This window comes from Eriocheir sinensis, chromosome 15 (assembly GCF_024679095.1).
Source record: "Eriocheir sinensis breed Jianghai 21 chromosome 15, ASM2467909v1, whole genome shotgun sequence".
Classification (NCBI taxonomy): Eukaryota; Metazoa; Arthropoda; class Malacostraca; order Decapoda; family Varunidae; genus Eriocheir; species Eriocheir sinensis.
In genome coordinates, this window is record NC_066523.1 from 1,397,583 (window position 1) to 1,468,487 (window position 70,905).

The window sequence follows — 70,905 nt, forward strand, 5'->3', positions numbered from 1 at the left end:
GATAATTTGAGGTGGAGAAGAGGAAAAGAAAAAGGAGGAGGAGGAGAAGGAAGAAGAGGAGGAGGTGAAGATGGATATATATGTGGCTTCCGTAGTCCTCATCAACCTCATAACCTCCTCCTCCTCCTCCTCCTCCTCCTCCTCCTGCCGTTATCGCCCCTTAAGCCGTGACGTTACGAGGCCCTGATTAGATACCTGGCGACTGACGTTTAATACACTCACCTGGGCTACCTGATGCTGTTTTCTCTCTCTCTCTCTCTCTCTCTCTCTCTCTCTCTCTCTCTCTCAAATAAAAATAGATAGCCTGAGTTTTCATGTACGTATATAGTTCTCTCTCTGTGTGTGTGTGTGTGTGTGTGTGTGTGTGTGTGTGTGTGTGTGTGTGTGTGTGTGTCCCTTGTGAGTGACATTTCATATAAACTTCACGCCAAGTTTCGTTCCTTCCTGTTTTTGCCTTGCCAGTGGGCTCGCTTCCGTCTGTGTGTGTGTGGGTGTGTGTGTGTGTGTGTGTGTGTGTGTGTGTGTGTGTGTGTTTAATTCCAACCTTTTAGCCTTGCATCCCTTCCACGAACCCTTCTTTACACACAAACACACACACACGAACGTTCCCCTCTCCCCCCATACACACACACCTAACCCCTCCTTTCCACCCTCCACACACACACATTTAACCTCTCCCCTCCCCTCCTCCCTCCACACACACACACACACACACACACACACACACACACACACATCAAGCAAACACTCCTTTCAGTTTAAGTAATGAGAGCGTTCGTTGCTTTTCCTCGTATTCCACACTCACGACTTTTTTTTCTTCCACCTGTGTCGGTTCATTAATACCCTTTTTTTCTCTCCCAGGTGAGCGCAGTGTGCGAGAGAGGTAATCCAGGTACACAGGTGCGCCGGAAACAGGTGAGAAAAGTGTGTGGGCGAGCTCTTATTTAAGGGATTTTTTGGGGTCTGCTTCGAAAAAATGGAGATTTCTGTTTGGATTTTTTTTTGATGTTGAACTTTATTTACTATGAGCTCATGTTTTTTTTATTTGATTTTGTTTTTTTCTGTTGGAGTTTATTGTTAGACTTCGAGTTCATGTTTCTTTGTGTATTAATCTGGATATATGTGTATTTTTGTTGTTGAATTTTGCTGTGAAAGTGAGCTTACGTCTATTTGCGAATCTAACCTCCACAGAATAACGTTTAATGTTTCAAAGCTTGTTTGTTTAGAATTTTAAAATGAATCTGAGCTTATGTTTATTCGCGTATCTGAACTACAGTGAATAGCTTATGTTGAATATTTTGAGTTTTTTTTTAATATTGCTATAAATCTGAGCTTAAGTTTATTTGTGTATCTAAACTGTACTGAATAATGCTGTATATTTTGAAGTTTGTTTTATTTAGAATTTTAGTGTGAATCTGAGTTTACGTTTATATGTGTATTCAAGCCTCACTTAATAATTTTGAATATTCCGAAGCTAGTTTTTTCCGTAGAGTTTTATTATGAATCTGAACCGTATCTAAACTACCTTGAATCATGTTGAATTTATAGCGATTTTTATTCAGAGGTAAATTGTTCATGCATAAATCGCAACTGAGCCTTTTAATCGGATGTTGGGAAGTTTTATAGTGACTGAATCTTTTTTCGTTTATCATCAGCAAGGAAGACTTAAAAAATGCCTTGATTGTATTTCTATTGCAGGTATAAAGCGTGTAATCCTTGTCTATCTTATCGCAGGAAATCCTTAAATTGTCTAGCATAAAAAAAATACTACTAAAGATTTTACAATTCATTACATCATAAACTTCAGTGGTATATGCATCCTCTGCTCTCACTGCTATTTCCAAACAACACAATAGAGATTAGTCGGGTTATGAGTGTATTTCAAATTCATGGTGCAGAAAGAAACCTTGTCGAACTATCACTAGGGTCATAAAACTATCCATGGAAATCCTACACATCACAACCTCTGCGAAAGCTTTACCTAATGTTCATGTGCAAGGTCCGTATTTTCAGATGCTATGGACTCTCACTATAGATATTTCCAAACGACACAAAGGAGGGTGTTTTTACATTCTAAGCATAGAAAGAAGCCTTGTGAGACTATCGCTATGCTCATAAAACTACCCACGGAAATACTAACACCACAACCTCTACGCAAGAAAGCCTTATCAGATGTGGGTGGGTGCAAGTCCGGAAATGTTGGATAATATGGATTTAATAAACAGCAACTTCAATAAACCACACCTCTAAATACAAGGTTCCATTACACACACACACACACACACTCACACATACATACGAGGTACAATATCAGCCTGCATTATTACCAGCAAAAGCGCTCTCCTTACCATGGCCATTACCGTGTTGTATTTGCATGTCTTCCCCTCCCCTCCTGGAGCTGCTGAATTGGCAACACCGCTCACCCCAGCACAGAGGGTTTCCAGGTCTCGCCGGCGCGCACTTCGCTGACTCGTGTTCTTTTTCTCTTTCTTTTTCCTTCAAGTTTTGGCTCTTACTTTGAAGAATGGGATATCAAGGCACTTCAAAGGCGCTGAATGGATCCCTGCATATTCAGTCTCTTTCTTTTAGTTTCTGTCTCTCACTCGCTTTCTTTCTCTTTTTTTTCTTTATCTTTTTTTCTCGCTCACTCACCCACTCAATCAATCACTCACTCATATCTATCTATCTATCCGTCTCTCTCTCTCTCTCTCTCTCTCTCTCTCTCTCTCTCTCTCTGTCAGGGGAAGAAGGGCAAACAAACAAACACAACGGAGGGTGGACTGCAGTAGTTTATTTCAGCGTCCAGCCGAGGATGTGAACCCAAGGACGTTAGCATTTACTCAATATCGCTTTGTGGTCTACTCTGGGAGGCGCTGACGGGGATGGGAGGGGAAGGGAAGAGATGGGAAGGGAAGGGGAAGAAAGGAAGGGGAGGAAAGGAAGGGAAGATAAGGGAAAGGAAGGGAAGGAAAAGCAAAGGTAGGGATGGGATGGTAAAGGATTGGAAGGGAAAGGAAGGAAGACCAGGGAAAGGGAAGGGAAAGGATAAGAAGGTAAGGGAAGGGAAAGGAAGTGAAGGAAACGAAAGGGAAGGGAAGGAAAGGAAGGGAAGGGAGCTGCCTATTCCTTTTGGCTGTGGGAGAGTTGCGATGGTGATGGTGATGGTGGTGATGATGGTAGTGGTCGTGGTGGTAGTGATGATGGTGGTGATGGTGGTATAATTTAATCTGTTTACCTGTTTGTTATTGGACTCCACATTGCTATTTTAAACTGCGACTGAAGAAGAAAAAACAGAATAATGAGGTCAATGCTATTTGTGTCCACGGTAATGGCCTTGGTGCGTGCGTGTATGTGTGTGTGTGTGTGTGTGTGTGTGTGTCCTTTTTGTCTGCATTTTTAGAGCGATCGTGACACAATGGCACTCTATCATCGGCCTTCTAGACTTAAATGGCACAGTGCCTGGTGTGGAATGCCAGCCAATAATGCCCAGAGTCCCGTGTTTATTGACTCCAAAGTGAAAGAATGGGTTTTGGAGGTAAGCATTTTTTTATAGTAAAGGAACCACCTCAACGGGAAATAACAAGCAAACAACAGAAATATCCCGTTAGCTTTGCCCCAATAAAAGAAAGCAGAGAAAAGTGGACAAAAGACAGGTCAGTTTCGATTAGGTGAACGGTATTTTGTGAACGGTGTACTGTGGATGATATTATTTTAACGATATTTAGTAAAAGATGTCCCGAAATTGACCTCTCGTTTTGGACACTCCTTTGACCTCTGTTCGGGAGCAGTGAGTAGCGGGCTTTTTTTTATTTTTTTTTATTTACGCCCTTGAACTGTCTCCTTAGCTGTAAAAAAAAAATATATTAACAAGCTCTTGCGTACGGCTCAGGTCCATATTATCAATCATTTCAGGGCTTACATGCACACCCACATTAGATAAGGCTTCCGTAGAGGCTGTGTAAGTATTACCATGGGTAGTGAGCCTAGTGATAGTTTGACAAGGCTTCTGCATCATTAACGTGGAAAAACACTCGTGAGAACCTGACTCATCTTCTTTGTGGACTTTGGAAGTAATTGTTGTGGGAGGCAAAAGCGACGGAGACTACGGCGGTCCTTTTTGCTTCCACACCGGCGCCTCGGAGCTCAGAATGCCCGCTCTATGCACTCACTCTATGGCCTCGATTACCTGGATAAATTGTACCTACGGTGTCATTTTCGTTCCCTTGTTTTTCTTTCTGTTCCTCTTCCTCTACTTCTCCTCCTTCCTCTTTTCTTTCTCTCTCTCATATTCTCCACTTCCTTCGTCCCCTTCCACCTTTGCTTTCCATAGCCACCACATCCTCCACTTCAACCCTTGCCCTTTCCTCCCTCCTCTTCCTCCTCCACCTTCTCCCCTTTTCTCCTTTCTCTTCACATATCTTCCACTTACATCGTCTCCTCCACTTCCTTTGTCCCCTCTCACCCTTGATTTCCACAAACACCACCACATCCTCCACCTCTTCAACTCCTTTCTTCCATGTTTTCCTCTTCCACCTCCTCCTCCACCTTCTCCCTTCTCCCCTTTCTCTTTAATCATATTGTCCACAAACACCGTCTCCTCCACTTCCTTTTCCCTCTTTCATCTTAGCTTTCCACCTCAATCCCATCCTTCTCCATGTCCTCCTCCTCCTCCTCCTCCTCCCATCAGGACAGCAGCTCCGGGAGGCAGCGTGGGAATGGAGGAGATGGAAAGTTTGCAAGAATCTTTAATAGGGTTGTAACACGAGTTTGCGTTTCCATGTTCTTGCCTAAACGGTCTCGAGGCGGTGAAGTTCTCTGGATGGGGCACTTGCTTATTTTGTTTATCTATTATTTATTGATTATTTGATTTTATTTTTACGTTATTTGACTTTATTATGTTTTATTTTATTACTTTTTATTCTTTTTGGGGTCTGTTAATATGCCATGTTGTTGTTGTCTTTCCTGGTCTTACTGTAGGATAGGATACTTTTGTTGTGTTTTTCAATATTTTCTTCTTTTCTTTGTCTTTTTTTTCTTCAGAGGCTTTTCGGAGTCTGTCTCATTATAAAGCTCTTGTGGTCTGTCTCTCCTCGGCTTAATATTACTAGGGTCTCCTCGCCAGTTTGTACGCACCAGACATACCAATTAGTACTCATAAGGGGCGTGAGGGCAGGTGAGGGGTAAGGTGTTTATCAGGTGTGTAGGAGGAGGCGGGAAGCAGTCGATTAGGAGGAAGGAAAACGTGGGATAAAAGTAAGTGGAAAAAAGTAGAAGTAATGAAGGGAGGAGGAGGAGGAGAAGAAGAAGAAGAAGAAGAAGAAGAAGAAGAAGAAGAAGAAGAAGAAGAAGAAGAAGAGGAGGAAGAAGAAATACAATGGATACATGCAAATTTTGGTTAATCTCTCAAATACACACACACACACACACACACACACACACACACACACACACACACACACACACACACACACACACACACACACACCTTTAATTGCTCCTCGTTCCCCTTCCTCTCACCCTTGTTCTTCTTCCCTTCTGCCTCCTCCTCCTCCTCCTCCTCATCTTCGTTTCCTACTTTCGTGTTCAGTTTTCTCCTTCATTTCTTCATTCTCTCTCTCTCTCTCTCTCTCTCTCTCTCTCTCTCTCTCTCTCTCTCTCTCTCTCTCTCTTATTAGGAGCCTGACGCACATAGAAACATAATATTCTCCTCATTTAATTAACTCCTCAAGCCTTCACTCTCCTCCTCCTCCTCCTCTTCCTCCTCCTCCTCCTCCTCCTGTTCCCTCCCTTCCACCTAATTATCTTTCCTTTGTCCCTTTAAACTTTTCTTCTTGTGTGTCTCTTTGTTGACAGTCTTGTTTTCTTCCTCTTTCCATTCTTTTCTTTTTCCTTTTTCTTTCCTCTTCCAGTTTCTCCTTCCCTTCCTTTCTCCTTTCTCTTCTTCCTTCTCTCCTTGAAGTCATCTGATCCCTTTGGTCTTTCCTTTCTTCTCTCTTTCTTTCGCTTCCGTTTCTCAGCTTTCTTCTTCTTCCTCTTCTTTTTCTTTTCCTCCTCTTCCTACTTCTTCCTCTCTCAACCTTCCTTTCCTCCCTCCCTCCTTTTCTTTCTCCCTTTTCCTTGATCTTCCGTTTCTCTACTTTCCTCTCCTTCCTTCCTCTCTGTTCCTCTCTTTATCTTCTCTCTTTCCTCCCTTCCTTCCTTCCTTCCTTCCCTTCCTTCCTTCCTTCCTTCCTTCCCTTCCTCCCTGTCCTTCTCTGATATGATGTTTACCTGGGCGTCATAATTAACAGGTGTGGAGAGAGAGAGAGAGAGAGAGAGAGAGAGAGAGAGAGAGAGAGAGAGAGAGAGAGAGAGAGAGAGAGAGAGAGGTCCTTGCCCTTTTATCTCGATTTAGCTTGCAAGGATTTGTTTTTTTGTCCCACTTCGCTTTTGTTTTCTTTCACTATCTCACATTTCTCTCTCTTTCCCTGTCTCCCATTTTCTTTGTGTCTTATTTCTTTCTATTTTCACTGCTTGTTTCCCATTTTCTTCTTTGTCTTTCCTCTTTCCTTCATCGCCTAGTCTCGTCTTTCTTTTTTCTTTCTTTTTCTTTCTTTTTTACTTTTCCTTCTTGCTCTTCTTCATTTCCTATTTCTATGTTTCTTTTGCGTCATTATTTTCCTTCATTTTTCTATCTTTAAAATATTTGTTTTTATTATTTTTTATTTCCATTTCATATTCTCCTTTTCTCTTTATTTCTCTAACTCTTCTTTATTATTTATTTATTTATTTATTTATTTGTGTATTTGAAACGGAACCAAATATAAGGAAATACTTGGCTTTGGAAGGAGGAGGAGGAGGAGGAGGAGGAGGAAGAGGGATTGGCAAAGGCTTAGTGGCAGAGAGAGAGAGAGAGAGAGAGAGAGAGAGAGAGAGAGAGAGAGAATGGGTCCCGTCTGTCTGTGCCGAGAAGAGAAAGATTGCCCCAAAAGTGACGTTTCCTGGTCTGAAGAGGGATGGGAATGTGTGTGTGTGTGTGTGTGTGTGTGTGTGTGTGTGTGTGTGTTGTCTTTCCTTTACCAACCTCTCCTTCCATATCTTCCTTCTTTCCCTCTTTCCTTCTATCCCTCCTTTCCTTCTTTTCCTCTTCCCTTCTGTCCCTTCCTCCCTTCCTTCCTTCCTAGCTTCCTTCCTTCCCTTCTCACATCTTTTCCTCCTCTTCCCCTTCACCTCTGTCTCACGGTCGAGGAGGAGAGGAGTAAAGGAGAGAAGGAAGTAGAGGAAAGAATAGGAGGAAAGGAAAGGAGAGAGAAGAAAGTAGGAAAGGAGAAGAGAGTAAAGGAGAAAAGGAGAGGAGGAAGAAGAGAGGAAAGGATAATAATAAAGACTAATTAAACGTCACAACAATAATGAGGTGCTAAACGGTCTGAGAGAGAGAGAGAGAGAGAGAGAGAGAGAGAGAGAGAGAGAGAGAGAGAGCGTAAAGGAATGCGCGCTCTTTTATTTTTTTTCACTAAGTCATGCAATTCTAGTTAATTCTACATATTCCTCCTCCTCCTCCTCCTCGTCATTATAATCCTCTTCTACTACTACTACTACTACTACTACTACTACTACTACTGCTCATTAACAAGTGTGGAATGCATATAACAACGCAAGGCCATAATTTAGCTCATGATTAAGGCCAATTTAGCGAGAAAGGGGTAATTGGCAACACTAACCAGCTCTTGTCTCTCTCTCTCTCTCTCTCTCTCTCTCTCTCTCTCTCCACACACACACACACACACACACACACGAATCGTTCAGTCTGTCAATCAGCATCAATTTAATCTATTTTCCGTCTATTCATTTGAGTAATTGCATCCTTCTTAGCGTTGACGAGGGGAAGAGAAGATAGAGGAGGAGGAGGAGGAGGAGGAGGAGGAAAGATGGGAGGAAGGAGAGAGGTGGGAAGAGGGTTGTGTGTGAGGGGGAGAGGGGAAGGGAAAGGGAAGGGAGAGAAAAAGATAGGGAGAATAGGTCATAGGAAAGAGATAGTGAAGATTAAATAAAATGAAAGACTGATTAGAGAAAAAAGGAATGGAGAGGGATGATGATAAAATTAATTGGAACGAATGGAAGAAGAGAGAGAAATGGATAAAGAGGGACAATTACAAAAGATTGAAGAGAAAGAGGAAAACGAGACACTGAAGGAAGGAAACGAGGAACGAGAGAAAATCAGACGAAATGAAAGGAAAAAAAAGGAAAAGAAGGAAGGAAGAAAGAGTGGTAGAGAAAGGCAGATAATAAGACTCAAAAACAAGAGAGAAGAAAAAGTGGAGAGAAAAGGAGACTCGAAACGAAATGAGAGAGAGAGAGAGAGAGAGAGAGAGAGAGAGAGAGAGAGAGAGAGAGAGAGAGAGAGAGAGAGAGAGAGAAGCAGACGAAGCGAAAGGGAAGACAGGAGAAGGAATGAAGGAGTGGAAAATTAGTACAGAAAAAAGATACAGAGAAATAAAGAGAATAAAGAAGAGGAAAGAGAAGAAGAATTATGGAGATGTATGGAGAGGAAGGGAAGGAAAGAACTACTGGATGAGAGAGAGAGAGAGAGAGAGAGAGAGAGAGAGAGAGAGAGAGAGAGAGAGAGAGAGAGAGAGAGAGAGAGAGAGAGAGAGAGAGAGAATCGAGCCAAAAACTTCATATATTTATTAGGCAAGTTTATATGAAAGAATTTTTTTTTTGGCATATCGATAACTTAGTTTAGGAATATTGCTGTGATGTGTGTGTGTGTGTGTGTGTGTGTGTGTGTGTGTGTGTGTGTGTGTGTGTGTGTGTTTGTTCGTTCGTTACTGTCACACTCTTCTTATTGTTCTCCTTTTCTTCATCTTCATAAATGTTGACCCCTCACGTTCCTCCTCCTCCTCCTCCTCCTCTTCTGCTTCTTCCTCCTCCTCCTTTTGTCCTATTCTTTTGCTTTTTCTTATTTTACTTTCTCCTTCATCATCTTTCTGCTTCTTCATCTACATCTTCTTTGTTCTTCTTTTTCTTCTTCTTCGTGTTTCTCTCTCTCTCTCTCTCTCTCTCTCTCTCTCTCTCTCTCTCTCTCTCTCTCTCTCTCTGGCCTATTCCTGGGAACACAGCGCGCCTTGTGATCACATTCATGTCTTCTCTAATGAAGGGAGGGAGGGAGGGAGGGGAAGACAAGTGAAGGAAGGAAGGAAACAAGAGGAGGAGGAGGAGGTGGTGGTGGTGGTGACGGCGCTTAACGAGGAAGGAAGAAGAAAAATACGAGAGGGAAAGGAAGAAAAACAGGAAGATGAAAGAGGACAAAGAGGAAGAAGGGTTTAATATAGGAAGGAAGAAAGGAAGTTGGGAAGGAAGAAAGGAAAGGAAGAAAAAAGACTGGAAGATGAAGGAAGATACCGAGGAAGGATTTAACATAGGAAGGAAGGAAAGAAGGAAGAATGGGAAACGAAGGAGGAGGAGAGGAGGAGGAATTTAAAGAAGGAAGGAGAGGGAAACAAGCAGGAAGGGAGAACTATGATTGAATGAATGAATGAATGAATGAAGGAAGGAAGAAGGGAATAGTGAAAAGAAGGAGGGCTTGAGGTATTTGATGAAGGATGAAAGAAGGGAGGAGAAGGGAAGGAGACAAGGAATAGGGAAATGAAGAACAAGGATGACTGAATGAGGAAGGAAGGAAGGAAGGAAGGAGACAAGGAATAATGAAAAGAAGAAAAAAGGGGAATTCTTGAGGTATTTAAGGAATTGAGGAAGGAAGAAAGGAAGAAGGGAAGGAGACGAGCAAGCAGACAGGTAAGCAAGGAAATAGGTAAGTCGGTAGGTAGGTAGTTAAGGTAAGTAAGCAGAAGGCAGGCAGTTAGGCAAGAGGGCAGGAAGGCAGGGGAGGTTGGCAGAAGAGAGAGGGAGGAAGAGAGCGGAGGGTGCATGGGACAGCCTTACAATGGTTCGGCTCACTTTTATCTCTCCAACACGAAGGTCACGGCCTGGGAAGCGGCTATTGTTGGACCGGGATGGAGCGGCGCCCCTCCCCTGTGGCCTGACCCTTGGGGCGGGGCGGGACGGGGCGGGACAGGGTTAAAGTAAGGGACGAGGGGAAACTAGCGGGGGAATTCATGGATGAGGGGAAGTGTGAGAGAGGTCATGAGGGTCGGTGTGAGGTTTTTGAGTTGAGGGGACTTGAAAGGGATGGGAAATTGAAGGAAGGGAAGGTAAGGAAAGGGAGAGGGAAAGTTATGGGAATGGAATGGAATTGAAGGGAATGGAAGGAAAAGGAAAGGAAAGGAAAGGAAGGGAAGGAGGAAGAGGTATATAATTATTTAAGCAGAAGGAAAAGAGAAGAGAAAGTGAGGGGAAGAAGGAGGGAGATAAAAGGAAGAGATAAAGGGGCGAGAGAGAGAGAGAGAGAGAGAGAGAGAGAGAGAGAGAGAGAGAGAGAGAGAGAGAGAGAGAGAGAGAGAGGTGGTAGTGATGATGATCAAGGAGGTTTTAAAAGGACGTGATGGTGGTGGTGATGATGGTGGTGGTGGTAGTGATAATGGTGATGAGTCAAATTGTCGGTACTCGGCTCAATAGAGAGGTAAGGTCAGGTGTGTGTGTGTGTGTGTGTGTGTGTGTGTGTGTGTGTGTGTGTTCGTTCGTTCGTTCAGCCTCCGGTTATAATTGTAATACCCAGAGCCAATCAAATCCCTCCTCCTCCTCCTCCTCCTCCTTCTCCTCCTCCTCCTCCTCCATTCTTCCCTTCCCTCCATCCTCCATCTTCTCTTCCTGGCTTCCTTTATTGCATCAAGTGACCAATTTTGAGAGAGAGAGAGAGAGAGAGAGAGAGAGAGAGAGAGAGAGAGAGAGAGAGAGAGAGAGAATCATTTCGAATAGGAGGAAAGATAAGAGGAGAAAGAAGAGGAGGATGCTGTTGAGAGTAAAGGACAAAGAGAGAGAGAGAGAGAGAGAGAGAGAGAGAGAGAGAGAGAGAGAGAGAGAGAGAGAGAGAGAGAGAGAGAGAGAGGGGTAAAAAAAAAATATTAAGAGCATTATTCCAGGTCCTTGGTGAGGCAATATGAAGGTTGGAGGAGTGCAGATCAAGGAGGAGGAGGAGGAGGAGGAGGAGGAAGAAGAGGAGGAGGAGGAGGAGGAGGGTGGTTAAGGAGATAGACGGGGACGATAACGAGGACAAGGTTAAGGGGTAAGCGTAGGAAGAGGAGGAGGAGGAAGAGGACGAGGAGGAGGAGGAAGAAGAGGAGGAGGAGGAGGAGGAGAAAGAGATCGGATTGCAAAATAGAGATGTAGCTTATTACCACTTGAATTTTTTTTTTTTTTTTAATTTCCCGTACACACACACACACACACACACACACACACACACACACACACACGGGAATTTATTTAATCTCTCTCTCTCTCTCTCTCTCTCTCTCTCTCTCTCTCTCTCTCTCTCTCTCTCTCTCTCTCTCTCTCTCTCTCTCTCATAATTTCTCGCCCTAAGATTTTCTTGCTGTAACTAATTCTCTCTCTCTCTCTCTCTCTCTCTCTCTCTTATTTTGCCTAGTCTATCTTTTATTTCTCTCCTCCTCTTCCTCCTCCTCCTCTTCATCTCCCTCCTCCTCTTCCTCCTCCTCCTCCATCCGTGACTGTTTTAGCAACTGTTTCTTCCTTTCTTTGCTCCCTTCCTCATTATACTCAATTCCACGCTCTCCTTCCTCTCTCCTCCTCCTCCTCCTCCTCCTTCTCCTTCTCTTCCTCCTTCGTGCCTCCTTTATCAAGCAGTGCAGTGGTCTATTCTTTCCTCGTTCCTCTCCTTCTCCTCCTCTCATTTTTTTTATGTTTCTTCATCGTTTTTCTTTCTCCTTATTTACTTGTCTTCCGTAGCCTCCTCTTCCTATCATCCCTTTTCTTCACTTCTCTTCCTTTTTCCTTTCCCTCCCTTTCTATTCCTTTCTTTCTTCTCTTCCTTGTCCTCCATACCCTCCCCTTCCTATCACCCCTTCCTTTCCTTTCATTCCCCTCCTTCCTTCTTTTCTCCCTTCCTTTCTCTCCCTTATCCTCCTTACCCTCCCTTTCCTTTCACTCCTTTCCTTCCCTTCCCTTCCCATCCCTTCCCTCCATGTCATCCTTAACCATCCTTCAACCTGCAACCCCTCTGTGTGTGTGTGTGTGTGTCGTTCCCTCCCTCGCTAATGTTTATGGCCGCTCGTTCATCGTCATGGCGCAATATTTATGGCAGGGACGGCTGGAGCTGTACACACACGTATGCTACATGTCCCCGTCCTGTCCTGGCGAGGGGCGTGGTGGTGGTGGTGGTGAGGGGGATGGTCATGGTGGTAGTGGTGGTGGTGGTGTTTATTTTTTGCGGCAAGGGAGGCAGTTCAAGGGCAAACAACAGAAGCAAGAACAACAAGAACAGCAAACACTAGACGCCGCTCTGAATAAAAGGAAAAAAAAAAAAAATAAATGAACGAGAACAAAAGAAGAAAAAAGAACGAGGTCAAAAGAACAAAAGAACGAGAAGATAAAACAAAAGAACGAGAAGAAAAGAACATAATAACGAGAACGAATAAAAGAAAACGAACGAACGTGAACAAGAGAAGAAAACGAGAACAAAAAAATATGAAAAGAAAAGAAAAAAACGAACACAAAGGAAAAAAAAACACGAAAAAAAGAACGAGAATAATGATAAAAAGAATGAGAACAAAAGAAAAAAAAGAACGAGAGAGAACGAGATCAAAAGAAAAAAGAACGAGAACGAGAACAAAAGAAAAAAAAGAACGAGGACAAAAAAAAAAAACGAAAAAAAAAAAAGGAACGAGAAAATAAAAAGAGAGAGTAGATTTGTGGTAGTGGTGGTGGTGGTAGTGGTAGTGGTAGTGGTGGTAGTGGTGGTGGTTGTAGTGGTGATAGTGGTGGTGGTGGTGGTTAATCCGCAGCTATGGTTTATACGCCTATGTAGTTGTCTGACCTTAGTTGACCCAGTTTTCCAGTTACGAAAAAAAAAAAAATGTGGGCTTTGGGTGGAAAGGCTTTATCTTTTTTATTTATTTATTTATTTCGTGCGAACAGTCAGTCACTTCTAGACCTTTTTTTTTATGTATATGTTAAATTATTATTGTTGTTATGGGCTGTGTTGCTGTTATGTTACTGTTATTTTGTTAAGTTATGGTGGTGCTATTGTTACGTTTGTTATTAATTTGTTATGAAACTGTTTGTTATTATGCTTGTTATTTGTTTTGTTATTATGTGCTGTTTGTTGCTGTTATGTTACTGTTATTGTGTTAAGTTATGATGGTGTTGTTGCTGTGTTTGTTATTAATTTGTTATGATAGTTTGTTATTATGCTTGTTATTACTTTGTTATGTTATTATGTGTTTGTTATTATAGTTCAGATTCCAAAACAAAGGATGAATTTTTATATATATGAGTCACATGTTGTAGGTAGGTTTCCATATTATGTTTTCTCTAGTTTATCCTCCGTCTGATTAGTGTTGGTTAGTCCTTTTGATGACAGAGACGTACGTGCTGCCAGACAGATACTCAGGGCTCCACCACCACCGCCACCACCATCACCACCGCTATCACAACACCACAGGAAGATCACCTCTCTAACACCACCATCTCTTTCTCGTTACGGGCTAAATCCACCACCACCAATTCCACCACCACCCCCATCACCACTTCCACCACTCACTGCCCCAACTTTCCCATTTCCCATTACTCACGCTACACACACACACACACACACACACACACGCCATTTGCCTCACCTATAAATATCCGAGTTTACGTGGAGGTGAAAGATCTGTTAATGAGGCAGAGAAAGGCAGGTGAGGGGCACAGGTGACTTCCAGGTGGCGGCGATCGGCTCGTTTGAGTGTAATTGATAAGCTGTCACCTACACACGGGCCGGGGACGGAACGTGGAGGGGAAGGGAGGGAATGGAAGAGGGAAGGGAGGCAAGAAGGGAGGTAAGGGAAGGAGAATTCGTTAGTATAGGTGGAAAAAAAAAAAAAACAGGAAAGGGACGAGGTGTAAGAAAGGGCAAGGAAAGGGTAAGGAAGGGAATGAGAATTAGACAGGGAAGGGAAGAGGATGAAAGGAAAGGAAAGTAGAGGGAAGGGAAGGAGAGTCAGAAAAGGAAGGGAAGATGATGAAAAGATAAAGGAGAAGAAAATGGAAGTGGAAGAAGGGGAAGCATGGACTGACAAAGAAGAGGACAGTGAACGAAAGGAAAAGGAGGGGAAGAAATAGGCTTGGATAAAGAAAGGAGGGGACAGGAAGGAAAGAAGGAAAGAAATGAAGGAAAGGGAAAAAAAGAGAGGAGGACAAAGAGAAGAAAATATGAATGATGGAAAAAAAAGATAAGGTAGAGGAAAAAGAAAGAAAGGGAAAAAAGAGATAAGGAAGTGAGTGACAAGAACGGAGAGGAAGGAAGATTGAGGATTACAGGGAATGGCAGAGAAAGAGAGGGAAAAAAATGGGAAAGCGAGAAAAAGAATGAGGAGGATAAAGATTGGGAAAGGAAAGAGAAAGACTGAAAAAAAAACATGACCAGAACGCAGAGGAAGATAACAGGGAATGGCAGAGAAAGAGAGGAAAAAGAATGGGAAAAAGAGACGAGAATGAGGAGGATAAAGATAGGGAAAGGAAAGAGAAAGACGGAAAAAAAACAGATGACCAGAACGTAGAGGAAGATAACAGGGCATGGCAGAGAAAGACAAAAAGAATGGGAAGAAAATAGAACAGGATGTGGGGACAGACTGGAGAAGGAGGCTGAGGTCGGCTGAGGAAGGGATGCGGCGAGGGGAGGAAGAGGGGAAGGAAGGGGAGGAAGGAAGGAGACGGAGGGGAAAGACGGGGTTGAGTCTGATAAGCTTGTCCAACACACACATGCAGGACGGCAGGCAGTGGAAAGGGGATGACGGCGGCGCGGGACATGACAGGCCGGGAATAGAAGGAAGGGCAGGGGAAGGGCGGAGCAGGACATGAGAGAACAAGGAAGGAAGGGACGAAAAAAGAAGGAAGGAAGAGGAAGGGCGGAGCTGGACGATGGAGAGAGAAAGGAAGGGTAGGGCAGAGCAGAACAGGCAGGTTGGGAAGGGATGACTGGTAGTGAGGTTAGGTTAGGTTAGGAGGACGGGTGTGTGTTTTAAGAGAGAGAGAGAGAGAGAGAGAGAGAGAGAGAGAGAGAGAGAGAGAGAGAGAGAGAGAGAGAGAGAGAGAGAGAGAGAGAGAGAGAGAGTAGGTATAAATTTAATAGTATTCTGTTGAGGAAGAGGAGCTTAATTCTCTCTCTCTCTCTCCAGGTGCTGGTCACGTGGTGCTTCTCAGAGGAGTTAATAGGTCGTGTACGTGACGTGTGTGTGTGTGTGTGTGTGTGTGTGTTAGACACACACACACACACACACACATTAAGAGAGAGAGAGAGAGAGAGAGAGAGAGAGAGAGAGAGAGAGAGAGAGAGAGAGAGAGAGAGAGAGAGAGAGAGAGAGAGAGAGAGAGAGAGAGAGAGAGAGAGCGTGCAGCGTGCGTCAGTTAGAGAGAAAGCAGAGTTTTATGAGGGAAAATTTCATGGATTATCTCCACGTCCTTTCTCATTTTCTTTTCTCTTTGTTTCTTTCTCCTTCGTGTTGTTAAATGAGGCTTTCTTACTTTACACACACACACACACACACACACACACACACACACACACACACACACACACACACACACACACATGCAAATAAGGTTACATTTACACACTGACACATGCATACATTCAAACAGTCATGCTCACGCCTACATACATACATACATACATAGGTACATACATACATACATTCATGCAGGTAGGGGCCCCAACACACACACACACACACACACACACACACACATAAAGGGGGCGTGAGGCAACAAAGAGAAGATGGATATTATGTGTCAAGACGCGTATTAAAGGCGTGTTTGTTTTTATTAGTGTTTTATTCCTTCTAATAGTTTGTCTAAGTTTTGTTTGTTCATCAGTTTTATTTGTTCTTATTTGTAAGTTATATATTTACTCATTAGTTTTATAAGTTCTCGTGTTTTATCGTTATTTTATCATTTCTAGTTAGGGAGGTGAGGGAAGGGAAGGCAGAGGGAGAGAGAGAGGAAGGGAAGGGGCGGGAAAGGGAGGAGAGGTAGGAAGGAGAGGGAAGAGAAGAGAGAAGGGAAGGGAAGGAGAGGGAAGAGAGAGAATGGGAAGGGAAGGGAGAGGGAAGAGAAGAGAGAGAATGGGAAGGGAAGGGAGAGGGAGAGAGGGAAAGGGAGGAGGAGAGGAAGGGAAAGGAATGGGAGGGGAGGGGAGATGTGTAGGAAGGAGAGGGGAAGAGAAGAGAGAGAAGGGGAAGGGAAGGGGAGGGAAAAGGAGGAGGAAAGGAATGGGAGGGGAGGGAGCAGATGGGTAGGAAGGAGAGGGGATGAGAATAGAGAGAAGAGAGAGAAGGGGAAGGGAGGGGAGGGGAATCGAGGGGAGGCTATTTTTTTTCATCTATATTGACCTTCGTTTTTATCTACGTTCTCCTTACTAATATCATCACCATTCACCATTCACCACCACCATCACCAGCACCAGGTATGCATACTTCCCTTACCTGCCCGTACACACACACACACACACACACACAACACACACGGGCACCTTCTTCCTTGCCCTCACTTCCCCGGCTTCCTCCTGGCCGCTGACTAGGAGGAGAAGCCTTTGATGGACAGAAGTTGAGGGAGGGAGAGAGAGGGAGAGAGGAGAAGAAGGAAGGAGGGGAGGGAAGTTAAAAGAAGGTAGAGGAGGAGGGGAGGAAAGTAAAAAGGGGAGTGGAGGAGGGGGAGGAAAAGAAAGATAAGGAGAGGAGGAGGAGAAGAGGAAAGAAAGAAAGGAAGAGAGAGAGAGAGAGAGAGAGAGAGAGAGAGAGAGAGAGAGAGAGAGAGAGAGAGAGAGAGAGAGAGAGAGAGAGAGAGAGAGAGAGAGAGAGAGAGAGAGAGAGAAGGAAAGTATAAAAGGAGAGATAAAGGAGAAGGAGGAGGAGAAAAATAAAATAAAGGAGAGGAAGAATGGAGTTAGGAAGGAGGAGGAGGGGAAGAAAAAGAGAAAGCAGGGAGGAGAGAGAGAGGGGGAGAGAAAGAAAGAGGAAGAGGGCAGGGAAGGAAAGGGAAAGCGGGGAGAAAGGAGATGGAGGATGAGGGATGGGAGAGGAAGAAGAAGAAGAATGAGAAGAATAGAGGGATAGGAAGGGAAAGAAAAGGGAAAGGAGATGAAAGATAAAGAAACCCAAAGAAAAGAAAGGGAAGGGGAAAGGGATAAAGAAGAAGAAGGAAGGAAAGGAATAGGAAAATGGAGAATGAAGAGTAAGGAAGAGTGGGGAGAGGAGAGGGGACGGGAGGGAAGGGGAGGGAGAGTGGGGAGGAGGGGAGAGGGGGGACGCACAGCTGGCAAACTCCTGACGTCATGAAGCTCTGTGCTGACGTCATTGTTTTAAGTTCTTGATTCCTCCCCAAATTTTAACTTCCTCCAACACTTTCTTTCCCTCCCTTCTTTTTCTTCCTTCCCTTCTCCTTCTCTACTTACTCTCATTCCTTCACCCTCTTCTTCCTTCTATCTCTTTCATTATTCTTTCTACTCCCATTCCTTCACCCTCTTCTTCCTTCTATCTCTTTCATTATTCTTTATCTTCCTTTCCTTCCTCTCTCTTCCTTTTTCTCTTCTTTTCCTTTCTTTTCTTCCATCCACTTCCTCGTTCCTCTCTTTTCCGTCTTCGTCTTGTTCACTTCGTCTTCTCTTTTTTACAATTCTCTCTCTTCCCTTCATTTTCTTCTCTTTGCTTCCTTTTTACTCTCCTCGTTTCTCCCTCCTCTCCCTCCCTGTTATTTGTTTTTTCGTCTTTTCTCCTCCTCTCCTTCCCTCCCATGTCTTCCCCTTTCTTTCTCGTCCCTTCCTCTCCCTTCCTTTCCCTCTTTAAACCCATTCATTCCCTTTCCTTCCGTCCCTTTCACTGTTACCCGTCTTCTCTTTCCTTCCTTTCCCATCTCCTCCCTACCTTTCCTTCTCTTCCTCTTCTTTCCCTTTCCATTCCCTCTCTCTATCTGCCACCATTCCACCATCTCTCGTGTCCCCCTTCTTTCTTCCTTCGCCTCTTCCTTCCCTTCCCTTCCTTATACCATTCCGTCTCTTCCCTTCCTCTTCCTTCCTCTCCCTTTTCACGGAACAGAGGAAGTAAAGACTGGCCATATACAGTTTAATAGCGGTAGTGTGTGTGTGTGTGTGTGTGTGTGTGTGTGTGTGTGTGTGTGTGTGTGTTAAGGCTTCAAGTTCCTGCGACTGGACACACACACACACACACACACACACACACGTACCTATCTTGTATTATGCATGTGTTACTGTCTTGCATAGGAGGGTTGTTGTTGTTATTGGTGGAGGTGGTGGTGGTGGTGGTGGTGTTGATGTTGGTGATGATGGTGGTGAATAATTTAGGTGTTGAATAAATTATCAGAAAAGTGACGTGAGAAAACTTTGGTGATGAACTAAATTTATGAGGTTAGTTGACATTCACCACCACCATCACCACCACCACCACCACCTTCACCACCACCACCTGCAACAACATCACCACCACCAACAAACAAACAAACAAACAGCAGTAGTAACAACTATACATAACTTCTACAATATTATCTTCCAGACATCTCTTTGTGTGTGTGTGTGTGTGTGTGTGTGTGTGTGTGTGTGTGTGTGCTCATGTGCGTGTTAAGTGTGTTTGCATGCCTTATGTGGTAGTGTGTGTGTGTGTGTGTGTGGGCGCTGCACTTAGGTGTAATTGCATGTGTTCTATTTTTCATGTTTTACAGAAGCCTTTGGAGGAAGGGTGTGTGTTTTAAGAGAGAGAGAGAGAGAGAGAGAGAGAGAGAGAGAGAGAGAGAGAGAGAGAGAGAGAGAGAGAGAGAGAGAGAGCAAGCGTACATCGAATATATACTATTGTTATTAGCGCGCGCGTGTTGAATAAATAAACTTAGGTCAGTCTTATTAATTTTATCCTTCAGACAGTGGCATTATTTTTATTACTATTATTATTATTATTATTATTATTATTATTATTATTATTATTATTATTATTATTATTATTATTATTATTATTATTATTATTATTACTACTACTACTACTACTACTACTACTACTACTACTACTACTACTACCACCTTTCTTTTTTTTGCTGTTTTCACACTGGTGGTTCATTTACACGAACGAATTTTATCCTTGCTCTCTCATTACTCACTTTCCTGGACACGCCTTCCACATACAGACACGGAAACCTTAATTGACATGCATCCCTCACACAGACAGAGCTACTTTATCAGACATTCCTCACACACAAATGTAAATCAACACACGGACACACGCACCTAGCTATACATCACACATCCCACACACAAACATAAACATCCACACACGTCATTACATCATCGGTATTTCCTCCGAGCCAGTAGAACACTCACACTTCTATTCTTGCTTGTATACCGCTGACACACACACACACACACACACACACACACACACACACACACACTCAGTCAGAAGTGATGTGAGGAAATAAACAGCGAACCAGCGCAACACACAAGGCTCAGTTTATATTTTTGTACCTTGAGTTGCTTGCTAGTGCTGAAGGAGGAGGAGGAGGAGGAGGAAGAAGAAGAAGAAGAAGAAGAAAGAGAAAAGAAAAAAAAAGAATGGAAGAGGAGGAGAAAGAAGATGAAAGAAGAAGAACAACAACAACAACAATGAGGAGGAGAAGGAGGACGGCTATTTTAGGAAAGGATATAATCTTGTATTTATTAAGACTTGGCTCAACGATAGGAGGAGGAGGAGGAGGAAGAGGAGGAGGAGGACTATCTTAGGAAAGGGTCGAGTATTCATAGGACTTGGCTCAACGAATGAATAAAATAATAGGGAAAAAAAACAGGAAGAGGAGGAGGAGGAGGAGGGAGAAGAAGAGGAAGAAAAACAAGAAGAATAAGAACAAGAAAAAAAAGGAAAAGGAAAATTAGGAGGTGAACGAATTGGAGGAGGAGGAGGGGGAGAGGAGGGGGGGTAGTTCCTAGGGTTAACCTGTGCAATTAACCTGCGGATGTTCGCGGCCGAGGCAGGATGTAGGAGGCAAGAAGGATACTCAGGTAGGACTCCCCTCGTGTGTGTGTGTGTGTGTGTGTGTGTGTGTGTGTGTGTGTGTGTGTGTGTGTGTGTGTGTGTGTTTGCACCGGAATAATTGTAGATTGTGACCGTTCTCCTAATTTCTGTTGCTAAGGAGTGGCGTACCAAGGACATGCAAGAGAGAGAGAGAGAGAGAGAGAGAGAGAGAGAGAGAGAGAGAGAGAGAGAGAGAGAGAGAGAGAGCGCTGACATATACCTCCCTCCACCATATATTATTATTTTTTTATCTTCCCCCCTTAAATCAGTATCTCCCTTTGTATCCTCTAACGAATCTTTTCTCCCTCCATTCACAAACTCCTAACATCCTTTTTTCATCCCGCTCAATTCTCTCATAGTCGTCTTATTCATAATTATCCTCCCCATCTTCCCCATCTCTTATAATTTTTCTCACCCTCAAGCCTTGTCTACCCCATCCCCACCCAGTCCTTCTCGCCCCGTCATCTCCAGGCGTTCTCCCGTTCGTTCGTCGCCGTTCCTTAGATCCGAGCCTTGTCCTTCTTGTCCGGCCTGCGAGTCTTATCGAAAACCAATAATTGTCCCGGAATGGAATGTGGGTGAGGAGTGGAAAAGGCTTACTTACTTGCAGGCAGACAGGCAGAGGTGGTGGAGGTGGAGGTGGTAGGGATCGGGTAGTATTCTTAACCATATCGTCACCCCAGCACACATATTTGACAAGTCTTTCGCAGGAGTTTCGAGCATTTCCAGTGATAGTTTTATAATCCTGGTGGTAGTTTGACCCTTCTTCTGTACCATGACCTTAAAATACCCCTCATTAGAACCAGACTGATCTCCTTTTTGGCCTTTGGAAAGAGTTGATGTGAGGGGCGAAATCGTCTTGCAATGTCGACTGTCCCGCCTGGTCCTACCCTTGCCCCAGTTCCCGTTTTCTTTAATCTCTTGGAGGGGGAGTGCCTTCAGATAGCCCGCCGTCGATAGCTCCTTTTATTATCCGTTTCCTGCGCCACAAAAGGGAGGAAGGAAAAGACGGATAAAGCGATTGAGCAGTGCCAGGTTTAGACAAGGCTGCTGACTGGACTGAACTGACTGGTGGGCGGTTGATTGACTGGATGACTGACTGACTGACCTGATTGAGTAACTGACTGACTGACTATCTTGGAAAAATGACTGGATGACTGATCTTGTAACTGGCTATCATTTGACTGGATGACTGACTAGCTGACTGACTCGATTAATTGATAGAGGACTGACTGACTCTTAACTTCTTGTGGCTGACTGACCTCGAGCAAGACTTTTTCCTCGCCGCGCGCCGCTGAAGGACGAACAACAGACAGCCTTGGAGCAAAACTTTGACCTTAATGGGGAAAAAATAGACTTGCATTGGGGATTTAGATGCTGCAAAACTTCCTTAAGGGAGATTTAAACTTGAGCAAAGATTTGGCGAGAGAGAGAGAGAGAGAGAGAGAGAGAGAGAGAGAGAGAGAGAGAGAGAGAGAGAGAGAGAGAGAGAGAGAGAGAGAGAGAGAGAGAGAGAGAGAGAGAGAGAGAGAGAGAGAGAGAGAGAGAGAGAGAGAGAGAGAGAGTGTTCACCTTTAAAACAAACATGCGAACAAAATATGAAGTAGTCATTGTAAATAAGAATAAGTATTACCAAGATTTACGGTGACAGAGTTTGCATTTAGACTCGAGGGAATTATATGAGCCAAGATTTATGAGAGAGGAAGATATAAATAGTTAAGCCTTAGTCAGAGGAAGAGGATGATAAAGTATAATAACCAAGATTGAAATAGAAGATAATGATAAATAATAGGAAAAACATAGACACAGGAAGAGGATAATAAAAATGATAATAGCAAAGAGTTAAACAGAGGAAGATAAAATAAATATGATAATGATAATAATAGCAAATCCTTGGATATAGTAAAATAGTAATAAAGATAGAAAAAGATAAAAGAAAAGAGTTAGATAGAAAGATGATAAAGATAACATTAGCCAAGACTTAAAGAGTTAAACAGAGGAAGATAAATAAAGATGATAATGATAATAATAGCAAATAATTGGACATAGTTAAATGGTAATAAAAATAAAAGATAATAGCAAATAGTTAGATAGAAAGATGATTAAAAAGATAACATTAGCCAAGACTTAGACAGAGGAAAACAGTAACAATGATAAAATTAGCAACGATTTAAACATATGAGGAAAAAATAGACTGACTGACTGACTGACTGACTAGACCAAAATTCAAACAGAGGTAAATAATAATAAAGACAATAGTAGCCAAGATTCCGAGGGTCTTAAGGGGTTGTATACGAGGGGGTCTTCATCCCACCCTTGTCCTCGCCTCGACTCCTTCGGCCCCAGGGAAGGAAGGGGGCCTGCAGGATTGATGGACTCACTGAATGCTCTGGGCTCAAGGGAGGAGTGAGTCTTTTTCTTCTTCTTTCTTTACTTTTTCTGCCTTTTCATCTTGTTCTTGTTCTTTTCATGAGTGCTTTTCACATTCGCGTTGCAGAAGCCTCGTCAAACTGTCACCAGACTCGTAAATCTACCCATGGAAACACCCACTGCAACCTCTATGAAAGCCTTGGCAAATATGGGTGTGTGTGAGGCGCGAAATGTTGGAGAATACGTGACTTTTATTCCCGACACACGCCAGCAGCACCATCTGTCGGCGGGGACGGATATCAGGAGGAAAATGTCTGATTAGGTCTGATTGGGATGCCGGAGGAAAGAAAAAAAGTCCTTATCGAAATCGGAAGCCCCCCCCTTTTTTTTTCCTTTTTCTTCTTCTTTTTCTTCTCTTTCTTCCTCTTCTTTTACTACTACTACTACTACTACTACTACTACTACTACTACTACTACTACTACTACCACAAACTCTACTACTGCTACTACTTATATTTCCTTCTTCAAAGACATAGGCAAGAATTGGTTTAGCAATAGAGTGGTGGATGAATGGAATAGACTTGGCAGTCATGTTGTGGGTGCCAGTACCATAGATACATTCAAGGAGAGGTTGGATAAATTCATGGATAGTGAGGTGAGGTGGGGTTAGGATTACAGGAGCTGCCTTGTGTAGGCCAAGTGGCTTCTTGCAGACTCCTTATGTTCTGATGTTGATGTTTACTTTCATTGCCATTCTTCGTGAGTTGCATGGGTGTTAACATTGCCTAATTAAAAGAAATAAAGTAAAGCAAAAAGTATCTCTACCATTCCCCTTTCCAATTTCATTAGCTACCTCTCCTTCACCCGTGTCCACCTCTCCTCCCCTGCCCCTCACTCCTACCGCCCCTCTCTTCCTCCCCACCTCCATGCCCTTATCCTCTCCTACCACCTTTCCCCTTTCTCTGTCAACCTTCATTTCTCTTTCCTTCCTTCCTTCCTTCAGCTCTCGTATTTTTTTCTTTCCCTTCCTCCCCCCTCTCCCCTCTATTGTTTTCTCCCTTTCCTTGTTCATCCTTTTTCCTGTTCCTTTTCCTTTCTTTTCCTTCCTCCCCCCTCTCCCCTCTATTGTTTTCTCCTTTTCCTTGTTCATCCTTCTTCCTGCTCCTTTTCCTTTCTTTTCCTTCCTCCCCCCTCTCCCCTCTATTGTTTTCTCCCTTTCCTTGTTCATCCTTCTTCCTGCTCCTTTTCCTTTCTTTCCCTTCCTCCCCCCTCTCCCCTCTATTGTTTTCTCCTTTTCCTTGTTCATCCTTCTTCCTGCTCCTTTTCCTTTCTTTCCCCGACTCAGCCTCACTCCCTCCCTCCCCCTCCCATCTTTTCTCCTAACCCGCCAAAAAAAAAAAAAAAAAATATCCTAACCCGTTTTCGGTTGACTTTCACTTAGTTTCGCAACGCCACGCAACCTTGTTTAGGTAGTGGGCCATGTTTGCCGCCTACCTACTTGTGTGCGTGCCGGCCCGTGGCGCGCCGCGGGGCTGGCGCCCGGCAGTGGGCGAGAGAGATAGAGGCTTGGGGTAATAGGTTGCAGAAGGGTGAGTGAAGGCCATTAGCGCAGTTACGCCCGGGCAGTGGGAGCTATAGCTCCCATGTTTTACGAACAGTTCCGGATCTCAAATAGTTTGCTTTTACAAAAATAAGTACAGCCCCAACCGGGGTCGAGAGAGAGAGAGAGAGAGAGAGAGAGAGAGAGAGAGAGAGAGAGAGAGAGAGAGAGAGAGAGAGAGAGAGAGAGAGAGAGATGCGACAGGGAACAGGAGAGAGACAATAGTAGTAAGGCAGAGTATTAAGACAGAAAGAAATAGATGTGTCCAGCAAGGCCTCCATGTAGGCGTTGTGGCACTGCGTCTCTGGGGAGGCGTGGCGCCTCACCAAAACATGTAGTACACCATAACGATGGACACGACGGCGGCACAGATCGCCGTGCCGTCAATGAATACGTCAGTCCAGGTGAAAGGCACGTCCTTGCACTGGGCGTGCTGGTGTCTGTTCTTCCTATGTATCCTATGTGTGGGCCTCTTGGCCGCCCCGCTGCGCCTTATCCGCCGGCGGAGACTGTTGTTAGTGGGTTCCGGGGCCGCCTCGCCGGGTTCCCTCACAGCATGTGCCTCATGGTTAGAGGCCGGGGTCATCACGCCACCGGCCTCCTCCACACCATCGGTCTTATCACTTGGGGCAGGGGTGATGGCACTTGTATCACCTGCCTGGGTGGTGGAGGCAGGGGTCGTTGTAGTGGAGGCAGGGGTCGGGGAGCTGGCTTCTCTCTCGTCGTTGGTCTCGTAGCTCGAGGCTGGGGTCAGGTTACTAACACCCTGCCCCCCGTCAGCCCGGGCAGTGGAGACTGGGGTCAGGTCACTGACGCCCTGCCCCCCGTCAGCCCGGGCAGTGGAGGCTGGGGTCAGGTCACTGACGCCCTGCCCCCCGTCAGCCCGGGCAGTGGAAGCTGGGGTCAGGTTACTGACACCCTGCCCCCCGTCAGCCCGGGCAGTGGAGGCTGGGGTCAGGTTACTGACACCCTGCCCCCCGTCAGCCCGGGCAGTGGAAGCTGGGGTCAGGTTACTGACACCCTGCCCCCCGCCAGCCCGGGCAGTGGCGGCTGGGGTCAGGTTACTGACACCCTGCCCCCCGTCAGCCTGGGCAGTGGCGGCTGGGGTCAGGTTACTGACACCCTGCCCCCCGTCAGCCTGGGCAGTGGCGGCTGGGGTCAGGTTACTGACACCCTGCCCCCCGTCAGCCTGGGCAGTGGCGGCTGGGGTCAGGTTACTGACACCCTGCCCCCCGTCAGCCCGGGCAGTGGCGGCTGGGGTCAGGGTACTGACACCCTGCCCCGTCAGCCTGGCAGTGGCGGCTGGGGTCAGGTTACTGACACCTGCCCCCGTCAGCCTGGGCAGTGGCGGCTGGGGTCAGGTTACTGACACCCTGCCCCCCGTCAGCCCGGGCAGTGGCGGCTGGGGTCAGGTTACTGACACCCTGCCCCCCGTCAGCCTGGGCAGTGGCGGCTGGGGTCAGGTTACTGACACCCTGCCCCCCGTCAGCCTGGGCAGTGGAAGCTGGGGTCAGGTTACTGACACCCTGCCCCCTGTCAGCCTGGGCAGTGGCTGGGGTCAGGTTGACACCCTGCCCCCCGTCAGCCTGGGCAGTGGCGGCTGGGGTCAGGTTACTGACACCCTGCCCCCCGTCAGCCCGGGCAGTGGAGGCTGGGGTCAGGTCACTGACGCCCTGCCCCCCGTCAGCCCGGGCAGTGGAAGCTGGGGTCAGGTTACTGACACCCTGCCCCCCGTCAGCCTGGGCAGTGGCGGCTGGGGTCAGGTTACTGACACCCTGCCCCCCGTCAGCCCGGGCAGTGGAAGCTGGGGTCAGGTTACTGACACCCTGCCCCCCGTCAGCCTGGGCAGTGGAAGCTGGGGTCAGGTTACTGACACCCTGCCCCCGTCAGCCTGGGCAGTGGAAGCTGGGGTCAGGTTACTGACACCCTGCCCCCCGTCAGCCCGGGCAGTGGAAGCTGGGGTCAGGTTACTGACACCCTGCCCCCCGTCAGCCCGGGCAGTGGAAGCTGGGGTCAGGTTACTGACACCCTGCCCCCCGTCAGCCTGGGCAGTGGAAGCTGAGGTCAGGTCACTGTTTGCCTGCCTCCCGTCAGTCTGGGCTGGGGTAAGGTAACTGGAATTCTGCCCCCCTTTAGCCTGGGATTGGGTCACTAGGCCTGGGACTGCTCGCCCAACACGGACCTGGGGGCACACTGCGGGTCGCGCCGCCTCCCCGCAGCGGCGCCCGTTGCACCGAATGCTGGTGTAGGCGCCCCCGGGGTCGCCGCTGTCGCAGTACATGGAGAAGTGCAGGAAGTCGATGTTGTCGATGAACCTGCCGAGAGTCATAGTGGTCCTCATCAGGGTCTTCTTTTTGGAGCTGCAGTGCAGAAAGGGGGAAAGGTGAGAAAAGAGAAAACAGATGAAAAAAGGGTACGGTGTATAAATAGGAGGGTTGAGGAAAAGTGGGAGTAGACCGCGGGGGGAAGAGGGGAGGGGAGCAGAGAGGAGAGTGCACTGTAGAGATAAGATATAGGCGAGAAGGAGGGAAGGAGAGACAAGAGGGAGGAAGAATGTCTCTTGCTGTGTGAGTTTCTTGACTGCATGAGGAGAATGCAGATTGGAGGGAGGGAAGGAGGGAGAGAGATGCTTGGGAGACAGAGTGAAGGAAGGGAAGGAAAGGAGGGAGGAGGAAATGCATGAGAGAGAGAGAGAGTTCTTCCTTCCTCTTCCCTCTTAAATCTTCCCTCTTCCTTCCTTCCTCTTCCTTCCTTTCTCTTCCCTCTTAAATTTTCCCTCCTACTTCTCTTTTTTTCACCCTCGCTTCCTCCTCTATTCCCACCCTCCCTTACCTCCCTCTTTCTCTCCCTCCCTTCCTCTCTCCCTCCCTTCCTCCCTTCCTCCCCATTCGTCCTTGGCCTTGTTCCTTCACCCTGGTTTTGTTACTCGTTACCTTAAGCTCCCTCCCTCTTCCTCCCTCTCTCCCTTTCTCCCTCTCCCATCCCCTTCCTCCCCACAGATTACCTCCGTCTGTTATTATTCCTTGACCTTGAACACACTTCTTTTCCTTCCTATTCACCTTCTCTTCTCATACTTCTCTCTCTCTCCTCCTCCCATATTTACAGTAACATTAATTTCTTTTCCTTCCCTCTTTTCCTCCGTTCTTACCTATAAAACATCAACGTATTTCCTTTCCTACCCAGCCAGCTTTCTCTCCTTCCCTCCCTCCTCTCCTTTCACTCAACCCTCCCTCCTTCCCTCCCTTTCTTCAGTCCCCCAAGACGTCCCCACAAGAGGGTTTTATGCCCTGACGAATGGCTGGTGCTGAGGCGGCGAAGGGAGGCATTGGTCACGGCCGTCCCTGGCGAGGAAAACGGCTGCAGGTGGGAGTGAGATAAGGGAAAGGAACGATTGGGGGTAGGATGTGGTGGTTTAAGTCGAAGAAATAGGAAGATATTAAGAGAGGGGGGGGGGGGGGTAATAAATAAAGTTAGCTGAAATGGGCGGGATAACGTGATAAAGATGAAAGTCAGATAGGGGATAGAAACGATAAGGGGTAAATCGAAGAAAAGGATGATGAAGAGGGAGTGGAGTAAACAAAGTTGGCAGGAATGGGATATGTAAGTGAAGTAAGTGATAGCCGATATGAAGGTGGAAGGATACATGTAAGGTCAGTATCCACAAATGTTAGAAGTGAAGGAAACGGTGAAGAAATAAGACTGAAAAGGGAATCATTAAAATACAAGTCTATGTAGCGAGCACGAAGAAGGGAACGAAATATCTGAAACATCAAAAATAAGAGAAGTAAACCTATTTTTCTGTCATAATAAGGGCTTTGTAGTTGGTTCAGGTTTTAGGTATGTCACAACGCTTACTGTTCCATATATTGGTTTTGCTGTTTTATTTATTTATTTTTGTCAGATTCAGAGGATTAGAGTACACTTCGTTTTTTCTAAAGGAGGAACTGCACTCTTGTAAGCCACTATACGCTTGCTGTTCTGCCTACTTGTTTCCTCCTTTTTTGTCACAATCGCGAGTTAGAATACGCTCATTGTGGTCGTATGTTTATGGAAGGGGGAGTGACTGAAATAGACATTGGGTTGATAATTGTATGAAGTGGAAGCAAGGGAAATAGGAGAACTGAAAAGTAAATAGGGAACTGAAATGGAAGTAGGTGGAACTTAAAGGGAAATAGTGAAACTGAAATACACTGGGCTGGTAATTGTATGAGGCGGAAAGACGGGGTGGTTGAACTCTCCTTCGGGCGTGAACTGTGCTATAGAAGGGATGAACGTGCGGTGAAGTGGACGAAGTGGGATTGTAATAAGCTATACAAACTGAAGCGGAGGTGGACGAGTGTGTGTGTCTGCGTGTGCGTGTGTGTGTGTGTGTGTGTGTGTGTGTGTGTGCAGCAACATCCGGGAATGACTGCAAGTGGTTTGGGAAATTGTGTTCTTCCGGTGAGGAGGTGAGGAGAAGGTGAAGGAGGAGGAGGAGGGAGGAAGGAAGAAAGGAAGGAAAGGAAGAGAGAAAGAAAGGAGAGAAAATGAAAAAACAGGGTAAAGCAGTATAGGGAGAAGAAGAAAGGGAGAAAAGGGAGAACACGAAACGATTAGGAAGAGACTGAAGGAGGGAGGTAGGAAGGGAGAAGGAAAGCAGGCAGGAAAGAAGAGGAAATAAAGATGAAAGAAGGCATAGAAGGCTAGCGATAGGGGGTGTGAAGAACGGAAAGAAAAGAAGGAAAAAAAAGGACCAAAAGAAAGTGTAGAATTAAGTTGCGTTTCCGAAATCGATAACTGCAAAGGAGGATGAAGGGAGGAAGAGGGAGGGAGGGGCGAGGCAAGGGATAGAAGGACGGAGGAAGGAGGAGGAAGAAATGAAGGGTGAGGGAAGGGAAAGGAAAGAATGGAGGAAGGAGGAGGAAGAAAGGAAGGGCGAGGGAAGGGAAAGGAAAGAATGGAGGAAGGAGGAGGAAGAAAGGAAGGGCGAGGGAAGGGAAAGGAAAGGATGGAGGAAGAGAAAGGAAGAGTGAGACAAGGGAAAGATAGGTGTATGGGGGGGGGAGGGGGGGGATAGATACAACAGACTGAGGGAGTGAAGAAGGGATAGAAGGAGAACTTGAAAAACGATTGGGATGGAAGTTGAAGGAAGGAAAGGAAATTACAAGACAGTGCAGCGAAGTGAGGGTGATGGTGATGATGATGATGATGGTGGTGGTGATGACAGTGGTGTTGAAGTAGTAATAGTCATAATGGTAGGAGAGGGAGAGGATGTGGTGGTGGTGGCGATTGTTGGAATGGCGTGCTGGTGATAGTGGTGGTGGTGGTGGTGGTGGTGGGGATTGGTTCGTGTAGATAATGGTTGCCCAATTAAGAGAGAGGGGCGCGAGTGTCAGTGTTGCAGTGTGTGTGTGTGTGTGTGTGTGTGTGTGTGTGTGTGTTGTTTTTATGAGAGAATTGTAATAGAGTAGACGAACAGGGAAAAGGAGGAGAAGGAGAAAATAAAGAACAGTGACCATGCAGAATAAAAAGGAAGAGGTGGAAAATGAAGAAAAATAAAGAAATAGGAAAATAGTGAAGAAAAGGATGAAATTGCAGACGGAAACGAAAGAGGATGTTTAGAAAGAGGAAGAAGATAAGGAGAGTAAGAACGCGAAAGAGGACGGACGATAAGAGGAAGAAGAGGAATGGGAGGAGGAAAAAAAAAAAAAGACAGCGAGAAGAGGAAGAGGAAGAAAATATACGAGAAGAAGAAGAACGCAAAAGAAGAGGCGATACAACAACAGGAAAAATGAAGGACAGAAGGAAGAAGAAGAAGAAGAAGAAGAAGAAGAAGAAGAAGAAGAAGAAGAAGAAGAAGAAGAGGAAGAGGAGGAGGAGGACATGTGCAATTGGGTGGGCTTTATGAGGGAATGGAATCAGCCTTATTAGATTTGCCGGCGGACGAGGACAAAATAAATACACAACCTCCTCAAGGGCTGGGAATGAAGAGGAGGGACACACACACACACACACACACACACACACACACACACACACACACACACACACACACACACACACACGCACACTCATGGTTCTATAAGTGCATGTCAGTGTCTTGCTTTTTTTTTTCTTTCCTCTTGTTTTTGTTCTTTTCGTTTTTATTTTCTTGTTATTTCTTTCGCCTTTATAATTTTTCTTTTGTTTCTTCCTTTATTTCCTTCCTTCCTTCGCTACCTTTCTGCTTCCCTTTCCTTTCTCTCTGTCTTTTGCTTTCCTTTTTTTTTTCTTCTTTGTTACTTCTGTTGTCATTGTTCCTTCCTTCCTTCCTTCCTTCATTCCTTCCTTCCTTCTTCCCTGCATTGTCTTCCTTTTCCTCTTCCTCTTCTTCCTGTTCTGTCTTTTTTTCTTTTCATTCTTTTCGTTTTTTTTCCAAGTTATTTCTTTCATTATAATTGTTCCTTCCTTCCTTTCTTCCCTCCTTCCTTCTTTTCCTCCTTCCTTCTATCCTTCCTTACGTCAGTTCCTTCCTTTTCCTTTTCCTCCTCCTTTTCCTTTTTGCTGCTCCGTCTCTCCTTCCTTCCTCGCTGTCTCCCTTCCTCCTCCTCCTCCTCCTCCTCCTCCTCCTCCTCCTCCTCCTCCTCCCTTAACACCAGCTCAGCCGCCACATTGATTCCCACTATGTCTTCAACTTGCAACTTGTCTAATTACTATCATCATCCTCATCTGTCCATCTCCTTCATCGTCTTTTTATCTCTTCATCTTCATTCCTTCCTTCTGTTATTTTTGCCCTCGAAGTAATTGCTGTCTTGGGGAAATTGATATGTCTTGCTCTGCCCTCTCCTACTACTTATTATGGCGTTCTGTGTTGTTGTTGTTGGTGGTGGTGGTGGTGGTGTTGGTCGGTGGTGTGATGGTTGTGGTGTTGGTGGTGTTGGTGGTGTTCTCGTTCTGCTTCTTGTTCTTCTTGTTTTCTTCTTCTCTTTCTTCTTCTTCTTCTTCTTCTTCTTCTTCTTCTTCTTCTTCTTCTTCTTCTTCTTCTTCTTCCTTTTCTTCTTCGTTATGTTCCTCCTTATTCTCGCCTTCCTTTTCTTTTTTTTCTTTTTTTTTCGTCGCTTCTCCTTTCTTTCTCTCTTTTTTCGCCTTATTCTCTTCTCTTCGTGTTTGTCTATCTGTCTTTCTGTCTGTCTGTCTGTCTTTCTGTGTGTGTGTGTATGTATGTCTATGTATGTAACGTCTTCTCACACACCAACGCTAACCTGTCTCAAAAACAAACAAACAAAAAAAAAGTTACTTATTTTTTACGCCTGTACAAAAATAAATAAAAACGACAACAAAAAAAACTTGGTTATTTATTTTTATCACGCCTGTCAAAAACAACAACAAAGAACAAGCAAGTCATTTATTTTTCTTAGGCCGCCACGAACCTGAGCTTAGGTGGGCCGCAGGGATTCAGGTGTTCCAGGTGTTAGGCAGGTAAGGAGGTATTAACGGGGGTGGGGTGGGGGGGTGGGGGGGGGGGAGTTTGCGGCGAGGGAGGGAGAATGAGGAGAAGGTGTAAGAAGGTGAGGGGTGAGGAGAGAGAGATAAATAGATAGATATAGATAGACAAATAGATATTGAGATAGTGAGAGAGGAGAGGAGAGAAGAGGAGAGGAAGAGAGGAGAGAAGTGTAAGGTGAGGGGTGAGGAGAGAGAGAGGAGAGAAAGGGAGAGAGATTAATAGATAGATATAGATAGACAAATAGATATTGAGATAGTGAGGAGAGGAGAGGAGAGCTGAGGAGACGAAAGGAAAAGAGAAGAGAAGATCAGAGCAAAGCAGAGCAGAGGAGAGGAGAGGAGAGAAGAGAAAAGAAGAGAAGAGAGAGGAGACAACAGAGAAGGAAAACATCAAGAAGGAAAGGAAAAAAAAAATGAAAGTACCGAGAAATAAAATAGAAAAAAAAAGAAAATAGGGAATGCCAAGGAAAAATAAAAGCAGAGAAAATGTAAAACAGCTCAGATATTCCTTTACAATTAATATATTTTTTTCATTGACTCTATATCTTATCTTTTGCATCCGTTTTCTTTTTAATTCACAAGTATTTATTTTTGATTTCTACATTATTTTTCTATATTCAAGTATATCTCTTTCTTCTATTGACTTGTATTTCTTTTTGCATTTATTTTTCTATTTTTCTCAACTACTTATTTTCAACTTTTTTCTGTCTCCACGTATACCTGTGTTTTTATTTACCTGTGTTTCTCCTCTTCCTCAGGTGAGCGAGTGTGTGTGTGGGAAGGTGACGCTGGTGCCGGGAGATATACAGGTGAGTAGTGGATGAACCCCCCACCCCTTTTTTTCTTTCTTTCATTCATTCATTCATTCATTCATTCATTCATCCATCTATCCATCCATTCATCCATCCATCCATCATTCATTCATACTTTCTTTCAGTCAGTCAGCTTTTTCTCTTTTCTCCCATTCTCCTCTCTCCTCCCTTTCCTCAGCCTTCCCTACTCCCTCATCTTCCCTAATACCCCCTTTTCCTTCCTGTTATTTCCCTTTTATCCTTATTATTCTTTCTCACAGCTTCCCTATTTTATCTCTTTTTCCTCTTTCCTCTCCTCTCCCTTTCCTTTTGTTCCCTAATCTCCTTTTCTCTTTTCCTCCTCAATTTATCTGTTTTTCCACTCTTCCTACTCTTCTCTTCTCCTTTTCCTCCACTCACTGTTCCTCTCTCGCCTCCTCTCTCTCTCTCCTTTATTTCCTATCCTTCTTTTCTTTTTCCCTTTTCAAGTTATCTAATTGTCCACTCTCCCTCTTCTTCTCCTCTCCTTTTCCTTCACTCGCTGTCGGACCTTCTTTGTCTTTCTCTCCTCATTTCACTGTCTGACCTTTCTCTTTCTCTCCTCACTTCACTGTCGGACCTTCTTTCTCTCTCTTTCTCTCCTCATTTCACTGTCTGACCTTTCTCCTCTCCTCACTTCACTGTCGGACCTTCTTTCTCTCTCTTTCTCTCCTCACTTCCTGCGATTCCCACCCTTCTCATCTTCCATAATGGCCGCCCTTCATCTTACTCCATCTCCTTCATTCTCACCTAATTTCGACGCCTCTCCCTCCCTTCCATCACTTGTCTTTGCCTCCCTTCTCTCCTTACGTGGCCTCCCTTCCCTCCCCTCTCGGCCCCAATCATCTTCCTCTCCGATCATTTCTCTGTGTTTTTATGTATTTTTCGTTCTTTATCTTCTCTTTCTTATCATCTTTACTCCTCTTTCCTTCCCATCTCTCACTACCATTCCTTGTTTTCTGTTTTTTCCATTTCCCTTTCTTTCTCCTCATCCTTTCCACCACAGCTTCCAGGCATCGCATCCTATCAACACACATTCCTTCCCTTCCTTCCTCCATCTCTTCGCCCCTTCTATATTGCCTATGTCCCCTCAGTTATCCAGCTTCCTATACCTTTCCCCTTTCTTCTGTCATACTCCCTTCCTCCTCCCTTCTTATAACTATTCTTTCCTTCCCTTCCTTTAAATCCCTTCCTTCATACTTCCTCCAGTTCCTCTTTTCTTTCCTCTTTTCCTGCTCTCGTTTACTCGTCTTTTCATTTTCTCCCTCTTCGTCATTCTCTCCTCTCCCTCTACCCATCATTCTTTCACTCCTTTCCACCCATCTCGCCCTCCATCCTGCTGCCTCATGCGTAGTAGACTTGGTAGTAATACAGTAGTAGACGTAGCAGTAAATAGTAGTAGCAGTAGTAGTAGTAGTAGTAGTAGTAAACCTTGTAGTACCGTAGCAAACACAGCAAACGTACCCAGAGAAGAAGTTGAGGCGTTGAACCCATTAAAATGTACGTGGACCAGCTGCTGTTGAGAGGGTATAAACTTTTCCTGTGTGTGTTGACGCGATCTTATGTAATTCTGGGTAAGTTAGAAGGGCCTTAGGAGGCTTATCGCTTCTAGTACTACATCTTACACTTTGTTGATGGCGTCTTAAGTTATGTTGTGTTTGAGGTGTATGAGAGAGAGAGGGAGAGGGAGAGAGGGAGGTGTGGGAGAAATAGAAAAAGGCTAAGAAAAAAAAGAAAGTCGGGAGGGAAGGATTCTTTTCTCTCCTTCCCTTACCTCCCTTGCATCCTCTTAAAATTCTCTCCACTTATTTCCTCTTCTCCTTCTCTTCCCTTCGTTCAAAAAGAGATACAGCAAAGAGAAGAATCACAGTTGAAACACTTGATTTAGCATACGAATTAAAAACAACAACAACAACAACAACAACAACTAGTAAACTCATTCAGATAGAGAAAGATAAAGGCGTAAATAGAAAAAAGTAAATAAATAGCAATAAGTAAATAAATGAAATAAATAAAGCTTTGTAGAAGAAATTAGTGCCATTCCTAATTACTAATGCAGATGAAATTTGATGTTCCATGACACATAACGACCAATCAACATATAATAATAATAATAATAATAATAATAATAATAATAATAATAATAATAATAATAGTAATAGCTTGTCATCCTCGTCGAGTCGTATTAATTTATGTATGTATTTATGTATTAATTTATGTATTGTCCAAAGGGAGCGCTGGACTGACGAGGTTTGAAGCCCAATAATTAACGATGCAAATATTCATAAATTCACGAGATACTAAGAAATATTTATACACGACAAATGAACGAGAGGGAAAAAAAAACAAGAATAAATAAATGTGTAAATTGAAGACTTATTGCGCAAACGGAAACTCCATCAACAAAACTGTCTAATTATATCTTTATTTTTCCTATTTTTTTATTATTATTTTTTATTGTAAGCGAATATTCAAGAGAGAACTGCATAGACTTTTTTATTTATTTATGTTATGACTGTCTTTAAAATGGGAGAAGGAGAAGGAGAGGGAGAAGGAGAGGGAGAGGAAGAGGGAGAGGAAGGGGGAGAGGGAGAGGAAGAGGGAAAGGAAGGAAGGAAGGAAAGAAGGAAGGAAGGAAGGAGGGAAGGAAGGAAGAAAGGAAGAAAGGAAGGAAGGAAGGAGGGAAGAAAGGAAGGAAGGAAGGAAAGAGGGAAAAGGAAGGAAGAGAGAGAGAGAGAGAGAGAGAGAGAGAGAGAGAGAGAGAGAGAGAGAGAGAGAGAGAGAGAGAGATGCACAATACAAGTGATGAAAAACTTATTAAATCCTTGTATGCCTAAAGGTGAGAGAGAGAGAGAGAGAGAGAGAGAGAGAGAGAGAGAGAGAGCACACACACACACACACACACGAGTAGGCGTTTTCATACCAGGAAATAAACTGAAGGAGATACATCCAGAACTCTCTCTCTCTCTCTCTCTCTCTCTCTCTCTGTATACAGTATCTTAATTATTTCTCTAATTTAATATTGAGTGAGGGCGAGGGAAGGGACGTCACGAGAGAGAGAGAGAGAGAGAGAGAGAGAGAGAGAGAGAGAGAGAGAGAGAGAGAGAGAGAGAGAGAGAGAGAGAGAGAGAGAGAGAGAATGTAAAAAAAAAAAAAACTTCAATAGACGGAAAGGGGAAGGGCGATGAAGGTGATTAATGAGGATGGTGGAAACGAAGGTAATAATAATAATAATAATAATAATAATAATAATAATAATAATAATAATAATAATAATAATAATAAAAGGAAGTGACTCACCGACAAGAAATTGAAGACTGGAGAGAAAATTGGAGCGTCAGAGGAAGAAATTAACCAGGAGGAGGAGAGGAGGAGGAGGAGGAGGAGGAGGAGGAGGAGGAGGAGGAGGAGGAAGACGATAAAAAAAGGAGCAGGAGGTGGAAGATGACAGAAAACATATAATTAGTGTAAAAGGAGGAGGAGGAGGAAAAGGAGAAGAAGAAGAAGAAGAAGAAGAAGACATAATTATGATGAAATTCTGAGTAGTCAAGAAATAGGAGATGCTTGTAGGGAAAGGCGAGGAGGAGGAAGACGAGGAGGAGAATTAAGAAGAGGAAGAAGAAGAAGACAAAGAAGAGGGAAAATTCTCCACTAAAATATATCTCAAAGTTCAGTGTTGATTGGCCCCAGTTTGTGTTGGCACGGTCGGATAATTTTCACAGTAGCGCCTCTTCGTAATACCTGCTTGGTTAATAACATTCATTGTAACTGACTGGATTAAAGACCGCTGACCTTTTAGAACCCTTTTTATATACCTTGTGATATTAAAAAGAGAACACTGTACAGCTTTTTGGAATGTTACGAAGAAAACAATGTGATCTTAGCTATTGATACTTAATTAACACTATCCGCCTGTCTGCTTTCTCTTCACTCCTCTCCCTTCGTTCAATTAACTCTTCATCTTCATCTATTTGTTCTATCCTCTCTATTTCCTCGTACGTTAGGTTAGGTTCGGGAAGGAGGAGGACGAGGAGGAGAATTAAGAAGAGGAAGAAGAAGAAGACAAAGAAGAAAGGGAAAATTCTCCACTAAAATATATCTTTGAAGGTCAATGCCCCAGTTAGTGTTGGCACGGTCGGATAATTTTTGCAGTAACGCCTTTCGTAATACATGCTTGGTTAACACTATGCCGCCTGCCTTCTTTCTCTTCACTCCTCTCCCTTCGTTTAATTAACTCTTCATCTTTTTCATCTATCTGCTCTTTCCTCTCTATTTCCTCGTACGTTAGGTTAGGTTAGGTTAGGTTAGGTTAGGAAAGGTTAGGTAAAGTTAGGTTAGGTTAGGTTAGGTTAGGTTAGGTTAGGTTAGGAAAGGTTAGGTAAGGTTAGGTAAGGTTAGGTAAGGTTAGATTAGGTAAGGTAAGGCTAGGTTAGGTAAGGTTAGGTAAGGTTAGGTTAGGTTAGGTTAGGTTGGCTCCTCCCCACATGTGCCAGATTCCACCTCACCCACTCCACACGTTTCCCCTCACCTGCCCGCTCCCTTCCCGCACCTGTCACTGCATTTCCCACGCATTGCCATACCTTGTCATCGCTCCCTCCTCCTCCTCCTCCTCCTCTTCCCCCTCCTCCTGCCCCTCCTCTTTTTCATCCTGCTTTTCCTCTTCCTTCTTCTCTTCCTCCTCTTCTTCTTCATCCTTCTCATTTTTTCTTGCATATTTTTCTTCATCTTTTTCATTTTCTTTTTTTATTTTTATTTTGCTTTTTATATTTCTTCTTCCTCCTCCTCCTCCTCCTCCTCCTCCTCCTCTTATCTCTCACGCACCTTTGATCATCTCCACTTTATCTCTTCCTACGCTTCGTCTTTGGTTCTCTCTCTCTCTCTCTCTCTCTCTCTCTCTCTCTCTCTCTCGTTTCATTTGTCTTAACACGATTCACTTTATTTATATTCATCTGTGTGTGTGTGTGTGTGTGTGTGTGTGTGTGTGTGTGTGTGTGTGTGTGTGTGTTCACCCTTTCGAGGATTAGCCAGACACGTGCACTTCAAGGGACAGTGTGGGCCTTGTTGTCTACTCCTCCTCCTCCTCCTCCTCCTCCTCCTCCTAAATTTCATCTGTTTTTTTTTCTTCTTCGTTTCCATTTCTGATTTTTCTTCTCCCTCATATTTTCTCCTCCTCCTCCTCCTCCTTCTCCTCCAGTTAATTTTTTTTCTTCTTTTCTTTATTCTCGTGTTTTTTCTTCTTCCTCCTCCTCCATTTCTTCTTTTTCTCCTCCTCCTCCTCCTCCTCCTCCTCCTCTCGACATGCTCCTTTGACTCATTGCCTTCCTAATAATAATAATAATAATAATAATAATAATAATAATAATAATAAAACAATACGTCCAGTTTGACCTTTAGGTGTTCCGCTCGACCCCTCTCACCCCGTTATTCTCTCTCTCTCTCTCTCTCTCTCTCAAATTTACTTTATGAACTTAACCTGTCACCTTTATTGAGAGAGAGAGAGAGAGAGAGAGAGAGAGAGAGAGAGAGAGAGAGAGAGAGAGAGAGAGAGAGAGAGAGAGAGAGAGAGAGAGAGAGAGAGAGAGAGAGAGAGATGCCCAGAAAACAATATAAACAACCAAACCTCGGATCGCACAGAAAATGTAAAAGAAAAATTCCTCCCAAATCAACTTGTGTGTTTTCCAAAGTTGGCTTCCGTAAAAGTTTGCAAAGATTACCAAATGAAATTAAATCTGTGCTGTTTGCGAAGGATGTAATTGAGTTTGACTGTGTGTGTGTGTGTGTGTGTGTGTGTGTGTGTGTGTGTGTGTCAGAGAAATTGATTATATTCTTTCCCTGACGAAAACATGTTTAATGTATACTTTGTGTGTGTTTGTGTGTGTGTGTGTGTGTGTGTGAGATAGATAGATAGATAGATAGATATAGATAGATAGATACATACATACATACATACATACATACATATATACATACCCTACATACAGAGAGAGAGAGAGAGAGAGAGAGAGAGAGAGAGAGAGAGAGAGAGAGAGAGAGAGAGAGAGAGAGAGAGAGAGAGAGAGAGAGAGAATTACATATCGACCTCCGGGAAAGTCGCGTCACAGTGCCATTGACGCGATGCCAAAAACAAGAGGAAGGAGGGAGACGGGAGGGAACAATGCGACTCCTCCTCCTCCTCCTTCCTTTTTTTTTTTTTGAAGACTGATTTATTTTATTATTGGAACGTCTCTTTTTTCTGTCACTTTCTCTCTTCCTCTCATCCTTTTCTTCCTTCTCCTGCTCTTCCTCTTCCTCTCTTTTTCTTCCTCTTTCTCCTCCTTTCCCTCGCTTTCTTTGTCTTTTTCGATCTTTCTCTTCCTCCTCTTCCTTCTCCTCCTCCTCCTCCTTCTCTCCCTCTTTATCTTCTTCCTCCTTTCCCTGAATCTCCTCATAATTATCATTTTTTTCCTGTTTTTTCTTTTTCCGTTTAGCACAGTGATTGAAACCTAGTCTTTCCCTCGTATGCCTTCCTCTACCTCTCTCCTTCATTCCTTTCCCTTCCTCTTCTCTTCTTCCTCCTCCTTCCGTACCCTTCTTCCCTCCCTCTCCTCCTCCTTCACCTCACCTGATGGCCCGTCAAGGTGTATTCCTCACTGAAATTAGCTTGCCGACACCTCCCAATATTTTTCCTTCCCTGACACCCACGCACTTCAGACTCCCCCTAACATCGCACTCTTCATCTCATACCCTGTCCCTTGCACCTCTTCCCTATCCCTCCACCTGTCTCCCGTCACTAACAGCTGTCTCCTTCTGTCACGACCTCTCCGTTACCTTCCCACCCATTCCTGCATTCTTTTCCTACCCATCCATCTCTCTTACCTCCCTTCCTCTTTACATTTTCTCCTCTTCCAGAGAGAGAGAGAGAGAGAGAGAGAGAGAGAGAGAGAGAGAGAGAGAGAGAGCGCGTCAGCCAATCAGCCAGGCAGCCAGCAAGACACAGACAGACAGACAGACACGGAGCGACAGACACACACACACACACACACACACACACACACACACACACACACACACATACAGAGAAACATAGATGGTGAGAGATTAAAGACCTAACAGACGGAGACAGACACAAACAGACAGAGAGAGAGGCAGAGAGCAAGAGATTTAGACCTAAACAGACAGATATAGACAGACAGACAGGCGGAGACAGAGAGATTGGAGGCCCCATTGATAGCAGTGGAATCCAACTATACATGCATATGGATTCAGACGCAACGCCCGGAGCTAATAGGAAGGCATAGAACACTGGAATGGAGGGGCGTTGAGGCGAGGCTATGCGTGGAATGATGCCGAGAGAGGAGGAGGAGGAGGAGGAGGAGGAGGAGAGGAGGTGGAAGAGGAAGAGAGGGAGGGATATGGAAAGGTGAAAGGGACTGTAGATCTGACAAATTATTTTTTTTAGAATTTTCGAGGGAGGAGGAGGAGGAGGAAGAGGAAGGGGAAGAGGAAGCCAACTATTTTTCACTCACTTTCACTGTTCATACTCATTCTTACATTTCACATTCATATTTTCTTTTTCATATTCACTTCTCACACTCTTTTTCCTTCTTATTTTTCTCATTATTTCTCTTATTTATTTGTCTTATCACTATTTCACGCTTTTTATCTGTCTATTGCATGCTAACTTTTTTTTTTATAGGAGCAAGATAGGGTGATTTTTTTCTAAGCTATTGTTCTATCTATCTATTTTATCTATCGCTGGCTTCAAGTCTATCTATCGCATTCTGTTTTCTTCATCGGAGTAAAATAGGGTCACTTTTCTATAGCTTTTGTGCAATCTATGTTTCTTTTACTCTATCTATCGCACTTTCTATCTATATCGCTTCGTATTTATCTATCTATCGCACGGTATATATGTATGTATCGTAAGCTTTAATCTTCAAAGGAGCAACATGTAACGTTTTATTTGTATTGGCATTTGAATCATCGGCTTTACAAGGAAAATAATAAAAAGAATATATTACTAAGTGGAAGAGGAGGAGGAGGAGGAGGAGGAGGAGGAGGAGGAGAGGCTACAAGAAGTGTTAATACGATTCGAATTCCCTTGTGGAGTTTGGAATATTTTGTGATAAAGAAAATGAAGGTGTGTGCATTTGAAGGGCTTACAGAGAGGGCGGGCGGCAGTGGAAAGGAATATCGAAACTTGCAAAAGAGGGGAGAGAGGAAGCGATTTAGAAAGAGTGTGGGTAGCGGAGATGAAAGGGAAAGGGAGAGAGAGAGGGAGGTAAGGTAAGGTAAGGTAAGGTCAGGTGAGGTAGGTACGTTGGAATTAATGAATGGATGAAGGAAGGAAGGAAGAAAGGAAGGAAGGAAGGATTCAAGAAAGAAGGAAAGAATAAAAGAAAAAAGAAAGAAAGGAAGGAAGGAAAGAAGGAAACGATAGAGGAAGGAAGGAAAAATAAACTTAGAAAAAAGAGAAAAAAGACAAAGAAGGGGAAAAAATAATAAATAGATAATAAAAATAATAAATAAAGGTAAGAAGGAATAAAGGATACGAAGAAACCTTGAGAGGGAGAGAGAGAGAGAGAGAGACAGGGACAAGAGGTGAAGCGGGAGGTGGAGGAGGGAGAGGGAAGGGCAGGAGGGCAGGAGGAAGGAGGTGGTGGAGGAGAGCTTCTATAGAGAGGGCAGACCAGCTGGCCGTAGAAGGGGAGGTGAATAGGTCTTTGTAAGTGTTCTCCTCAGCAGCGCCTTACTCCTTCCCTTCCCTTCTCTTCCCTTCCCTTCCCTTCCCTTCTCTTCTCTTCTCTTCTCTTCTCCTCTTCTCTTCCCTGCTCTGCCCTTCCTATCCTTTCCCTTCCCTTCCCTTCACTTCATTTTCCCTTTCCTCCCTTCCCCTCGCTTCCCTTCCCTTCCCTTCCCTCCCCTCCCCTCCCCTCCCCTCCCTTCTCTTCTCTTCCCTGCTCTTCCCTTCCTTTCCCTTCCCTTCCCTTCCCTCCCCTCCCCTCCCTTCTCTTCCCTTCCCTGCTCTTCCCTTATCTTCCCTTCCCTTCCCTTCCCTTCCCATCCCTTCCCTTATCTTCCCTTCTCTTCCCTTCTCTTCCCTTCCCTTCCCTGTCCCTCAGCAGCCCAAACCAAGAGTGTAAATCCCACCAAGTTGATGTAATAATTATATAAAAAAAATTAATATCAAACGAATGGCATTTGTACTGAGAGAGAGAGAGAGAGAGAGAGAGAGAGAGAGAGAGAGAGAGAGAGAGAGAGAGAGAGAGCATATGGAGGGGAAGAGAATGAATCGAATAACCCTAACTGCATAACCTCCCCCCTCCTCTCTCTCTCTCTCTCTCTCTCTAAAAAGGAAGGACACTGATCAAAACCGAATCTTCTTTTTTCTCTTAATTTCTTTCTCATTCTCTTTTCTTTTTGTATTATTTCTATTCGTATTGGTATCTTTTTTTATCTTCCTATCTTTTCATTCTTCATTTATATCATTATTGTTATTATTGGTTTTATCGTATTCCTCCTCCTCCTCCTCCTCCTCCTCCTTCTCTTCCTTATGCTGTTATGCTGTTCCCCTGTTTGCGAGTGAAGGGGGGAAAGGAGAAGAGGAGGAGGAGAAGGTCGACCTTAGGGAAATCAGACCCTTCCGTACGGGGTCTTCAGGTAGTGTGGGCCGCGGTGACACTACGGAAGGTTAATTAAGTTAGATCCAGGTGTCAGGTGTTGTGCTATGGTCCCTTGGTGTTGTTGTTGTTGGTGGTGTTGCTGAAGGTCTTGTACTGTCCATGATTGTTTCTGGTGTTATTTTGCGTTATTTTTTTTGGCATGTTTTTTGGTATTGGTTTTATGCTTGTCTTTCTTTTGTTATTTCCTCCATTATGTTATTTTTTATTGTTCATGTCATCCTTCTCCTTTCCTTCTTTTATTTCTCGCTCTCTTTCCTTTATTTTATTTCTTCCTTTATTATTATGTCATCGTCTGTGTTGTTGTCATTCTATTCCTCCTCCTTCTTTTCTTCCTCCTCCTCCTCCTCCTCATTTTCCTCCTCCTCTTCCTCCTCCTCCTCTTCCTCGTGTTCATCATCATCATCATCATCATCATCATCACCGCACATTGTCCTCCTCCTCCTCCTCCTCCTCCTCCTTGTACTGCACACTGTTATCCCCATGTAAACCCCCCCTCCCCCCCCAACCCCACCCCATACACACGAAGCACCAGAAAAAGACAGAGAGAAAAGAGAAAAAGAGAGAAAGAAATAGAGAAAGAGGAAGAACATAACCAACCTACACATTTTAAAAGCAAGGAGCACGCACTTATTTTTCGATTAAGGGGAACATCAGCGCATAATTTTCCGCTTTCAGTGTTCGTAGTGAGACAGGACTCATTTTATTTTTTGTTTTTTATTTTATTTTATTTAGTGTGTCATAATGGAGCGTGGTAATGACGGGTGGGTGGAGAGAGAGAGAGAGAGAGAGAGGAGAGGAGAGGAGAGGAGAGGAGAGGAGAGGAGAGGAAGGAAGGAAGGAAAGGAAAGGAACGGAAAGGAAAAGAAAAGAAAAGAAAAGAAGAGGAGAGAGAGAGAGAGAGAGAGAGAGAGAGAGAGAGAGAGAGAGAGAGAGAGAGAGAGAGAGAGAGAGAGAGAGAGGGGAGGGGGTGGAGGAGCAAGCATTGGGGCGTGCGCGCGACATGAGGAAACAAGCGAATGAAAAGTGGAGCTGCGGGTGGAGGTGGTGGAGGAGGTGGAGGTGGTGGTGATGGTGGTGGAGGTGGTGGTAGTAGTGTTGATGGTGGTAGTGGTGGTGTTCAATACGTAATGGTGATAGTGGTTGTCTGTGGTGGTAATGGTGGTAGTAGTAGTAGTAGTAGTAGTAGTAGTAGTAGTAGTAGTAGTAGTAGTAGTCCCAGTTGTAGTTATTGTGGTGGTTCTGGAGGTGGTGATGGTTCTGGTAATAATAGTGGTGGTAGTGGTGGTGCTGATGGTGGTGCTGTTGGTGTTGGTTCTGGCAATACTGGTGATGGTGATGGTGGTGGTGGCGGTGGTGGTGGCGGCGGCGTGGCGGAGTGACAGGTCTGGTTTCCCTGTGATATTTACCTTGAGGTGTCGCCGCACGGAAAGAAAAAAAATCCTCTCGTCTGCCGGATGTTGAGGAGCGTCGGCTGGAGGCTGTCGTGGGTGTCGCTGCGTGTCTGTTGGTGCAGCCGCGCAGGTGTTGACGGCGTGCAGGTGCGGGGGGAAGCACGCCGGGTATTAATAGACGACTTGGCAGAGGGACGATAAAAAGAGAGGAAAATGATGGAATGTATGCAGATAATAGAAGGCTTGGCAGAAAGGCGATAAAAAGAGGAGAATTTTGGAATGTATGTAAAGTTGACTATCACCTCTAATAAAAAAAGACTTGGCAGAGATGTGAGAAAAGAAGGAGAATGACTGAATGTATGCAGATAATAGAAAACTTGGCAGAAGGGCAAGAAAAAGAGGGATAATGTTCAAATATATGCTAGGTTTACTATACCCCGTTCACGCTAACCTGGCAAACAAGCCCCGCCCAACCCAACCAGCATCCACCAATAAAATCTAACTTTTCCCGGCATCCACCAATCACATGCAGCCTGAATTGGAGAGAGGGCGTGGCTAACTTGTGAATCAGCCAATGACGTAAGCTTACTAGGAAAAGGGGGAGGAGTTTATTCTTGAAGTTAGAGTGAACGAAGTATAGCACATCACCTACGATAGAAAGACTTGGAAGAGGGGCGATAAAAAGGAGAGGAAATGATGGAATGTATGCAAAGTTTACCTGTACATCACCTCCAGTGGGTAAAGTATATACTAAATGTAGAATAAGATTGATGTTCTAATGTTTTTATTTTATTTAGCGAGAGATAAAGTTGTTAGAATTAGGTAGAGTGACGATTGATTCTGGATTCTAGCATAAACAAAAAAATATGTCGTATAGTTGAACATACTGACTTAAGATACAGTAACCGACTCAGCCATCACCATCAGATCCAGAGTGGTGATAATGGTGCTGGTTATGGGGGCTGTGGTTGTGGCGGTGGTGGTGGTGGTGGTGGCATTGGGACTTTGGAGATGACAGCTGTACAAATGGTATGGGGTGGTGGTGGTGGTGGTGGTGGTGGTTGCGGTGTTGCAGTTGTTGTTGTTGTTGATGGTGGTGTCGCTGTAACATTCTCTGTGGACTTTGGATATGACTACAGTGTTGATGGTATGGGTGTTGTTGTTATTGGTGGTGGTGGTGTTGATTGTAATACCCTTGTGACTTTGGGTATGGCATCTGCGTTAATGGTATGGGTGGTGGTATTGATAGTGGTGGTGGTGGTGTTGGCCTTTCAATAACCTAGTGACTTTGGATGTTGGAGCTGTCTTAATGGTACGGGTGGTGGTTATAGTAGTGTTGTTGTTGTTGTTGTTGTCGGTGGTGGTGATAACGAGGCTGCTGTACGCTCATTGCAGTGCCGGCGGTAATGGTCGCTACAGAGGCACTTGGAGGCACCGCTCTTGTCCACGGGAGGCAATTTGCAGCGGGGACACGGCCATGGACTCCCCTCATTGTGGCTGTTGTTGTTGTTGTTGTTTTTGTTGTGATATCATGACTTTACCTTACATATTTAGTCCTCGTCTTTCCATCTTTACTTCTTACCAAAGACGTTTCAAGATTTCGTACCTCTGAATTTTAGCTCTTCCCTTCCCTTCCCTTCCCTTCCCCTACTTCCCTCGTTGTAGTTATTGTTGTTAATGTTTGTGTTGTTATCTCTGTTATTGCGTGTGTTTCTCCTGCTGTTGATATCGTGACCACCACCACCTCCACCACCACACTTGCCCCCTTTTACGAGGCACCACTCGAGTCTGGGCCGCAGAGTGTCGTTTCACGGAGGCATTAGACGTAAACACGACCACGAACACCCACTGATGGACGGCCGAAGAGGGTGTTGGAGAACGGGGAAAGGGTTGAGGGGGAGGGGGAGGAGGGGACTTAGAGGCTGGACGGCGCCTGGGAATCTCAAGGGAACTGAAGAAGGGATAGGACCATGGATAGGACTATAAGGTCAGTATTGTTAAACGTCCTCTCTTCTCATATCAACAATTTCCCAAGGCCAATAAGGAGATCAGTCGGGTTCTCATGAGTGATATCTTACGTTCATGGTACGGAAGAAGGGTCACACTACCACCAGGGTCATGAAACTACCCCTGGAAATCCCCCCACAAGTCCTACGAAAGCCTTGTCTAATATGTGTGCTTGGACGCAGAAATGTTAATAATACGATCCTTAGTAGAGCTCGTATTCTTGAACCTATTGGCAAGATCCCTTTATTTAGATCTTTCCTATTGGCACCTCAGTCCTCGCCTTATTACGCCTGTTTGAAAAGCCTCTCCTTGAAGGGGTTGAGGTGAAGGAAGGGAGTTGAAGTAGAAGGTAGAAGAGGCAGAACTATAGTAAAAGTAGTAGTAGAGGTAGAGAGACGCAGAATAATAACGAGGGGGCCGATGCATTGGTGGGAGTAAGACTGTGGCTGAACTAGGGTAGGTAAAGGAAGGGTAAGGACCAAAATAAAGAAGTAAAGAGGAGTTAAGAATCTGAAGCACGAAATCTTGGAACGGCTGAAAGTTGAGGTATGGATGGAGACAGACTGGAGGCTAAATTTGTAAGGTAGGGGAAGGGAAGGGAAGGGAAACAAGGGCCAAGATTTTAATGGAAGTCTTGAGGTAAGGATGGGAACAGACTGAATGGGGGCTTAGTTTGTAAGGTCGGGGAAAGGAAAGTTAAGGTAAGGAAGGGAAGGGAAGGGAAGAGCTAAGATTTTGAGGAGCTTAGTCTGGGAATGGTTAAAAGCCTGAGGTAAGGATGGGAGTTGAACTTGTTAGGTAGGGGAAAGGAAGGGAAAGAAAAGGAAAGGAAGGAAAGGAAAGGAAAGGAAAAAGAGAAGAGAAGAGATGGAAAGGGAAGGGAAGGGAAGGAAAAGGAAGGGACCATAAGGGAAGGGAATGGAAGGGAAAGGAAAGGAAAGCAAAGGGAAGGAAAGGGTAAGGAAGGAGAGGGAAAATGAATTAGGGAAGGTAAGGTAAGGTAAGGAAGAGCTAAAAAAATAACATACGAAATCTTGAAATGCTTTGATCTTTGAATGAGGACAGACAAAATGGGAACTAAATTTGTAGGATAAAGAAAAACAGATGGAGCCAAAGCTGGGGAAGAGACAGGACTTAAGGGCTTGAGGGGACGAAGGTAATATGGGTCTGGGTAGGGCAGGGGCTGGGTCTGCTGGGTAGGGCTGGGTGGGTCTCTTGAGCACGTAATGGGCCAAGGAAGTAATGGTTTTGTTGTCTTGCAGGAAGAGTCGGACACTAAGGAGAGAGACAAAGAATCTTCTCCCGCAAAATAGTAGGCGAGCGGATGTTGGTTGACCTCATCTTTTGGGATTCTGAGGTCATTTTTTTCTCTTTGTTTTTCTTATATAGTTTTGAAGTTTTGGTCGTTGGTTATGTTGTGAGTGTGTTGTGGTATAGCATCATCATGTAATCAGTTTTAATAGTTAGTAGTAGCTATATAGTAGTAGTAGTAGTAGTAGTAGGAAGATGAGGACGATGATGAGGACACGAAAGACTGAAAAACAAAACAATGCAGGAAGATAAAGAATGAAATAAGAGAACATAAGAGGTTAAAACTAAAATATGTTATACCTCTTAACTTGCAAGACAGGGAGAGTGATTATAAAGCAGAAAAACAAAAAATAAATGAAGAAGTAACATAACCTAAAACAAACACCAATTAAGGAAATAACACTTTAGAAGACAGAGTAGAGATGATTATAGTGTTCCTTATGATGACGTTGGTGGGGCAGGAAATAGAGGAGTTTGAGCTAAATAACAAGACAGTTTTCATTCCCTCCCTTCATCGTCTCTCTTCCAACGTGACATTCTCCTCCTCCTCAGTGGAATGTTGGAATGTTCAGAGGGTACGAAAAGGAGGGACGAAGGGGAGACAGTGATAAATAGGAGAAATTAGAGTTGAAACGAAAACTTTGATATTAAGAGAGAGAGAAGGGAATATAGGAAAATAAAGAGAAAGACAGAGAAAATAATGTAATAAAAGAGAATAGGGAAGATAAGTGAGGTGAAGTGAGAAGAGAAAAGAAGGGAAGGGAAGGGAAGGGAAGGGAAGGAAAGGAAAGGAAAGGAAAGGAAAGGAAAGGAAAGGAAAGAGAAAAGAAGAGAAGAGAAGAGAAGAGAAGAGAAGAGAGAGAGAGAGAGAGAGAGAGAGAGAGAGAGAGAGAGAGAGAGAGAGAGAGAGAGAGAGAGAGAGAGAGAGAAAACGATAATGAGAGAAAGACAGAAAACGAAAGAAAATGAGAGAGAGGGAGCGAAAGAAAGAGAGAGATTCAAGTAGTGCTTAAAGGGGATAAGGACACCGTTATTCCGCCTCGCTAATAAGGTACTGGAAGGCGATTAAGGCGTGAGGGAGGGGACTTAGGGGATGAAGGCGTTACTGTCTCGATCGTTACCAGAGAAAGGAAGAGAGAGAAGAAATAGAAGAGAAGAAGGAGGAGAGGGAAGGAGAGGGGAGCGAGAAACAGCTGATCGGATAGAAAGGAAAGGAATAAGAAGTAAGGAAATAAAGGGAAATGGATAGTATGTCACGTCCATTTGTAATTGTATGTTGGTAGTGTGATGGAAGAAAAAGAGCAAGAAGAAGAAGAAGAAAGAAGAAGAAGAAGAAAAAGAAGAAGTAGAGGACGAAGACGAAGAAGAAGAAGACGAAGAAGTAGAAGTAGAAGACGAAGAAGAAGAAGAAGAAGAAGAAGTAGAAGAAGAAGAACAACAACAACAACGACAACGACAACAACAATAACAACAACAACAACAACAACAACAACATCAACAACAACAGAATGAAGAAGATGAAAAAGGACGAGGAGGAGGAGGAGGAGGAGGAGAAGACAGGAAAAAGAAAAGGAGAAGAAGAAAACGACGAAGAGGAAAAGAAGAAGTCAGTTGTAATCGTAGAAAACAAAAGAAAAAATGTAAAGAAAATATATATTCAGTCCTTACCTATACTAACTTAACCCTTCTATAATATCACGTTCATCGATCAAACAGCTTTACATAAGGCTTAACGAAGACCACAATACCAACCTTAATAACGTTTCTATAGCGTAATAAGTAAAATCCATAACGTTTAGGATCAAGTCTTTAGAGGGTTGGAATATAATATCAGATACCTTTTAGCTGCATCTGTCTAGCATTTGATTAAGATTCCATAGGGCTGTCATGCGTCACTGGGTCGTTAATAGGTACAGTCAATAGCGTTTAGGATTAAGTCCACAGAGGATTGGAATATAAGATCAGATACCTTTTAACTGCATCAGTATACCATTGGATTAAGATTCTGTCGCCCGGTTGCCAGTCATTAGGTTCTAATTAAGAGCAGTCTGCTTTTAATTGGGGTTAAGTAGATTAGACGGATATTTAGGGTAGATAATTAAGTCTCCAGAGAGTTTAATTAGGTCTCAATGGTGTTAATGAGATGCAGGGACGAAGAGGGAAATAGGAGGAAATATGTGAAGGTGAAATATATGCTAGGAATGAAAATTGGAAATAGTGTTTGCATTAAAAACGAATCAAGAGTGTGGTTTGCAGGAGGAGGAGGAGGAGGAAAAAGATGATGAGGAAGAGGAGGAATAAGAAGGAGGAAATAGCAGAACGAAGTGAAGGAGTTTGAGTAAGAAAAGAAGAAGAAGGAGAAGAAAGGAAATGAGAAAAAAATGAAGGAAAGAGGAAATGTAATAGCTTGATGTGGTGTTTGGGGAGGAGGAGAAGAAGGAGAAGAGAAGAGAAAAGAAGAAAGAAAAGAAGGAAAGAAAAAAAGATAAAGGGAAAACGAAATAATGTGAAGTGTATGCGAACGAGGAAGAGGAGGAAGAGGAAGAAGGCAATATAGAAGAGAGGAAGGAGGAGGAAGAGGAGAAGGAAAAGAGAAGAGAAAAGAAGAAATAAAAGAAGGAAAAAAAAGATAAAGGGGAAACGAAATAATGTGAAGTGTATGCGAACGAGGAAGAGGAGGAAGAGGAAGAAGGCAATATAGAAGAGAGGAAGGAGGAGGAAGAGGAGGAGGAGAAGAGTGCGGGCGGCAGGAAACACCTTTACGCCCACGACATTTGAACCTTCCAAGAAGAGAGATCCTCCTCCTCTTCTTATTCCTCCTCCTCCTCCTCCTCCTCTTCCTCCTCTTTCTGTGCGGGCGTCAGCGTAGAGGAGAATTTTGTTTTTGTGTTTCCTGATGTTGTTTGGTTTGCCTTACCGTGTGTGTGTGTGTGTGTGTGTGTGTGTGTGTGTGTGTGTGTGTGTGTGTGTAGAAATACGTTCATATTCCTGCTGACGTTTCTTATTGTCGAGAGAGAGAGAGAGAGAGAGAGAGAGAGAGAGAGAGAGAGAGAGAGAGAGAGAGAGAGAGAGAGAGAGAGAGAGAGAATCAACTTGCAATGTGTTTGTATTCTGTTATTGTGCGCATTCGAGAGAGAGAGAGAGAGAGAGAGAGAGAGAGAGAGAGAGAGAGAGAGAGAGAGAGAGAGAGAGAGAGAGAGAGACCCTCCAGTAACCCTCCTTGTTGTCTAGTTTCATTATCTTTCGTTCACCGCAAAGAATTCCATAATGATTCACACACACACACACACACACACAAGGCTATTGTCTAAATTAAGCTGAAGTTTAATTCCTAGTGGAGGCTGTGTGTGTGTGTGTGTGTGTGTGTGTGTGTGTGTGTGTGTGTGTGTGTGTGTAATTCGCCACGGCCTTATTACGTGCTGGACTCGTAATCACCAACTAATACCCTTGCCGAGAGAGAGAGAGAGAGAGAGAGAGAGAGAGAGAGAGAGAGAGAGAGAGAGAGAGAGAGAGAGAGAGAGAGAGAAAATCTATTTTCAGCTCAGAGGACAGATCTATGAATATTGCTGCTGCTAGACGCCTCCGTAGTAGCAGTGGGAACAGTTGCATCACGAGACAGAACACACTCGTATTATCAAACGTTTCTGGCACTTGTTACAAACGTTTTTAATTTCGTTTATTTTTTATCTCATCTTTCTTCTCCTTCTTCGTCTTCTTCTTTTCTTACCCAAACTCCTTCACTTCGTTCTGCTATTTCCTCCTTCCTCATCCTCTTCCATCTCCTCCTACTCCTGCAAACCACACTCTGATTCGTCGGGAGTGTTTTCCCCCCATCAGGGCACAGAAACCTTCCAAAACTACCGCTAGGCTCAGTAAACCACCCATGGAACCCCCCACGACAACTTCTGCGAGAGACTTTTGAAATAGATGGACAAAGCCTTCCAAGAATCTGATCACACGGTCCAGATAAACTCACCCACCGTCTACCACAGCGGAGATAGATCGGCCTGAAAGGAAACTAGAGATAAAACTACAAACATTAATGGCGTAGCTGTTTACTCTGTTTACACCCTTCATAGCAGTAGTAGAAACAGCCGCCTCACATGATAGAGAAACACCCACCGTCTACCACAGCGAGGATACAGAGTGGGGGTGAATACATGGGACTCGCAGCGTTACCAAAATATCGCACTCAGCCACTCAGCTTATCGTATTTTCCGGTTTCTGACTCACACCTATCGCAAACAGACAGCAGTAAGCAATGATTTTAACGATAACAACAACTGGAATTTCGTTATCTGCGTGGGTAGATTTTCGGGCCCTGGAACTGATAACTGCGATGTTTTGAGTACGATACCTTGGCAACGTTGCATGGGAGTGTAACTGGGAGAGGAAAGATTTGTGCCAGACTCATTCGATTATAATAGGAGAGAATAAGGAGAATTGAGCAGTGAAGTGAAGTGAAGTGAAGTGAAGCGAAGTGAAGTGAAGTGAAGTGAAGTGAAGTGAAGTGAAGTGAAGTGAGATGTTTATGGTAGCTTCAAAAAGGTCACTGAGACGATTAAGAGAGGATGACCAGGCATTATTTATTTAAGGGTAATTATAGAGAAGGTTAGAAGTTGATAAAAAGAGAGGAGACGCTTGCTCAGTATATTAAAAAAAAGGCGGTGGTCTTTTTTTTTATGTTCCGCGATGTTTAGAAAGGGAAAAAATAACTTCCTTCCTATTCCGAACAATATTACACGAAAAAAAAGTGAGGAAAATAATTGGAAAAGTTTACGAAAATATTATCTTTCTTCCTCCTCCTCCTCCTCCTCCTCCTCCTCTTTCTTGGATTTAGTTGGAATATCATGTTGGCCGAAGCGGAACTTTTTAATTATTTTCCCGAAGTGTTTTTTTGGGGGCGGGTTTTGGCTGTTTTTATCTCATTATTATTGTTATATTTCTCATTCTTTTCCTTCTTTTCCTTTCGTTCTTTCTTCCTTTTCTTATTCTCCTTCTTCTTTTCTTTTTCCCCTCTCGTATCTCCACCCGTACCCTTCTCCAATCTTTCCCTCCTTCCTCTCTTCTCTCTCCTCTTTCCTCCATCTCTTCCCTCCTCCACAGTCTCTCTCTTGCCTTCCTTATCTTCCCTCTCCCCTTTTCTCCATCGTTTCCCTCCTTAACATTCTCTCTCTTTCCTTCCTCATCTCCCCTCTCACCATTCCTCGTCTACTTTCCCCATCTCTCCTTCCTTCTCCCCACTCACTGCTGTCCCAACCCCCCTTCCTTCTATCCCCCTCTCTCCCCACTCCCCTCCCTTCGCTAAACCTCACGAGCAAAGCGCCGTATATTTTCGCCCGTCACTATTGGCTTAGCGCACCCCGCGACGGACAGGTGAATGCTAATGTGTTTACCTGACCACTGATGAATGTACCTGGCGCGGCTATTTGCACCTGTCGCACCTTGTCACTGGGGAAAGGTCACGTTAAGCTGTACAGGTGTGAGGGGGTGGGTAAGGGGAGGGGGTAGGAGGGGTGGTTTGGGGTGGGGAAAAGAAAGATAATTAGTTGATTTGGATGTGTTTTGATGGTGGTGGTGGTGGTGGTAGTGGTGTTGGATAGATAGGTAGATTGATGTTCGTTCACTCTCTCTCTCTCTCCTTCCTTTCCCTTCCCTTCCTTCCCTTCCCTTCCCTTCCATTCCTTTCACTTCCCTTTCCTTCCTTTCCCTTTCCTTCTCTTCCCATCGTCCATTCCCTCCCTTCCTCCCTCCTTCCTTCCCTTCCCTTCCCTTCCCTTCCCTTCCCTTCCCTTCCCTTTCCTTCCTTTCCTTTCCCTTCCCTTCTCTTCCCTTCTCCACATCGTCCAATCCCTCCCTTCCTCCCTCCCTCCTTCCTTCCTTCGTTCCCTTTGCCATTTCTCTAATTTTAACTCTTTACGTCTTTTTTCTTCGTGTGTGTGTGTGTGTGTGTGTGTGTGTGTGTGTGTGTGTGTGTGTGTGTGTGTGTGTGTGAATGAGATAGACAGACAGACAGACAGATCGCTACATACATGATCACAAAATCTAAAGCACTCGCGTCTATGTTAATTAATCCTATTTTTACACTAATCATTAAATTTGCATCTGATTAACATAACAGCGGTGATTCCCTTTGATGTGGTGGGATTATTTATTGACGGTGTGTGTTTTTACGGTAATTAGTGACCTCATTATTCATGTAGTAATTAGTAAGGGTAGCCCACGCCGCCATCAAGTGCAGTTTTAGTAGGTTTTTGAGACGTATAAGAAGTGGCGTCATGTTTGTTTAGTTAGAATTTACTGTGTGTGTGTGTGTGTGTGTGTGTGTGTGTGTGTGTGTGTGTGTGTGTGTGTGTGTGTGTGTGTGTTACCTTCAAATCTCTTCTCCTACGCCATCATATTCTTCTTTCTCTCTCATTTCTTTTATTTATTTATTTTTCTTTCTAATCTTCATTCTTCCATTCTCTACGGTTTCTTTTTTTTTCAACTTTATTTTTCTCCTCCACACTTCCATTCCTCCCTTTTTCTCTCCTCCTCCATTATTGCATTCTCTATATTCTCCTTTCTCACTTTCCCATCATTTCTCCTGTCTCACCCCTTTATCCCCTTCTTCCCTTCTACTTGCCTCTTCTATACTTTTCTCTCCTCCAATCTTCCATTTTCTTGTCTCCTCCTCCACTTTCCCATTTTCTCTTATTTTCCACATCTCTATCGGACTCTTTAATACCGTTTTCTCTGCTTATGTCTTGTATTTCCTTCTCTCTCCTCGACTTTCATATATCTATCTCATTTTTCACCTCTTCTATATAACTCTTCAATACATTTATATACATTTACTATACATTTCCCTCCTTATGTCTTCTGTTTTCCTCTGTCCTCGACTTTTCCATTCCCTCTCTTCATCCCTACTCCTCCCTTCCTCTCTCCTTCCCTTCCTCCCTCCCATATGCCCCCCCACCTTCCCCGTCTCCCAGCACACCTTTCCCTCGCACGTGCCCTTAATTAACGTTGCCTCACCTTTCGTTGCAGGTACGTGACGGCGACGGCCCAGGTGCGCGCCAGGTGTCGAGGAGTTGAGTAAGTAAATTTGGGAGGCAATTCAAGCTTCATTTCGTTAGCCAATCATTGAGACAGGTAGGCAATTGATCAGTTAAGTGAGGGACTCGGTTCGTCAGTCAGGCAGTCAGTCAGTCAGTTGGAAAATGAATTGGTTAGTCAGTCAGTCAGTCAGTTGGTAAGAAAGTCGGTCAGATAGTCAGTCAGTCAGCTTCTCAGTCAGTTAGTCAGTTAATAAGTTCATAAGGATGCTGGTCTGCTAGTTCGTCAGTCATTTAGTCAGTCAGTCAGTCAGTCAATCAGGCATCAGTCAAATATTTAGTAAGTTTAGTCCCTCGGTTCGTCAGTCAGTGAGCCAGTCAGTAAATTAATCAGCCAGTCAGTTAGTCAGTCAGTCAGTCAGTCAGGCATCAGTCAGCCAAGCAGTGAAGAATTTAGCAAGTATAGTCTCTCAGTTTTATTTGTCAAGGAGTCAGTCAGTCAGTCAGTCAGTTAGTCACTCTGTATAAAATAAAATCAATAAAATACCAAAAAGAAAAAGTAAATATTTGAAGGTTTATTGCATTTTATTATCAACGTCGTTTTGATTTTATTGAAACATGAAAATCCTCGTTTGCACGCCCTCCTATTGATTGTGTGTGTGTGTGTGTGTGTGAGAGAGAGAGAGAGAGAGAGAGAGAGAGAGAGAGAGAGAGAGAGAGAGAGAGAGAGAGAGAGAGAGAGAGAGAGAGAGAGAGAGAGAGAGAGAGAGAGAGTGGGAGTGAGAGAAGAAAAAGAAGAAAGAGAAAAGAAAGAAAAAAAGGGGGAAAGAAGGAGAGAAAGCAAAAAAAGAAAGAAGGAAAGGAAAGAAGAAATACAGAAAATGAAGAAGGAAAAAGAATGAAAGAAGGAAACAAAGAAAAAGAAGGAAAGGAGAAGGAAAGAAAGAAACGAAAGAAAGAAAGAAAAAGAAAGAAAAAATGAAAGAAGGAAACAAGGAAGAGAAAGTAAAAAAAGAAGGAAGAGAGAGAGAGAGAGAGAGAGAGAGAGAGAGAGAGAGAGAGAGAGAGAGAGAGAGAGAGAGAGAGAGAGAGAGAGAGAGAGAGAGAGCAGTCTTGAGAGAAGTGGAAGTGACGGGAAGGCGCAGCATCTCGCATCTCCCCTTCTTTTTTCCTTTCCTTTCCTCTTTGCCCTGTCATGCGCGCGTCACTCAGTCCTGTCCCGCGTGAAGGTCACCCGACGCGCTGAGAACATTATTTACATCTTCTTTTTAGAGTTTTAGTGAAGAAAAGGAGAATAATTACATAGAAGAAGAAGAGGATTAAGGAGTGAAAAGAAGAGAAAAATATTACATCTTCCTTTAGAGTTTTAGTGAAGAAGAGGAGAATGATTACATAGTCGCCTGCACAAGTTAAGAAGGAAGAAGAAGAGGATTAAGGAATGGAAAGAAGAGAAAAATATTACATCTTCCTTTAGAGTTTTAGTGAAGAAGAGGAGAATGATTACATAACCGCCTTCACAAGTTAAGAAGGAAGAAGAGGATTAAGGAAAAGAAAGAAGAGAGAAATATTACATCTTCCTTTAGAGTTTTATTGAAGAAGAAGAGAATAATTACAGTCACGTATACAAGTTAAGAAGGAAGAAAAGGAGGAAGGAAAAGAAAGAAGAGAAATATATATGTAAAGTTAAAATCGTTGTAATAGTAAAGAGACGAGTAGGTAGAATATATAAAATAATCTTTCAAGTTTAATCTCTAGAGCAATAAATAAATAAAATAAATATATGTATAAATAAAGTCACCCGAAGAGGAACACACATGCTGGTTAAAAATCTTTGTTTATATATATTTTTGTTGTTGTTAGTTGCATCAGTAACTCTCAGTGCATGTTTTGTGTTGGTAATATTTGGCCTCGACTTTTTATTTTTTATTTAATTTTATTTTATTTTAAAGAAGCAACGAACAGTGTGCTTTTTTTCCATTTTTTTTTGTGGCCTTAGATTACTTTAATTTCTACAAAACATCTTACCATTTTGCTTTTTTTTTTTACAGCAAAGGAGACAGTTCAAGGGCAAAAAAAAGAAAACAATAATGAAAATAGAAATAAAAAGCCCGCCAAACATCTTACCCTCTCTTGCATTTTAATTTTGTTACAGCAAAGGAGACAGTTCAAAGGCAAAAAAAAAAAGAAAATAAATAAAAATAAATAAATAAATAAAAAGCCCGCTAAACATCTTACCCTCTCTTGCATTTCAATTTTTTTACAGCAAAGGCGACAGTTCAAGGGCAAAAAGTAGGAAACTAATGAAAAAAAAAAAAAGCCCGCTACTCACTGCTCCTGTATTCTCCTTTTGTAACATCGTCTGAACACACAGCACATTGATAAGCGTGACGGGTCCAGATCAAGCTAGATGCGGCGATATACATTGATGGTGCAAGCCAGTGGACATCCTGCGTGGCCAAGTGATTTCTTCATTCCCTCCCTTCCCTCCTTCCCTCCTTCCCTTCCCTCCTTCCCTTTCCTTCCCTCCTTCCCTTCTTCCCTTCCCTCCTTCCCTTTCCTTCCCTCCCTTCCCTCCTCCCTTCTTCCCTTCCCTCCTTCCCTTTCCTTCCCTCACCACACACCTTCGTTCTTCCTTCCCCTCCCCTCCCATATTCCCTCTCCTCTTCCCCTTTCTTCCCCTCCTCTCCTCTCTTCTCAACCTCCTCTTCTCCTTCCCAACTCTTCTCATCTCTTTCCTCTCCTCTCCTCACCCCTTCTCTTCTTCCTCTCCCTCCCATCCTTCCCTTTGCACCCCTTCCCACCATCTTACCCCTTCCCCTCCTTCCCCTCCCTCCCGTCACTCCGTTTTCACCCCCTTTCCTCTCCTCTTCTTCCTTTTCTTCCCTCGTCTCCTCTTCCTTCCTACCCTCCAATCATTCCCTTCTCAATCTGTTCTCTTCTTTTCCCGCTTCTCCCCTCCCTCACCCCTGCCTATCCTTCCCTCCCCATTATTTAAACAAGGTTATAGCAAGAAGAGAAAGTGGGTTAGTGGAGAAGGTACAGCATGGGGGAAGAGGAAAGCCAATTGGAGTGTACAGTTGTATGGTGGAGGTTCGTTCACTTCCTCCCATCCTTTCATTCTCATTCCCTCTCCTTGTTCATCCTACACTTCTTCACTATCCCTTCCCTCCTTTCCCTCCTTCCCTTTTCATCCCCCCCTTTCCTTCTCTACCTTCCCATCCTTCCCATCCCTCAATTCGTCCCACACACGCATCAGTTCTCAACCCGCAAAAGCACATCACTTCAACACTCCGTTAAGTGGTCGAGTGAGCTATTTTTACCAGCATCTGCATCTCTCCCCTCCCCCCTTTCCCCCCTGACCTCCTCCTCCTCTTCTTCCTCCTCTTCCTTCTCTTGTATAGTTCGATAACATATGATAGCTAAAAATGTGTGTGTGTGTGTGTGTGTGTGTGTGTGTGTGTGTGTGTGTGTGTGTGTGTGTGTGTGTGTGTTATCGTTATTGCTATGGGGGAGGTCGTATTATCCATGAAATCCTAAATAATGGTAGTAGTATTAGTAATAGAAGCGGTGGTGATGGTGGTGTTGGTAGTGGTGGTGGTGCAAGTTATGGTGTTAATGGTATGGGTGGAGGTGATACAGAGAGGAGGTGATGGTGATGATAGTGGTAATGGAATGGAGATGGTGGTGATAGTGGCGGCTGTAGCAAGGGCGGTGGTAGTAGTAGTAGTAGCAGTAGTAGTAGTAGTAGTAGTAGTAGAAGTATTAGAAGGAAGAGTAAATGATGTTGTTCTATTTCCCTTATCAGTAGTAGTAATAGTAGTAGTAGTAGTAGTAGTAATGGTAGTAGTAGTAGTAGTAGTAGTAGTAGTAGTAGTAGTAGTAGTAGTAACACAAGACAAAGCCACACCATAAAACAAGAGCAGAGAATAACGAGAAAGCTTTGTCAATGTTATGCTCTTTTTTTTCCATTCCTCTGGCGCTGAGCTGAACGTGTCCTTCCCTATTTATAGCAGAGACGCAGTAAAGAGAAGGAAGGAAAAAAAGGAAAAAAAAATAGCAAGAATGAGTGGGGAAAAATGTCGGAGAGAGAGAGAGAGAGAGAGAGAGAGAGAGAGAGAGAGAGAGAGAGAGAGAGAGAGAGAGAGAGAGAGAGAGAGAGAGAGGTTTATATAATTAGTCTTGTCCAAGGGTAAACTTTAAAATAATACAAGGAATGACGCTTCTTACGAGGGAGTCAAAGCGCCTTAAGATAGATAGATAGATAGATAGAGAAGGAGAGAGGTGAAGAAGGGAGGAAGGAAGAGAAGGGAGGGAAGAAGGAAGGGAGGGTAGAAGAATGGAAGAGGTAGAAAGGGTGAAGAGAAATGGAAGAGGGAGGAAGAACCGAAGGACGTAGTAAAGGATATTAAAGGAGAAGAGAGAGAGAGAGAGAGAGAGAGAGAGAGAGAGAGAGAGAGAGAGAGAGAGAGAGAGAGAGAGAGACGGGAGGAGACTAGACAAAGAAAGATAAGGAAGGAGAGAGCGAGCAAGAGAATGTTGGAGAAGGGAAAGAATAAAGATAGAAAAAAGTGAAGTATTAATAAAAGGAAGATGAGGGAGAATAAGAAAGGGAAGAAGATCAGAAGAGGAGGGAAAGAAAATATCGAAGAAGCAGTATATATAGATTTGGAACAGGAGAAGAAAGATGAAAGAGAAGAAAGAGAATAAACAGAAGAAAAATTAAGGAAAGAAGTAAAATGAGGAAACGTGACTCGGAACAAAGAACCAGGAGGAGAAAAAGAAGGAGTAAGAGAAAGAAGAAGAGGAGGAGGAGGAGGAGGAGAGAAAAAATGGAGGAGGAGGACAAAGACGTAAAAAAAAATGAGGATGAGAAGAATGACAAGACGAGAAGTAAAAGAAAGTGAATGAGAGAAGTTGAAGAAGAGGAGGAGGAGGAGGAGGATGAAGGACAAGAAGAAGAAGAAGAAGATGATGATGATAATGAACAAGAACAACAACAACAACAACAACAGGTGATAAAATGGTTCTTATATACATTTTTTATTTTTTTTATCTTATCGTGTGCCTTTACATGAAACGGCTTTTTTGGTCTAATTAATCTGTCTCCATATACGAGTCCATCATTTCCATCCCCGTATCGATAGTAACTTGTTTCATTATACAGTATAGCAGTTATTATATACACACTTCAGTTCTGCTTCATCTGTGTCTCTCCCGGATGTTGTGGACGAAAAAAATAATGTCATTAATAGCCATCCAACGCTTCTCGTTTTTAGTTCAGTTCTGTCACCGTGAAACACATTAATAATACTATCTTGCCCGCGTATCAACAGAGGGGGACATATGCAATAGATCATATATTAGTTATCGGAGCTGGAATACGATTTTTTTATTTTTATGCTCAGATTTTGGACATGCATGAATACGTATTAATGAAAGGGTAGAAATTGTGTAAAGAGAAAATGCTTATGTGATAGATTGTTAGATAAATAGATAGATAGATAGAAAGATAGATTGGTAGATAGATAGATAGATAGGTAGATAGTATTAGGGTCGTGATCTTAAGCATTTCATCTGCCAAGGCTTTCATAGTAGTTTTGGGCATTTTCAGGGATAGCTTTATGACCCTGGTGGTAGTTTGACAGGTAGGTAGTATTAGGGTCGTGATCTTAAGCATTTCATTTCCCAAGGCTTTCATAGTAGTGTTGGGCATTTCCAGTGGTAGCTTCATGACCCTGGTGGTAGTCTGACCCTTCTTCTGTACCATGAACCTTACAAAACACTCATTAGAACCCGACTGATCTCCTTTTCGGCCTTTGGAAGTAGTTGATGTGCAGGGTGAAAACGTGTGACTATCGCCCTTGGAGTTAAATACCCTTGTAATTTGAGGAACATTTTTTAGACAAGCAAAACCAATCATTAACATTCACTTCAAAGACACTCGATAAACATGATAATTAAAGCAAAACCAATCATTAACATACGCTTCAACATACGCTATTCAACCCTCTATAGACTACACAACACATAGACGAAAGAAACAAGCTATAGAAACTCATATCCCGTTCGGTGTTATAATAGTACCAATAGGATCAGAACCCGTAGTAGTAGTAGTGGTGATGACGGTGGTGGTGGTGGTGGTGGTGGTCGTGTAATTGGTGCTTAATCCTATAATTGCCGCATTAATGGAACGGTATTGTGGGGTCTTCATGGGGCTAATATCGTTTAAATATACCTAATAATTGTGTGGTAGGTCTGTATTAGTGGTGGTGATTGTGGTGGTTTTGGAAGTAGGAAATTTAGTTGTAATAGGGGTGGTTATGGTGGTTGGTGATGATGGGGGTGATTGAAGATGAGGAGGAGGAGGAGGAGGAGGAAAATGAAGACTAAGACGAAGACAAAGAGAAAGGAAAGGAGAAAAAGAAGAATAAGAAGAGGAGGAGAAGAAGAAAGGATTTGGGAGAAAAGAAAAAAAAAGGAGAAGGAAGAAGGGGAGGAGGAGGAGGAAGAGACGAGAGAAAGCGAAGAAGAGGAAGAAGAAGGAGATATTGTTGTAATAATGGTGGTCATGGTTAGAGGAGGAGGAGGAGGAGGAGGAGGAGGAGGAGGAGGAGGAGCCAGCTATGACCTCTTTACCGTGCTCATCACCACGCGCGCGCTCTCGGAAAATCACTTAATTGGCAATCAGGAGGAGGAGAAGAAGAAGAAGAAGAAGAAGAAGAAGAAGAAGAAGAAGAAGAAGAAGAAGATAATATGGAAAACACCCACACCACCACACACATTCTTGCTGTCACTCTTCCTCTTCTTCTTCTTCTTCTTCTTCTTCTGTTGGTGTACCCTTTGGCAGCCTGACCGTGTGACTGACAAGCATAATCTTCCCTCATACAACCCCTGGAAGAGACGCGCCTTCCTCCCTCACGGCATAGTAAACATATTTATCAAGGTGCAGTTACTTTCAAAACCCCCACCGTTCTCTTCGTTAATTTCCTCCCCAGCATTCTAATCTGCTCTGTGGCCTTGGAAAATGGTCGTATTGGGAGCTTGGTGCGATTAGGAATATAGATCTGACTCGAGGCCTGTTACGAGCTTAGTCCGTGAACGCGAACTCCGGGTATTTGGGAAGAGAAGTAAAGGGAGTTGAAGGTTTTGAGTTAGTAATTACATCTGGATATACCTGTTTATTAAGCCGTGAGGGATTAAATATGTCTCCAATAGCGGTAATCTGAAGAGTAATTATAGGTTTTGTCAGTCAGAGTTAATTACCATCATTATCATTATCAGTAGCAACAACATCAGGAGAAGAAATAGCCGAGGTCATGTGTGTGTGTGTGTGTGTGTGTGTGTGTGTGTGTGTGGGAAAGGTCATCATGAGAAGAAGAAAAATAAAAGTGAAAATGAAGAGAAGGAAAGTGTGAAAAAAACGATGAAGCAGGAAACAAGATAATGAAGAAAGGATTAAAAGGTGAGAGGAGAAGATTAGAAGGAATAATTGTGGGAAAAGGAGGAGGAGGAGGAGGAGGAGGAGAAGAAGAATATTAACAAGAACAAGAAGAACAAAAAAAATAGAAGGAGAAGGAAAAGGAGAAGAAGAAGAAAGAAGGAAAAGGAAAAGGAGAAAGCAAAAAAGGAAGAGAAAAGGAAAAAAAAAGAAAATTAAAAAAAATGAAAAAGAGAAAAACTGATGGATGAGGAAAGACGAGAGGATAGAGGAAGAAGATGAAGAAGAGAGGAGAAGATTAGGAGGAGGAGGAGGAGGATTATAGCAACGGCAAGGTAACCAGAGGGAATCGAATCAAAGAGGCAGGTAGAGAGAGGTGGAGGAGGTGGTGGTGGTTGGTGGTGGTGGGGGTGGTGGTGGTGATGACTTCTGATTACCACTAATGACGTAATCTTACAAGTCATGTGGTCTAACTATTTCCTTCTCCGGTTTTTTTTTTGCGTGTATTTTCCTCCTCCTCCTCTTCTTCTTCTTGTTGCCCCTTATTTGTTTATGCTTCTTTTCCTCGTTTTCTTTTTTTCATTTATTTACTTTTTCCTCCTCCTCCTCCTCCTCCTCTTCCTCCTCTTTCTCCTTCTCCTCCTCCTCCTTTTATTGTTTTTTTATTTGTTTATGTTGTTCCTCGTTTCCCTCTTTTTTCCTCCTCCTCCTCCTCTCTCCTCCTCCTCCTCCTCCTCCTCCTCCTCCTCCTTCTCCTCCCCTCATGGCCTTCACCTGTCTCACCTGACCTTTTGACGCTTAAGCTTGACGTCATTATGCTGTCTGTGTGTGTGTGTGTTCGTGTGTGTGTGTGTGTGTGTGTGTGTGTGTGTGTGTGTGTGTGTGTGTATGAGCGTTTTTGTATTTGTGTGTGTGTGAGAGAGAGAGAGAGAGAGAGAGAGAGAGAGAGAGAGAGAGAGAGAGGAAACGTGCAGCTTAAGTGTTATTCTACGTAAATGTCAAACTGTGAAACCTTTGATAAATAAGAAAACAAACAAAAAAATAAATAACGATGCCTGGGAGAAAATATATATATATATATATATATATATATATATATATATATATATATATATATATATATATATATATATATATATATATATATATAATTACACGAGAGAGAGAAGAAAACTAATGCGCAGAAACATAACACAACACACACAAAAAATGTTAAGAATAAAAATATTTGAGTTGATTGCATTGAAAAGTGAAGAAAGAGAAAAATAAAAGAGGAAACGAGAATTTGAAACGTGGGAGAATGAGGAAAGAGGATAAAAGGGAATAGGAAGAACAGAAGGAAGGAAGGAAGGAATGGTAGGAAGGAGATTATGAAGGATTAGTTAAGAGAAAGATACTTGAGGAATGAAAGGGGAGGAGAATAATTGGATGATGATGAGAGAGAGAGAGAGAGAGAGAGAGAGAGAGAGAGAGAGAGAGAGAGAGAGAGAGAGAGAGAGAGAGAGAGAGAGAGAGAGAGAGAGAGAGAGAGAGAGAGAGAGAGAGAGAGAGAGAGAGAGGTCTTAGTGAGGAGGACGTAGGAATGATTAGGATTAAGAGAAGAGAACATAAGATTAGGAAAAGAAGAGAAGGGAGAATAGATCGAACGAGGGAGTGTTTATTAATTTATGTGATGTTGTAGTAGTATAATAGATACCATGTACTATAATAGATAAAATAATAGACGATTAAGAAGACCTTTAAGACTACTACTACTACTACTACTACTACTACTACCACCACCACCACCACTACTAACACCAATACAACTTCCAATACCAAACAATAACATAGGAACTTACAATAGCAATCATAAATACTTCTAGAAATAATAATAATAACGACACTGATAATAATAATAATAATAATAATAATAATAATAATAATAATAATAATAATAATAATAATAATAATAATAAGCAACAGAGGAAGAGTAACATTAACACACCCCATCTCACAAGGCACGGAAGATCGCGGTCACGCCGGGCCCTGAGTCGCCCCCCGCGGGGTGCCAGTTAGCGGGGCGGAGTGCCAGGTTAGGTATTTTTAGGGGACCCGCGCGAGCTATTTCGGGCAGGTAAATGTTTGACTCAGATAGGGAAGGGGGAGGGGTGGGGGCTGGTGGAGTGGGGAGGGAGGGACCGAGCTCTTATCTGACACATGGGGAAAGAGGGGTGGGAGTCAGGGGAAGGGAAGGGGTTGGTTATAGGGGAGGGATGGGAGAAGACGGGAAATGGGAGCGGAATTCAAGGGGAGAGATGGAGAATAGGAACTGTTTATAGGGAAGGGATGGGGGAAGGGGGTGCTTGCTATAGGAGAGGTATGGGGGAAGGGAGGGGAACTGGATGTAGGGGAGAGGATGGGGGGAGAGGGAGCGGAATTCAAGGAAGGAAATGGGGGAAGGGGGGATAGTGAGACATGGGTATATTTAAATGGATGAAAAAAAAAGGTATAAACGGAGGTAGAAATAGGTATGACGTAATGGTATGAGAGAACCAGAAGGAATGTGAGGGATGGGGAGAGGAGGATTAGATAGAAGGGAAATGAAGGGGAGAGAAGTTAGAGAATAGTAGAGAATGGATTGAAGGGGTAGAAGGGAAGGAATTGACCTCCCTTTTGGCCACTCCCCTCAATCTCTCTCTCTCGCATGTTGACAGTCTTAATATTGTGTTAATATTGTGTTTTCCGGCCGACACACACACACACACACACACACACACACACACACACACACACACACACACACACACACACACACACACACACACACACACGATGACGATGATGATGAAGGAGTAAAAAAAAGAATAGCAATGTGATTATGTCCCGAGCTGTTTTGTGGCTTCCTTTTCTCCTCTCAATTATCAACCCTCTGTCATCTTCTACGTCTTCCTCTTCTTCATCATCATCTTTCTTTTCCTTTCCTCTTTTTCCCTCTTCACCTCCTCGTCTATCCTTCCTTTGTCTTATTCATATTCATAATTTTTTATCTCATCTTCTCCTCCTCGTCTGCAGCCTCCCTTTCCTCTCCTTCTTTATCCATCTTTAGCTAACATCATCTCCTTTCTCCCTCCTTATCTCCACTTGCAGCCTCCCTTTTCCTCCTTCCTTCTTTCTCCATCTTTATCTCCATTTTCCCTTGCATCCCTTCCATCTTCCTTCTTTCTAAATCTTTATCTTCTACTATTTCCTCTCCCTCCTTTCTCCTTCCTCATCTCCTTTCTTCCTCGTCACCATTTTCATCTTCCATAAGCTCCTCTCCACTTCCTCATCTCCACTGATAATACATAATCTCCCATTCCTCCCTTCTCCTCTTCTCATCTCTTCCCCCCATCCTCTTTCCTCTCATCTTCACATGTAACCCTCCTTCCTCCAGCTTCATCTCCCATCATCTCTCCCTCCCTCCCTATCCCCAGCCTCCCTCTCTCTCTCTCCCTCTCAGTAATATGAAATCTTTCCCTTCTCAGACTACTTTTTTTTCCTCCCTTCCTCCACGTCGAGTCTAATTGTTTGAGAGAGAGAGAGAGAGAGAGAGAGAGAGAGAGAGAGAGAGAGAGAGAGAGAGAGAGAGAGAGAGAGAGAGAGAGAGAGAGAGAGAGAGAGAGAGAGAGAGAGAGAGAGAGAGAGAGAGAGAGAGAGAGTACTGCGCGTTGTTTTCTTTCTTTATGTCATGGTTCCATCTCTCTCTCTCTCTCTCTCTCTCTCTCTCTCTCTCTTTGTTCTTCGTCTAATGCTCCGAAAAGAGGTTTATTAATGTTGGTTTATCCTCTTCCTTCTTCCTCCTCTTCCTCTTCTTCTTCCTCTTCCTCTTCCTCTTCCTCTTCCTCTTCCTCCGTTGAAATGGCGTATCTTCCCTTCACTTTCTCTTTCTTGTCTCGCATTCCTCTTCTTCCTCTTCCTCTTTTAAATTAAGTGTCCTCTTGAGAGTCGTATTCTTCCGCTTCCTCTTCCTCTTCCTCCGCCTCCTCTTCCTCCTCCTTCTCCTGTTGAATGTTGTTGCTTTCCTTCTTTGTTTTTCCTCTTCCTCTTCTTCGAGTGTTGTTGTTTTCCGCTCGTTCGTGTTCCCTTCCTCGTATATCCAAATGCTTTCTTCCCTTTCTCCTTTTCTTCCTCTTTTTTTTTTCTCCTTTTCTTCCTCTTCTTTCTATTTTTGCTCCTCTTTAGCATTATCCTTTTGACCCATCCTGTAGTGGCGTAGTAGTGGTAGTAGTAGTAGTAGTAGTAGTAGTAGTAGTAGTAGTAGTAGTAGTAATGTGCGCATATGCGCGTGCTTGAGAGAGAGAGAGAGAGAGAGAGAGAGAGAGAGAGAGAGAGAGAGAGAGAGAGAGAGAGAGAGAGAGAGAGAGAGAGAGAGAGAGCAGCGCTGTGACCTAACAAGATTCAAGTTTCAAATTTGGGGAAAGCGATCCCTATATAAAATGCGTTTCCCTCCTCCTCCTCTTCCTTCCTCCCTCCTCCTCCTCCTCCTCCTCCTCCTCCTCCTCCTCCTCATCATCATCATCATCATCATCATCTTTCTCCTCCTCCTCCTCCTCCTCCTCCTACACCCAATAAGGCTTCATTTACATTGCCATCACGACATAGCGCGAGAGAGAGAGAGAGAGAGAGAGAGAGAGAGAGAGAGAGAGAGAGAGAGAGAGAGAGAGAGAGAGAGAGAGAGAGAGAGAGAGAGAGAGAGAGAGAGAGAGAGAGAGAGAGAGAGAGAGAGAGAGAGAGAGAGAGAGAGAGTGCTAGCGGCTGCAAGGGAAGCTAACGAATACAAAGTCATATTATATTCCCAGGTTCCTACACACACACACACACACACACACACACACACACCACAGTAGAGAGAGAGAGAGAGAGAGAGAGAGAGAGAGAGAGAGAGAGAGAGAGAGAGAGAGAGAGAGAGAGAGAGAGAGAGAGAGAGAGAGAGAGAGAGAGAGAGAGAGAGAGAGAGAGAGAATGCTTCTTCATTATGTGTAGCGGCGTGAAATAAAAATTATTGAGGCGAGTCGAAAATTCAGCTTGATTGTGGCGGCGTGGGCAGTGTGTTCGTTTTGGGTTTTGTATTCACGGCGCCTCGGGACTGATGGTGGTGGTGATAGTGATGGTGGTAGTCGTTTTGGTTGTGGTGGTGGTGCTGCTTGCGGTGGTGTTGATGTAGGACCTTCGTGGTGACTGTTGTTGGTGGCTGTGGTATACATGAGCGCGGTAGGCCTTCGTGTCCCCCAAGTTCACATATTTGACAAAGCTTTCGTAGGAGCTGTGGGCATTTCCAGTAGTAGTTTTATGACCCTGGTGGTAGTGTGACCCCTTCCTCTGTACCGTGAACCTAAAATAAACTTACTATATCCCGATTGATCCCCTCTTTGACCTTTAGAAATTGCAGATGTGAGTAGAGAAAGTTTCTTAAAATACCAGACTTTGTCCTGGCCGGCTCACACTATTCATCGGCGCAATTGAGTTATGTTACCTGTCCAAATTTCTCTCGCCCGTGAACTAGAATTTGTCTCTTTATGATGTTTTATTTGTTCAGATAGCAACATAAATGGATATGAGACCGAATAAACAAAGATAAAGAAAAAAATAACCTAAGAAGTAAAGAAGATAATTGTTAGAGTAATATATTAATTGATAAGCGAATTAGATAAGCCGCCCGTGATATATAAATGAAGATAATAATTGTTAGAGTAATATATTAATTGATAAGCGAAATAGATAAGCCGCCCGTGATATATAAATGAAGATAATAATTGTTAGAGTAATATATTAATTGATAAGCGAAATAGATAAGCCGCCCGTGATATATAAATGAAGATAATAATTGTTAGAGTAATATATTAATTGATAAGCGAAATAGATAAGCCGCCCGTGATAGATAAATAAAGATAATAATTGTTAGAGTAAAATATTAATTGATAAGCTAAATTGATAAGCCGTCCGTGATAGATAAATAAAGATAATAATTGTTAGAGTAAAATATTAATTGATAAGCGAAATAGATAAGCCTCCCGTGATATATAAATGAAGATAATAATTGTTAGAGTAAAATATTAATTGATAAGCGAAATAGATAAGCCGTCCGTGATAGATAAATAAAGATAATAATTGTTAGAGTAATATATTAATTGATAAGCTAAATTGATAAGCCGTCCGCGCTATATAAGTACATGTATAACTATTATCTATCTAAATTGACTAATAAACTACAAAGTAAACCATCAGTATAAAAATAGCTTGCCAAATGAATGAATGAATGAATGAATGAAATTAAGGACAGTGAGTAGCGGGCTTTTTTTTATATTTTTCTTCACGCCATTGAACTGTCTCCTTAGCTGTAAAAAATAAAAATAAGTAACAGATTTATAAATGAATAACATGAATAAATATATGAAGAATCTGTGCCGTCTTTTAATAAGCTTACAGAGTGAATGTTAAGACCAATGAACTGTGTGTATATAAACATTTCCTTAATAAGTCTTTCCTGAGCTCTGGAAACTCACTCAGCAAGTCAATCACGGCGCTAATTTCCTTCCGTCTCCCAGCACGCCCACGCAACAGAAGCCCAACAAAACACGAGGGAATGAAGACCTTTATTGCGTTAGCGGCTGGGAATACGAACACGAATACATTTTACACACGTCGAGCAGGCTTTAGTTAGTATGTTAATGCCGCGACAGATGAAAATGTGTGTGTGTGTGTGTGTGTGTGAGAGAGAGAGAGAGAGAGAGAGAGAGAGAGAGAGAGAGAGAGAGAGAGAGAGAGAGAGAGAGAGAGAGAGAGAGAGAGAGAGAGAGAGAGAGAGAGAGAGTTAACCGTAGATAGATAGATAGATAAAGAAATAGATAAGTAGTGAATGAGTAAGGTAAAGACAGACAGATAGACAGTGAAAGTGAGTGTGTGCGTGCGTGTGTATGTGTGACAGGTATTCAGGTAAAGCTCAGGTGCGCACTCCCAGGTAACCCTCCCATTTGTACCTTGTTTCACCTCATGCCGTGTTACCTTCAGTGTGGGAGGGGAAGAGGAGAAGAGAGGGACAGGAGCGGTCTGGAAGGGGATGGTAGGAGGGATAGTGATGGACAGGCGGGCTCTATATTAACTCATATTAGTGGCTACATACATAGAGGGGCGGGAGGGAAGGCTGGACGAGGGGACAAGAGGGGTGTGAAAGGGTTGACTTGTGTTTTATAGGTTGTAACGAGAGGGGAACTGAGGGGTGCGAGGGAGCATGAAAGGAGGGGAGAGAGAAGGGGTAACTAGTTAATTCTAAATTGGGTCGCATCAGTCCATATTAACGAGGGTTTAAAGAGGTAGATTGAGGGCGAGTTCATAGGAAAGGAAGTTGGAAGCCCTGGTGATGTTAAGCACAGGAACGACAAAGCATCCATCCAGCAAGTTAAAGGGTCGCTGCCGGGTGCTGAGAGAGGAAGTTGGAAGCCCTGATGATGTTAAGCACAGGAACGACTAAGCATCCATCCAGCCAGTTAACGGGTCGCTGCCGGGTGCTGAGAGAGGCTTGTTGGACCCGTATTCTCAAACATATCGCGGCTTCAACACTTACTACATTTGACAAGGCTTTCGTCGGGGTTGTGGGCGTTTCCATGGGCAGTTATATGAGCCTGGTGATAGTTTGACAAGGCCTCTGCTCCATGAACGTGAAGAAAGACTCATGAGAACTAGACTAATATCCTTTGAAAGCTTTGGAAATAGTCGCTTTTTCTATTTTCTGTTTTTCTCTTTTTCTCTGTCTATTTTTCTGTTTTTTTCTCCTTTCCTTTTCTTTCCCTTTCCTTTCCTTTTCTTTCTTTTCGTCTTCTCTCCTCTCCTCTCCTCTCCTCTCCTATCCTCTCCTCTCCTCTTTCTTCCCTCCCCTTCCCTTTCATTCCCTCCTCTCCTCTCCTCTCCTCTCCTCTCCGAAAGCGTCTGAGTATAAGTGCCCTGACTTCTTCATGCCAGTCGTGCGTCAAACAAGTGAAAAAATAGACAGAATAACAACAGTAGCAACTATCCATACCTCTCCATCTCCTTCTCCCCCATCCCCTCGTCCCCCTAATCCCCCAACTCTCCTCCACCTCCCGCCACGTCATCGGCTACTTCACTTCATCATTACTGCCGCCACCGCCTCTTCCTTCACCCCGGCAACGCCACCGCAGCGAGAGGTTGGTAGGAGACGGGAAGAAGAGCGTTGGTTGGGTATAACTTTAAAAGGGAGATTCAGGGTTTCTTGGCGTTTCCTGTGACTGAAATGCTTTTAATTAAGACATTCTACCGTGCCTCATTCCTATGCCATCAAAATTCCTTATGCAAGAGTTAGCCATTATCATCATTCTTTCATCCCTTTCGCTGGTAAATTCTGGAACAGCCTTTCTTTGTATTTTTAGGTTGATTTTTAGCGTTTCTTGTGACTTAGACGTTTGCAAGAGGGGAGTATCAAGACTTTCTACGGAACACATTCACTACTCTTGCTCATCCCTGTGCTGTCCAAATCCCTTCTGCAAGAGTTAACGAGGACCTCCATTCTTTCATCCCTTTCGCCTTTCGATTATTTTCCGTCTTCTTGTTGGAAGCAGTGTGTTGGCTTGCTTTTTTTTGTCATTTGTTGATCTTGTTCCGATTCCTCTGTTGTTAAAAAGGAGTTAGGAAAGAGAAAAAAATAAATAAATAGATAAACAGATAAATGGAATGACACGTGTATCCTCAGACTGAATGAATGATACAGAAATAGAAATAAATAAATCAGCAACAAATAGAAAATGATGCATAAAGAATTAGAGAATGACTATATGATACAGAACTGAAAAATAGATCAACAACAAATAGAAAAAAGAGATACATAGAGAATAAGGGACTGAAAATATGATACGGAACCAAAAAGTAAACAACAACAGCACATAGTAAAATATATATGAAGAATAGGAGAATGAAAATATGATACAGAACTAAAAGGAAGAACCAACAAACAACAAATAGAAAAATACATAGAAAGAATAAGAGAGTAAAAATGTAAATTCTCTCGAGTCACAATCAGGAGCACAATTCGTTGTTGTTGTTGTTGTTGTTGTTGTTGTTGTTGTTGTTGTTGTTGTTGTTGTTGTTGTTGTTGTTGCCTATCTGTACCTGATATTTACTACTCGATATATAAAGTCATGTCAGGGTCAGTTACTATTTTTTTTTATTATTGTTGTTTTTTAGTGCAGCCGTTTTCATTTTGTTCCTGTTGTTGTTATTGTTGCTATTGTCATTATTATTGTTATTTTTCTTGTTCTTTTTTTTTCTTCTTCGTCTTCTTATCGTCGTTATTATGATTTTTCTTATTGTTTTGCCCGGTTATTTTTTCCTCTGTATTTTTTTTTTCCCGCATGATAGATACAGAAACTCATATCAGCATGTTACATTTTTTTTAGTATTAGTTTTATTGCATCTGTTTCCTCTTTGTTATTGTCATTGCTGCTGTTATTGCCGTAGTTATCGCTCCTCTTGTTATTGTTATTCCGGTTCTTGTTTTCCAGCGCAAGGCAGAGGCAAAGGTCGAGGGGAACAAAACCAGCATAGTGTTGTTACTCCGTAGACCTCTTTAACATTTCCAGGGACGGCCACCGGAACAAAACTCCTAAA

At 43.6% G+C, this 70,905-nt stretch overlaps 1 protein-coding gene across 1 annotated transcript; it reads left to right on the top strand.

Annotated features, from left to right (window-relative positions):
• The first annotated feature begins 24,479 nt into the window (after nucleotides 1–24,479).
• Nucleotides 24,480–26,191, top strand: LOC126998704 (nuclear pore complex protein Nup98-Nup96-like). The gene is made up of 4 exons (XM_050860692.1): nucleotides 24,480–24,523; nucleotides 24,910–25,394; nucleotides 25,426–26,014; nucleotides 26,071–26,191. The coding sequence occupies exons 1-4, from the start codon at nucleotides 24,480–24,482 to the stop codon at nucleotides 26,189–26,191; spliced, it is 1,239 nt and encodes a 412-aa protein (XP_050716649.1).
• The last annotated feature ends 44,714 nt before the right edge of the window (nucleotides 26,192–70,905 follow it).

What these genes read in the sequence shown, in the direction of transcription:
- LOC126998704 (XM_050860692.1), top strand. Translation starts at nt 24,480, where the DNA reads ATGGACACGACGGCGGCACAGATCGCCGTGCCGTCAATGAATAC. An exon ending in CAGTGGCGGCTGGGGTCAGG is followed by an intron (nt 25,395 to 25,425) that starts GTACTGACACCC and finishes TCAGCCTGGCAG; the next exon opens with TGGCGGCTGGGGTCAGGTTA. An exon ending in GTTACTGACACCCTGCCCCC is followed by an intron (nt 26,015 to 26,070) that starts GTCAGCCTGGGC and finishes GCCCCCCGTCAG; the next exon opens with CCCGGGCAGTGGAAGCTGGG.